Here is a 72,089-nt window from a genome sequence, read left to right as displayed (position 1 = left end):
ACACCAGCCCCAGCACGAACCCCTACACTGCCCGAACACCACTACATTGCCCTCCACCCTAAAACACCAGCACGACCCCTACACTGCTCGAATACGACTGCACTGCCCTAAACCCTGAAAAACCAGCGCCAGCACGACCTCCTACACTGCCCGAACATCACTGCCCTAAACCCTGAAACACCACCCCAGCAAGACCCCTTACACTGTGCAAGCACCACTGCACTGCCCTAAACCCTGAAACACCACCCCCTGCATAACCCCCTACACTGCCTGAACACCACTGCCATGCCCTAAACCCTGGAACACCACCCCAGCATGACCCCTTAAACTGCCCGAACACCACTGCACTGCCCTAAACCCTGCAACACCACCCCCAGCACGTCCCCCAACACTATCTGAACACCACTGCACTGCCTTAATCCCTGAAACACTAGCCCCAGCATGACCCCCTACACTGCCCAAACACCACTGCACTGCCCTAAACCCTAAAACACTAACCCCAGCACGACCCCTACACTGTCCGAACACCACTTGCACTGCCCTAAACCCTGAAACACCACCCATAGCACAACCCTCTACACTGCTCAAACACCAATGCCCTGCCCTAAACCCTGAAACAGCACCCAAGCACGACCCCCTACACTGCTCAAACACCACTGCACTGCCCTAAACCCTGAAACACCACCCATAGCACGATCCCCTACACTGCCCAAGCGCCACTGCACTAGCCCAAAACCCTGATACACATACCCCCAGCACGACCACCTACACTACCCGAACACCACTGTACTGCCCTAAACCCTGATTCACCACCCACAGCACGAACCCCTACACTTCCTGAACAAACCTGCACTGCCCTAAACACTGAAACCCCCCCGCATGACCTATACCCCCTACACTGCCCGAACACCACTGCACTGCCCTAAACCCTAAAACACCACCCCAGCAAGACCCCCTACACTGCCCGAACTCCACTGCAGTGCCCTAAACCCTGAAACACCACCCCCTGCATGACCCCCTATACTGCCCGAACACCACTGCTCTGCCCTAAACCCTGAAAAACTACCCAGCACTTCTCCCGACACTGCCCGAACACCACTTCACTGCCATAAACGTTGAAACATTACCCCCAGCATGACACCCTACACTGCCAGTACTCCACTGCACTGCCCTAAACCCTGAAACACTAGCTTCATCAAGACCCTCAAAACTGCCCGAACACCACTTCACTGCCCTAAACCCTGAAACACTAGGCACAGCACGACCCGCTATACTGCCCGAACACCACTACACTGCCCTAAACCCTGAAACACCAGCCCCAGCATGACCCCCTACACTGCCCGAACACCACTGCACTGCCTAAACCCCGAAACACCAGCCCCAGCACGACCCCTATACTGCCCGAACACCACTGCACTTCCCTAAACCATGAAACACTGCCCCAGCAAGACCTCCTACACTGCCCAAACACCACTGCCCTAAACCCTGAAACGCCACCCCAGCAAGTCCTCCTACACTGCCCAAACACTGCTGCACTGCCCTAAACCCTGACACACAACCCCCTGCATGACACCCTACACTGCCCGAACACTACTGCACTGCCCTAAACCCCAAAAAACCAGCCCCTGCATGACCTCCTACACTTCCCGAACACCACTGCACTGCCCTAAACCCTGAAACACCAGCCACAGCATGACCCCCTACTCTGCCCGAACACCACTGCACTTCCCTAAACCCTGAAACACCACCCCCAGCACGACACCCTACACTGCCCGAACACAGCTGCACTGCCCTAAACCCCGAAAAACTAGCCCCAGCACGACCCCCTACACTGCCGGAACATCACTGCACTGCCCCAAAACCCTGAAATACCACCCGAGCACGACCCCCTACACTGCCCGAACTCTACTGCACTGCCCTAAACCCCAAAAAACCAGCCCCTGCATGACCTCCTACACTTCCCGAACACCACTGCACTGCCCTAAACCCTGAAACAACAGCCCCAGCACGACCCCCTACACTGCCCGAACACCACTGCACTGCTCTAAACCCTGAAACACCACCCCAAGCACGACACCCTACACTGCCCGAACACAGCTGCACTGCCCTAAACCCCGAAAAACTAGCCCCTCACGACCCCCTACACTGCCGGAACATCACTGCACTGCCCCAAAACCCTGAAATACCACCCGAGCACGACCCCCTACACTGCCCAAACACCACTTCACTTCCCTATACCCTGCAACACCACCCCCAGCAAGACCCCCTACACTGCCCAAACACCACTGCCCTAAACCCTGAAACACCACCCCCAGCACGACCCCTGACACTGCCCAAACACCACTGCATTGCCCTAAACCCTGAAACACCACCCCACCACGACCCCCTACACTGCCCAAACACCACTGCCCTAAACCCTGACACACAACCTCCTGCATGACCCCCTACACTGCCCGAACTTAACTGCACTGCCCTAAACCCAGAAAAACCAGCCCCAGCACAACCTCCTACACTGCCCAAACACCACTGCACTGCCCTAAACTCCCAAACACTAGCTCCAGCATGACCCGACACTGCCCGAACACCACTGCACTGCCCTAAACTCAGGAACACTAGGCCCAGCATGACCCCCTACACTGCCCAAACACCACTGTACTGCTCTAAAGCCTGAAACACCAGCCCCAGCACGAACCCCTACACTGCCCGAACACCACTACATTGCCCTCCACCCTAAAACACCAGCACGACCCCTACACTGCTCGAATACGACTGCACTGCCCTAAACCCTGAAAAACCAGCGCCAGCACGACCTCCTACACTGCCCGAACATCACTGCCCTAAACCCCGAAACACCACCCCAGCAAGACCCCTTACACTGTGCAAGCACCACTGCACTGCCCTAAACCCTGAAACACCACCCCCTGCATGACCCCCTACACTGCCTGAACACCACTGCCATGCCCTAAACCCTGAAACACCACCCCAGCATGACCCCTTAAACTGCCCGAACACCACTGCACTGCCCTAAACCCTGCAACACCACCCCCAGCACGTCCCCCAACACTATCTGAACACCACTGCACTGCCCTAATCCCTGAAACACTAGCCCCAGCATGACCCCCTACACTGCCCAAACACCACTGCACTGGCCTAAACCCTAAAACACTAACCCCAGCACGACCCCTACACTGTCCGAACACCACTTGCACTGCCCTAAACCCTGAAACACCACACATAGCACAACCCCCTACACTGCTCAAACACCACTGCCCTGCCCTAAACCCTGAAACAGCACCCAAGCACGACCCCCTACACTGCTCAAACACCACTGCACTGCCCTAAACCCTGAAACACCACCCATAGCACGATCCCCTACACTGCCCAAGCGCCACTGCACTAGCCCAAAACCCTGATACACATACCCCCAGCACGACCACCTACACTACCCGAACACCACTGTACTGCCCTAAACCCTGATTCACCACCCACAGCACGAACCCCTACACTTCCTGAACAAACCTGCACTGCCCTAAACACTGAAACCCCCCCGCATGACCTATACCCCCTACACTGCCCGAACACCACTGCACTGCCCTAAACCCTAAAACACCACCCCAGCAAGACCCCCTACACTGCCCGAACTCCACTGCAGTGCCCTAAACCCTGAAACACCACCCCCTGCATGACCCCCTATACTGCCCGAACACCACTGCTCTGCCCTAAACCCTGAAAAACGACCCAGCACTTCTCCCGACACTGCCCGAACACCACTTCACTGCCATAAACGTTGAAACATTACCCCCAGCATGACACCCTACACTGCCAGTACTCCACTGCACTGCCCTAAACCCTGAAACACTAGCTTCATCAAGACCCTCAAAACTCCCCGAACACCACTTCACTGCCCTAAACCCTGAAACACTAGGCACAGCACGACCCACTATACTGCCCGAACACCACTACACTGCCCTAAACCCCGAAACACCAGCCCCAGCATGACCCCCTACACTGCCCAAAACCACTGCACTGCCTAAACCCTGAAACACCAGCCCCAGCATGACCCCTATACTGCCCGAACACTACTGCACTTCCCTAAACCATGAAACACTGCCCCAGCAAGACCTCCTACACTGCCCAAACACCACTGCCCTAAACCCTGAAACGCCACCCCAGCAAGTCCTCCTACACTGCCCAAACACTGCTGCACTGCCCTAAACCCTGACACACAACCCCCTGCATGACACCCTACACTGCCCAAACACTACTGCACTGCCCTAAACCCCAAAAAACCAGCCCCTGCATGACCCCCTATACTGCCCGAACACCACTGCTCTGCCCTAAACCCTGAAAAACTACCCAGCACTTCTCCCGACACTGCCCGAACACCACTTCACTGCCATAAACGTTGAAACATTACCCCCAGCATGACACCCTACACTGCCAGTACTCCACTGCACTGCCCTAAACCCTGAAACACTAGCTTCATCAAGACCCTCAAAACTCCCCGAACACCACTTCACTGCCCTAAACCCTGAAACACTAGGCACAGCACGACCCACTATACTGCCCGAACACCACTACACTGCCCTAAACCCCGAAACACCAGCCCCAGCATGACCCCCTACACTGCCCAAAACCACTGCACTGCCTAAACCCTGAAACACCAGCCCCAGCATGACCCCTATACTGCCCGAACACTACTGCACTTCCCTAAACCATGAAACACTGCCCCAGCAAGACCTCCTACACTGCCCAAACACCACTGCCCTAAACCCTGAAACGCCACCCCAGCAAGTCCTCCTACACTGCCCAAACACTGCTGCACTGCCCTAAACCCTGACACACAACCCCCTGCATGACACCCTACACTGCCCAAACACTACTGCACTGCCCTAAACCCCAAAAAACCAGCCCTTGCATGACCTCCTACACTTCCCGAACACCACTGCTCTGCCCTAAACCCTGAAACACCAGCCACAGCATGACCCCCTACTCTGCCCGAACACCACTGCACTTCCCTAAACCCTGAAACACCACCCCCAGCAAGACCCCCTACACTGCCCGAACACCACTGCACTGCCCTAAACACTGAAACACCACCCCCAGCAAGACCCCTACATTGCCCGAACACCACTGCCCTAAACCCTGAAACACCACCCCCAGAAAAAAAACCTACACAGCCCAAACACCACTGCACTGCCCTAAACCCTGCCACACAACCCCCTGCACGACCCCGACACTGCCTGAACACCACTGCACTGCCCTAAACCTGAAACACCACCCCAGCACAACCCCCTACACTGCCCGAACACCACTGCACTGCCCCAAACCCTGCAACACCACTCCAGAAAGACCCCCTACACTGCCCGAACACCACTGCCCTAAACACTGAAACACCACCCCCGGCACGACCCCCTACACTGCCCGAACACCACTGCATTGCCCTAAACCTTGAAACACCATCCCCATCATGACCCACTACACTGCCCGAACACCACTGCTCTGCCCTAAACCATAAAACTCCACCCCCAGAATTACCCCCTACACTGCCTGAACACCACTGCACTGCCCTAAACCCTAAAACACCACCCCCAGCAAGACCCCCTACACTGGCCAAACACCACTGCACTGCCCTAAACCCTGAAACACCACCCGCTGCATGACCCCCTATACTGCCCGAACACCACTGCTCTGCCCTAAACCCTAAAAAACTACCCCAGTACGTCTCCCTATACTGCCCGAACACCACTGCACTGCCCTAAACGTTGAAACATTACCCCCAGTATGACACCCTACACTGCCCGATCTCCACTGCACTGCCCGAAACCCTAAAACACTAGCTCCAGCAAGACCCCCGAAACGGCCCGAACACCACTGCACTGCCCTAATCCCTGAAACACTAGGCACAGCACGACCCCCTACACTGCCCGAACACCACTGCACTGCCCTAAACCCTGAAACACCAGTCCCAGCACGACCCACTATACTGCCCGAACACCACTGCACTAAACCCTGAAACAACAGCCCCAGCACGACCCCCTACACTGCCCGAACACCACTGCACTGCCCTAAACACTGAAACACCACCCCCAGCAAGACCCCTACATTGCCCGAACACCACTGCCCTAAACCCTGAAACACCACCCCCAGAAACAAAACCTACACAGCCCAAACACCACTGCACTGCCCTAAACCCTGCCACACAACCCCCTGCACGACCCCGACACTGCCTGAACACCACTGCACTGCCCTAAACCTGAAACACCACCCCAGCACAACCCCCTACACTGCCCGAACACCACTGCACTGCCCCAAACCCTGCAACACCACTCCAGAAAGACCCCCTACACTGCCCAAACACCACTGCCCTAAACACTGAAACACCACCCCCGGCACGACCCCCTACACTGCCCGAACACCACTGCATTGCCCTAAACCTTGAAACACCATCCCCATCATGACCCACTACACTGCCCGAACACCACTGCTCTGCCCTAAACCCTAAAACACCACCCCCAGAATTACCCCCTACACTGCCTGAACACCACTGCACTGCCCTAAACCCTAAAACACCACCCCCAGCAAGACCCCCTACACTGGCCAAACATGACTGCACTGCCCTAAACCCTGAAACACCACCCGCTGCATGACCCCCTATACTGCCCGAACACCACTGCTCTGCCCTAAACCCTAAAAAACTACCCCAGTACGTCTCCCTATACTGCCCGAACACCACTGCACTGCCCTAAACGTTGAAACATTACCCCCAGTATGACACCCTACACTGCCCGATCTCCACTGCACTGCCCGAAACCCTAAAACACTAGCTCCAGCAAGACCCCCGAAACGGCCCGAACACCACTGCACTGCCCTAATCCCTGAAACACTAGGCACAGCACGACCCCCTACACTGCCCGAACACCACTGCACTGCCCTAAACCCTGAAACACCAGTCCCAGCACGACCCACTATACTGCCCGAACACCACTGCACTAAACCCTGAAACAACAGCCCCAGCACGACCCCCTACACTGCCTGAACACCACTGCACTGCTCTAAACCCTGAAACACCACCCCAAGCACGACCCCCTACACTGCCCGAACACAACTGCACTGCCTTAAACCCCGAAAAACTAGCCCCAGCAAGACCCCCTACACTGCCTGAACACCAATGCACTGCTCCAAAACCCTGAAATACCACCGAGCACGACCCCCTACACTGCCCGAACACCACTGCACTGCCCTATACCCTGCAACACCACCCCCAGCAAGACCCCCTACACTGCCCGAACACCACTGCCCTAAACCCTGAAACACCACCCCCAGCACGACCCCCGACACTGCCCAAACACCACTGCATTGCCCTAAACCCTGAAACACCACCCCCACCACGACCCCCTACACTGCCCTCAAATGACTGCACTGCCCTAAACCCCGAAAAACTAGCCCCAGCACGACCCCTACACTGCCCGAACACCACTGCACTGCCCTATGCCCTGAAACACCAGCCGCAGCACGATCCCCTACACTGCCCGAACACCACTGCACTTCCCTAAACCCTGAAACACTACCCCCAGCAAGACCCCTTACACTGCCCAAACACCACTGCCCTAAACCCTGAAACACCACCTCAGCAAGACCGCCTACACTGCCCAAACACTGCTGCACTGCCCTAAACCCTGACATACAACCTCCTGCATGACCCCCTACACTGCCCTAACTTAACTGCACTGCCCTAATCCCAGAAAAACCAGCCCCAGCATGACCCACTACACTGCCCAAACACCACTGCCCTAAACCCTGAAACACCACCCCAGCAAGACCGCCTACACTGCCCAAACGCTGCTGCACTGCCCTAAACCCTGACACACAACCTCCTGCATGACCCCCTACACTGCCCGAACTTAACTGCACTGCCCTAAACCTGAAACACCACCCCAGCACAACCCCCTACACTGCCCGAACACCACTGCTCTGCCCCAAACCCTGCAAAGCCACCCGAGAAAGACCCCCTACACTGCCCGAACACCACTGCCCTAAACCCTGAGACACCACCCCCAGCACGACCCCCTACACTGCCCGAACACCACTGCATTGCCCTAAACCCTGAAACACCATCCCCATCATGACCCACTACACTGCCCGAACACCAATGCACTGCCCTAAACCCTAAAACACCACCCCCAGAATTACCCCCTACACTACCTGAACACCACTGCACTGCCCTAAACCCTTAAACACCAACCCCTGCATGACCCCCTATACTGGCCAAACACCTCTGCTCTGCCCTAAACCCTGAAAAACGACCCCAGCACGTCTCCCTACACTGCCCGAACACCACTGCACTGCCCTAAACGTTGAAACATTACCCCCAGTATGACACCCTACACTGCCTGATCTCCACTACACTGCCCGAAACCCTGCAACACTAGCTCCAGCAAGACCCCCGAAACTGCCCGAACACCACTGCACTGCCCTAAACCCTGAAACACTAGGCACAGCACGACCCCCTACACTGCCCGAACACCACTGCACTGCCCTAAACCCTGAAACACCAGTCCCAGCACGACCCACTATACTGCCCGAACACCACTGCACTACCCTAAACCCTGAAACAACAGCCCCAGCTCGACCCCCTACACTGCCCAAACACCACTGCACTGCTCTAAACCCTGAAACATCACCCCAAGCACGACCCCCTACACTGCCCGAACACAACTGCACTGCCCTAAACCCCAAAAAACTAGCCCCAGCACGACCCCCTACACTGCCCGAACACCACTGCACTGCCCTATACCCTGCAACACCACCCCCAGCAAGACCCCCTACACTGCCCGAACACCCCTGCCCTAAACCCTGAAACACCACCCACAGCATGACCCCCGACACTACCCGAACACCACTGCATTGCCCTAAACCCTGAAACACCACCCCCACCACGACCCCCTACACTACCCTCACATGACTGCACTGCCCTAAACCCCGAAAAACTAGCCCCAGCATGACCCCCTACACTGCCCGAACACAACAGCACTGCCCTATACCCTGCAACACCACCCCCAGCAAGACCCCCTACACTGCCCGAACAACATGGCCCTAAACCCTGAAACATCACCCCCAGCACGACCCCCTACACTGCCCGAACACCACCCCCTACACTGCCCGAACACCACTGCACTGCCCTAAACCCTGAAACACCACATCCAGCAAGACCACCTATAGTGCCCGAACAAAACTGCACTGCCCTAAACCCTACAACACCACCCCCAGCAAGACCCCGTACACTGCACGAACACCACTGCCCTAAACCCTGAAACACCACCTCCAGCACAACCCCTTACACTGCCCAAACTCCACTGCATTGCCCTAAACCCTGAAACATTACCCCCAGCACGACCCCCTACACTGCCCAAACACACCTGCACTGCCCTAAACCCTGATACACCACCCCCAGCACGACCCCTACACTTTCAGAACACCACTGCACTGCCCTAAACCATGAAACACCACCCCCAGCACGACCCTGTACATTGCCCAAACTCCACTGCACTGCCCTAAACCCTGATACACTACCCCCAGCACGACCCCCTACACTGCCCGAACACCACTGCACTGCCCTAAACCATGAAACACCCCCCCAGCATGACCCTGTACATTGCCCGAACACCACTGCACTGCCCTAAACGCTGAAACACCACCCCCAGTTCGAACCCCTACACTGCCCGAACACCACTGCACTGCCCTAAACCCTGAATCGCTACCCCCAGCATGACCCCATACACTGCCCGAACACTGCACTGCCCTAAACCCTGAAACACCACCCCCAGAAAGGCTACCTACACTGCCTGAAAACCACTGCCCTAAACCCTGAAACACCACCCTGAGCAAGACCCCCTACACTGCCCGAACACCACTGCACTGCCCTAAACCCTACAACACCACCCCAGAAAGACCCCCTACACTGCCCGAACACCACTGCCCTAAACCCTGAAACACCACCCCCAGCACGACCCCCTACACTGCCCGAACACCACTGCATTGCCCTAAACCCTGAAACACCATCCCCATCATGACCCACTACACTGCCCGAACACCACTGTACTGCCCTAAACCCTAAAACACCCCCCCAGGATTACCCCCTACACTGCCTGAACACCACTGCACTGCCCTAAACCCTAAAACACCACCCCCAGCAAGACCCCCTACACTGGCCAAACACCACTGCACTGCCCTAAACCCTGAAACACCACCCCCTGCATGACCCCCTATACTGCCCGAACACCACTGCTCTGCCCTAAACCCTGAAAAACTACCCCAGCACGTCTCCCTACACTGCCCGAACACCACTGCACTGCCCTAAACGTTGAAACATTACCCCCAGCATGACACCCTACACTGCCCGATCTCCACTGCACTGCCCTAAACCCTGAAACACTAGCTCCAGCAAGACCCCCGAAACTGCCCGAACACCACTGCACTGCCCTAAACCCTGAAACACTAGGCACAGCACGACCCCCTACACTGCCCGAAAACCACTGCACTGCCCTAAACCCTGAAACACCAGTCCCAGCACGACCCGCTATACTGCCCGAACACCACTGCACTGCTCTAAACCTTGAAACAGCCCCAGCACGACCCCCTACACTGCCCGAACACCACTGCACTGCTCTAAACCCTGAAACACCACCCCAAGCACGATACCCTACACTGCCCGAACACAGCTGCACTGCCCTAAACCCCAAAAAACTAGCCCCAGCACGACCCCCTACACTGCCGGAACATCACTGCACTGCCCCAAAACCCTGAAATACCACCCGAGCACGACCCCCTACACTGCCCAAACACCACTTCACTGCCCTATACCCTGCAACACCACCCCCAGCAAGACCCCCTACACTGCCCAAACACCACTGCCCTAAACCCTGAAACACCACCCCCAGCACGACCCCTGACACTGCCCGAACACCACTGCATTGCCCTAAACCCTGAAACACCACCCCCACCACGACCCCCTACACTACCCTCACATGACTGCACTGCCCTAAACCCCAAAAAACTAGCCCCAGCACGACCCCCTACACTGCCCGAACACCACTGCACTGCCCTATACCCTGCAACACCACCCCCAGCAAGACCCCCTACACTGCCCGAACAACATGGCCCTAAACCCTGAAACATCACCCCCAGCACGACCCCCTACACTGCCCGAACACCACCCCCTACACTGCCCGAACACCACTGCACTGCCCTAAACCCTGAAACACCACATCCAGCAAGACCACGTACACTGCACGAACACCACTGCCCTAAACCCTGAAACCCCACCTCCAGCACAACCCCTTACACTGCCCAAACTCCACTGCATTGCCCTAAACCCTGAAACATTACCCCCAGCACGACCCCCTACACTGCCCAAACACCACCCCCTACACTGCCCGAACAAAACTGCACTGCCCTAAACCCTACAACACCACCCCCAGCAAGACCCCGTACACTGCACGAACACCACTGCCCTAAACCCTGAAACCCCACCTCCAGCACAACCCCTTACACTGCCCAAACTCCACTGCATTGCCCTAAACCCTGATACACCACCCCCAGCACGACCCCTACACTGCCAGAACACCACTGCACTGCCCTAAACCATGAAACACCACCCCAGCACGACCCTGTACATTGCCCAAACTCCACTGCACTGCCCTAAACCCTGATACACTACCCCCAGCACGACCCCCTACACTGCCCGAACACCACTGCACTGCCCTAAACCCTGATACACCACCCCCAGCACGACCACCTACACTGCCCGAATACCACTGCACTGCCCTAAACCATGAAACACCCCCCCAGCATGACCCTGTACATTGCCCGAACACCACTGCACTGCCCTAAACGCTGAAACACCACCCCAAGTTCGAACCCCTACACTGCCCGAACACCACTGCACTGCCCTAAACCCTGAATCACTACCCCCAGCATGACCCCATACACTGCCCGAACAACACTGCACTGCCCTAAACCCTGAAACACCACCCCCAGAAAGGCTACCTACACTGCCTGAAAACCACTGCCCTAAACCCTGAAACACCACCCTGAGCAAGACCCCCTACACTGCCCGAACACCACTGCACTGCCCTAAACCCTACAACACCACCCCAGAAAGACCCCCTACACTGCCCGAACACCACTGCCCTAAACCCTGAAACACCACCCCCAGCACGACCCCCTACACTGCCCGAACACCACTGCATTGCCCTAAACCCTGAAACACCATCCCCATCATGACCCACTACAGTGCCCGAACACCACTGTACTGCCCTAAACCCTAAAACACCACCCCCATGATTACCCCCTACCCTGCCTGAACACCACTGCCCTAAACCCTAAAACACCACCCCCAGCAAGACCCCCTACACTGGCCAAACACCACTGCACTGCCCTAAACCCTGAAACACTACCCCCTGCATGACCCCCTATACTGCCCGAACACCACTGCTCTGCCCTAAACCCTGAAAAACTACCCCAGCACGTCTCCCTACACTGCCCGAACACCACTGCACTGCCCTAAACGTTGAAACATTACCCCCAGCATGACACCCTACACTGCCCGATCTCCACTGCACTGCACTAAACCCTGAAACACTAGCTCCAGCAAGACCCCCGAAACTGCCCGAACACCACTGCACTAAACCCTGAAACACTAGGCACAGCACGACCCCCTACACTGCCCGAAAACCACTGCACTGCCCTAAACCCTGAAACACCAGTCCCAGCATGACCCGCTATACTGCCCAAACACCACTGCACTGCCCTAAACCTTGAAACAACAGCCCCAGCACGACCCCCTACACTGCCCGAACACCACTGCACTGCTCTAAACCCTGAAACACTACCCCAAGCACGACCCCCTACACTGCCCAAACACAGCTGCACTGCCCTAAACCCCGAAAAACTAGCCCCAGCACGACCCCCTACACTGCCGGAACATCACTGCACTGCCCCAAAACCCTGAAATACCACCCGAGCACGACCCCCTACACTGTCCAAACACCACTTCACTGCCCTATACCCTGCAACACCACCCCCAGCAAGACACCCTACACTGCCCAAACACCACTGCCCTAAACCCTGAAACACCACCCCCAGCACGACCCCTGACACTGCCCGAACACCACTGCATTGCCCTAAACCCAGAAACACCACCCCACCATGACCCCCTACACTGCCCTCACATGACTGCACTGCCCTAAACCCCAAAAATCTAGCCCCAGCACAACCCCTACACTGCCCGAACACCACTGCAGTGCCCTAAGCCCTGAAACACCAGCTGCAGCACGATCCCCTACACTGCCCGAACACCACTGCCCTAAACCCTGAAACACTACCCCCAGCAAGACCCCCTACACTGCCCAAACACCACTGCCCTAAACCCTGAAACGCCACCCCAGCAAGTCCTCCTACACTGCCCAAACACTGCTGCACTGCCCTAAACCCTGACACACAACCCCCTGCATGACCCCCGACACTGCCCGAACACCACTGCACTGCCCTAAACTCAGGAACACTAGGCCCAGCATGACCCCCTATACTGCCCAAACACCACTGTAATGCTCTAAAGCCTGAAACACCAGCCCCAGCACGAACCCCTACACTGCCCGAACACCACTACATTGCCCTCCACCCTAAAACACCAGCCCCAGCACGACCCCTACACTGCTCGAATACGACTGCACTGCCCTAAACCCTGAAAAACCAGCGCCAGCACGACCTCCTACACTGCCCGAACATCACTGCCCTAAACCCTGAAACACCACCCCAGCAAGACCCCTTACACTGTGCAAGCACCACTGCACTGCCCTAAACCCTGAAACACCACCCCCTGCATGACCCCCTACACTGCCTGAACACCACTGCCATGCCCTAAACCCTGAAACACCACCCCAGCATGATCCCTTAAACTGCCCGAACACCACTGCACTGCCCTAAACCCTGCAACACCACCCCCAGCACGTCCCCCAACACTATCCGAACACCCCTGCACTGCTCTAAACCCTGAAACACCACCCCAAGCACGACCCCCTACACTGCCCAAACACAGCTGCACTGCCCTAAACCCCGAAAAACTAGCCCCAGCACGACCCCCTACACTGCCGGAACATCACTGCACTGCCCCAAAACCCTGAAATACCACCCGAGCACGACCCCCTACACTGTCCAAACACCACTTCACTGCCCTATACCCTGCAACACCACCCCCAGCAAGACCCCCTACACTGCCCAAACACCACTGCCCTAAACCCTGAAACACCACCCCCAGCACGACCCCTGACACTGCCCGAACACCACTGCATTGCCCTAAACCCGGAAACACCACCCCACCATGACCCCCTACACTGCCCTCACATGACTGCACTGCCCTAAACCCCAAAAATCTAGCCCCAGCACGACCCCTACACTGCCCGAACACCACTGCAGTGCCCTAAGCCCTGAAACACCAGCTGCAGCACGATCCCCTACACTGCCCGAACACCACTGCACTTCCCTAAACCCTGAAACACTACCCCCAGCAAGACCCCCTACACTGCCCAAACACCACTGCCCTAAACCCTGAAACGCCACCCCAGCAAGTCCTCCTACACTGCCCAAACACTGCTGCACTGCCCTAAACCCTGACACACAACCCCCTGCATGACCCCCGACACTGCCCGAACACCACTGCACTGCCCTAAACTCAGGAACACTAGGCCCAGTATGACCCCCTACACTGCCCAAACACCACTGTAATGCTCTAAAGCCTGAAACACCAGCCCCAGCACGAACCCCTACACTGCCCGAACACCACTACATTGCCCTCCACCCTAAAACACCAGCCCCAGCACGACCCCTACACTGCTCGAATACGACTGCACTGCCCTAAACCCTGAAAAACCAGCGCCAGCACGACCTCCTACACTGCCCGAACATCACTGCCCTAAACCCTGAAACACCACCCCAGCAAGACCCCTTACACTGTGCAAGCACCACTACACTGCCCTAAACCCTGAAACACCACCCCCTGCATGACCCCCTACACTGCCTGAACACCACTGCCATGCCCTAAACCCTGAAACACCACCCCAGCATGATCCCTTAAACTGCCCGAACACCACTGCACTGCCCTAAACCCTGCAACACCACCCCCAGCACGTCCCCCAACACTATCCGAACACCCCTGCACTGCCCTAATCCCTGAAACACTAGCCCCAGCATGACCCCCTACACTGCCCAAACACCACTGCACTGCCCTAAACCCTAAAACACTAACCCCAGCACGACCCCTACACTGTCCGAACACCACTTGCACTGCCCTAAACCCTGAAACACCACCCATAGCACGACCCCCTACACTGCTCAAACACCACTGCACTGCCCTAAACCCTGAAACACCACCCGAGCACGACCCCCTACACTGCTCAAACACCACTGCACTGCCCTAAACCCTGAAACACCACCCATAGCACGATCCCCTACACTGCCCAAGCGCCACTGCACTAGCCCAAAACCCTGATACACATACCCCCAGCACGACCCCCTACACTACCCGAACTCCACTGTACTGCCCTAAACCCTTATTCACCACCCACAGCACGAACCCCTACACTTCCTGAACAAACCTGCACTGCCCTAAACACTGAAACCCCCCCGCATGACCTATACCCCCTACACTGCCTGAACACCACTGCACTGCCCTAAACCCTAAAACACCACACCAGCAAGACCCCCTACACTGCCCGAACTCCACTGCTCTGCCCTAAACCCTGAAAAACTACCCAGCACTTCTCCCTACACTGCCCGAACACCACTGCACTGCCATAAACGTTGAAACATTACCCCCAGCATGACACCCTACACTGCCAGTACTCCACTGCACTGCCCTAAACCCTGAAACACTAGCTTCATCAAGACCCTCAAAACTACCCGAACACCACTTCACTGCCCTAAACCCTGAAACACTAGGCACAGCACGACTCGCTATACTGCCCGAACACCACTACACTGCCCTAAACCCCGAAACACCAGCCCCAGCATGACCCCCTACACTGCCCGAACACCACTGCACTGCCTAAACCCCGAAACACCAGCCCCAGCATGACCCCTATACTGCCCGAACACCACTGCACTTCCCTAAACCCTGAAACGCCACCCCAGCAAGACCTACACTGCGCAAACACTGCTGCACTGCCCTAAACCCTGACACACAACCCCCTGCATGACACCCTACACTGCCCGAACACCACTGCACTGCCCTAAACCCCAAAAAACCAGCCCCTGCATGACCTCCTACACTTCCCGAACACCACTGCACTGCCCTAAACCCTGAAACACCAGCCACAGCATGACTCCCTACTCCGCCCGAACACCATTGCACTTCCCTAAACCTTGAAACACCACCTCCAGCAAGACCCCCTACACTGCCCGAACACCACTGCACTGCCCTAAACACTGAAACACCACCCCCAGCAAGACCCCTACATTGCCCGAACACCACTGCCCTAAACCCTGAAACACCACCCCCAGAAAAAAAACCTACACAGCCCAAACACCACTGCACTGCCCTAAACCCTGTCACACAACCCCCTGCACGACCCCGACACTGCCTGAACACCACTGCACTGCCCTAAACCTGAAACACCACCCCAGCACAAACCCCTACACTGCCCGAACACCACTGCACTGCCCCAAACCCTGCAACACCACTCCAGAAAGACCCCCTACACTGCCCGAACACCACTGCATTGCCCTAAACCCTGAAACACCATCCCCATCATGACCCACTACACTGCCCGAACACCACTGCTCTGCCCTAAACCCTAAAACACCACCCCCAGAATTACCCCCTACACTGCCTAAACACCACTGCACTGCCCTAAACCCTAAAACACCACCCCCAGCAAGACCCCCTACACTGGCCAAACACCACTGCACTGCCCTAAACCCTGAAACACCACCCGCTGCATGACCCCCTATACTGCCCGAACACCACTGCTCTGCCCTAAACCCTGAAAAACGACCCCAGTACGTCTCCCTATACTGCCCGAACACCACTGCACTGCCCTAAACCCTGAAACACTGCCCCAGCAAGACCTCCTACACTGCCCAAACACCACTGCCCTAAACCCTGAAACGCCACCCCAGCAAGACCTCCTACACTGCCCAAACACTGCTGCACTGCCCTAAACCCTGACACACAACCCCCTGCATGACACCCTACACTGCCCGAACACCACTGCATTGCCCTAAACCCCAAAAAACCAGCCCCTGCATGACCTCCCACACTTCCAGAACACCACTGCACTGCCCTAAACCCTGGAACACCAGCCACAGCATGACCCCCTACTCTGCCCGAACACCACTGCACTTCCCTAAACCTTGAAACACCACCCCCAGCAAGACCCCCTACACAGCCCGAACACCACTGCCCTAAACCCTGAAACACCACCCCCAGAAAAAAAACCAACACAGCCCAAACACCACTGCACTGCCCTAAACCCTGCCACACAACCCCCTGCACGACCCCGACACTGCCTGAACACCACTGCACTGCCCCAAACCCTGCAACACCACTCCAGAAAGACCCCCTACACTGCCCGAACACCACTGCCCTATACCCTGAAACACCACCCCCAGCACGACCCCCTACACTGCCCGAATACCACTGCATTGCCCTAAACCCTGAAACACCATCCCCATCATGACCCACTACACTGCCCGAACACCACTGCTCTGCCCTAAACCCTAAAACACCACCCCCAGAATTACCCCCTACACTGCCTGAACACCACTGCACTGCCCTAAACCCTAAAACACCACCCCCAGCAAGACCCCCTACACTGGCCAAACACCACTGCACTGCCCTAAACCCTGAAACACCACCCGCTGCATGACCCCCTATACTGCCCGAACACCACTGCTCTGCCCTAAACCCTGAAAAACTACCCCAGTACGTCTCCCTATACTGCCCGAACACCACTGCACTGCCCTAAACGTTGAAACATTACCCCCAGTATGACACCCTACACTGCCCGATCTCCACTGCACTGCCCGAAACCCTGAAACACTAGCCCCACCAAGACCCCCGAAACGGCCCGAACACCACTGCACTGCCCTAATCCCTGAAACACTAGGCACAGCACGACCCCCTACACTGCCCGAACACCACTGCACTGCCCTAAACCCTGAAACACCAGTCCCAGCACGACCCACTATACTGCCCGAACACCACTGCACTGCCCTAAACCCCGAAAAACTAGCCCCAGCAAGACCCCCTACACTGCCTGAACACCAATGCACTGCCCCAAAACCCTGAAATACCACCCGAGCACGACCCCCTACACTGCCCGAACACCACTGCACTGCCCTATACCCTGCAACACCACCCCCAGCAAGACCCCCTACACTGCCCGAACACCACTGCCCTAAACCCTGAAACACCACCCCCAGCACGACCCCCGACACTGCCCAAACACCACTGCATTGCCCTAAACCCTGAAACACCACCCCCACCACGACCCCTACACTGCCCTCACATGACTGCACTGCCCTAAACCTCGAAAAACTAGCCCCAGCACGACCCCTACACTGCCCGAACACCACTGCACTGCCCTATGCCCTGAAACACCAGCCGCAGCACGATCCCCTACACTGCCCGAACACCACTGCACTTCCCTAAACCCTGAAACACTACCCCCAGCAAGACCCCCTACACTGCCCAAACACCACTGCCCTAAACCCTGAAACACCACCCCAGCAAGACCGCCTACACTGCCCAAACATTGCTGCACTGCCCTAAACCCTGACATACAACCTCCTGCATGACCCCCTACACTGCCCTAACTTAACTGCACTGCCCTAAACCCAGAAAAACCAGCCCCAGCACGACCCCCTACACTGCCCAAACACCACTGCCCTAAACCCTGAAACACCACCCCAGCAAGACCGCCTACACTGCCCAAACACTGCTGCACTGCCCTAAACCCTGACACACAACCTCCTGCATGACCCCCTACACTGCCCGAACGTAACTGCACTGCCCTAAACCTGAAACACCACCCCAGCACAACCCCTACACTGCCCGAACACCACTGCTCTGCCCCAAACCCTGCAACACCACCCGAGAAACACCCCCTACACTGCCCGAACACCACTGCCCTAAACCCTGAGACACCACCCCCAGCACGACCCCCTACACTGCCCGAACACCACTGCATTGCCCTAAACCCTGAAACACCATCCCCATCATGACCCACTACACTGCCCGAACACCAATGCACTGCCCTAAACCCTAAAACACCACCCCCAGAATGACCCCCTACACTACCTGAAAACCACTTCACTGCCCTAAACCCTTAAACACCAACCCCTGCATGACCCCCTATACTGGCCAAACACCACTGCTCTGCCCTAAACCCTGAAAAACGACCCCAGCACGTCTCCCTACACTGCCCGAACACCACTGCACTGCCCTAAGCATTGAAACATTACCCCCAGTATGACACCCTACACTGCCCGATCTCTACTGCACTGCCCGAAACCCTGAAACACTAGCTCCAGCAAGACCCCCGAAACTGCCCGAACACCACTGCACTGCCCTAAACCCTGAAACACTAGGCACAGCACGACCCCCTACACTGCCCGAACACCACTGCACTGCCCTAAACCCTGAAACACCAGTCCCAGCACGACCCACTATACTGCCCGAACATCACTGCACTACCCTAAACCCTGAAACAACAGCCCCAGCTCGACCCCCTACACTGCCCAAACACCACTGCACTGCTCTAAACCCTGAAACACCACCCCAAGCACGACCCCCTACACTGCCCGAACACAACTGCACTGCCCTAAACCCCAAAAAACTAGCCCCAGCATGACCCCCTACACTGCCCGAACACCACTGCACTGCCCTATACCCTGCAACACCACCCCCAGCAAGAGCCCCTACACTGCCCGAACACCACTGCCCTGAACCCTGAAACACCACCCCCAGCATGACCCCCGACACTGCCCGAACACCACTGCATTGCCCAAAACCCTGAAACACCACCCCCACCACGACCCCCTACACTACCCTCACATGACTGCACTGCCCTAAACCCCGAAAAACTAGCCCCAGCACGACCCCCTACACTGCCCGAACACCACTGCACTGCCCTATACCCTGCAACACCACCCCCAGCAAGACCCCCTACACTGCCCGAACAACATGGCCCTAAACCCTGAAACACCACCCCCAGCACGAACCCCGACACTGCCCGAACACCACTGCATTGCCCTAAACCCTGAAACTCCACCCCCAACACGACCCCCAACACTGCCCTCACATGACTGCACTGCCCTAAACCCCGAAAAACTAGCCACAGCACGACCCCCTACACTGCCCAAACACCACTGCACTGCCCTAAGCCCTGAAACACCAGCCGCAGCATGATCCCCTACACTGCCCGAACACCACTGCACTTCCCTAAACCCTGAAACACTACCCCAGCAAGACCCCCTACACTGCCCAAACACCACTGCACTGCTCTAAGCTCAGCAACACAAAGCCCAGCATGACCCCCTACACTGCCCGAACACCACTGCACTGCTCTAAAGCCTGAAACACCAGCCCCAGTACGAACCCCTACACTTCCCTAACACCACTACACTGCCCTCCACCCTGAAACACCAGCCCCAGCACGACCCCTACGCTGCTCGAATACCACTGCACTGTCCTAAACCCTGAAAAACCAGCGCCAGCGCGACCTCCGACACTGCCCGAACATCACTGCCCTAAACCCTGAAACACCACCCCAGCAAGACCCCCTACACTGTGCAAGCACCACATCACTGCCCTAAACCCTGAAACACCACCCCCTGCATGACCCCCAACACTGCCCGAACACCACTGCACTGCCCTAAACCCTGGAACACCAGCCACAGCATGACCCCCTACTCTGCCCGAACACCACTGCACTTCCCTAAACCTTGAAACACCACCTCCAGCAAGACCCCCTACACTGCCCGAACACCCCTGCACTGCCCTAAACACTGAAACACCACCCCCAGCAAGACCCCTACATTGCCCAAACACCACTGCCCTAAACCCTGAAACACCACCCCCAGAAGAAAAACCTACACAGCCCAAACACCACTGCACTGCCCTAAACCCTGCCACACAACCCCCTGCACGACCCCGACACTGCCTGAACACCACTGCACTGCCCTAAACCTGAAACACCACCCCAGCACAACCCCCTACACTGCCCGAACACCACTGCACTGCCCCAAACCCTGCAACACCACTCCAGAAAGACCCCCTACACTGCCCGAACACCACTGCATTGCCCTAAACCCTGAAACACCATCCCGCTGCATGACCCCCTATACTGCCCGAACACCACTGCTCTGCCCTAAACCCTGAAAAACTACCCCAGTACGTCTCCCTATACTGCCCGAACACCACTGCACTGCCCTAAACCCTGAAACACTGCCCCAGAAAGACCTCCTACACTGCCCAAACACCACTGCCCTAAACCCTGAAACGCCACCCCAGCAAGACCTCCTACACTGCCCAAACACTGCTGCACTGCCCTAAACCCTGACACACAACCCCCTGCATGACACCCTACACTGCCCGAACACCACTGCACTGCCCTAAACCCCAAAAAACCAGCCCCTGCATGACCTCCTACACTTCCCGAACACCACTGCACTGCCCTAAACCCTGGAACACCAGCCACAGCATGACCCACTACTCTGCCCGAACACAAATGCACTTCCCTAAACCTTGAAACACCACCCCCAGCAAGACCCCCTACACAGCCCGAACACCACTGCACTGCCCTAAACACTGAAACACCACCCCCAGCAATACCCCTACATTGCCCGAACACCACTGCCCTAAACCCTGAAACACCACCCCCAGAAAAAAAACCTACACAGCCCAAACACCACTGCACTGCCCTAAACCCTGCCACACAACCCCCTGCACGACCCCGACACTGCCTGAACACCACTGCACTGCCCTAAACCTGAAACACCACCCCAGCACAACCCCCTACACTGCCCGAACACCACTGCACTGCCCCAAACCCTGCAACACCACTCCAGAAAGACCCCCTACACTGCCCGAACACCACTGCCCTAAACCCTGAAACACCACCCCCAGCACGAACCCCTACACTGCCCGAATACCACTGCATTGCCCTAAACCCTGAAACACCATCCCCATCATGACCCACTACACTGCCCGAACACCACTGCTCTGCCCTAAACCCTAAAACACCACCCCCAGAATTACCCCCTACACTGCCTGAACACCACTACACTGCCCTAAACCCTAAAACACCACCCCCAGCAAGACCCCCTACACTGGCCAAACACCACTGCACTGCCCTAAACCCTGAAACACCACCCGCTGCATGACCCCTATACTGCCCGAACACCACTGCTCTGCCCTAAACCCTGAAAAACTACCCCAGTACGTCTCCCTATACTGCCCGAACACCACTGCACTGCCCTAAACCCTAAAACACCACCCCCAGCAAGACCCCCTACACTGGCCAAACACCACTGCACTGCCCTAAACCCTGAAACACCACCCGCTGCATGACCCCCTATACTGCCCGATCTCCACTGCACTGCCCGAAACCCTGAAACACTAGCTCCAGCAATACCCCCGAAACGGCCCGAACACCACTGCACTGCCCTAATCCCTGAAACACTAGGCACAGCACGACCCCCTACACTGCCCGAACACCACTGCACTGCCCTAAACCCTGAAACACCAGTCCCAGCACGACCCACTATACTGCCCGAACACCACTGCACTGCCCTAAACCCTGAAACAACAGCCCCAGCACGACCCCCTACACTGCCCGAACACCACTGCACTGCTCTAAACGCTGAAACACCACCCCAAGCACGACCCCCTACACTGCCCGAACACAACTGCACTGCCCTAAACCCCGAAAAACTAGCCCCAGCAAGACCCCCTACACTGCCTGAACACCAATGCACTGCCCCAAAACCCTGAAATACCACCCGAGCACGACCCCCTACACTGCCCGAACACCACTGCACTGCCCTATACCCTGCAACACCACCCCCAGCAAGACCCCCTACACTGCCCGATCACCACTGCCCTAAACCCTGAAACACCACCCCCAGCACGACCCCCGACACTGCCCAAACACCACTGCATTGCCCTAAACCCTGAAACACCACCCCCACCACGACCCCTACACTGCCCTCACATGACTGCACTGCCCTAAACCTCGAAAAACTAGCCCCAGCACTACCCCTACACTGCCCGAACACCACTGCACTGCCCTATGCCCTGAAACACCAGCCGCAACACGATCCCCTACACTGCCCGAACACCACTGCACTTCCCTAAACCCTGAAACACTACCCCCAGCAAGACCCCCTACACTGCCCAAACACCACTGCCCTAAACCCTGAAACACCACCCCAGCAAGACCGCCTACACTGCCCAAACATTGCTGCACTGCCCTAAACCCTGACATACAACCTCCTGCATGACCCCCTACACTGCCCTAACTTAACTGCACTGCCCTAAACCCAGAAAAACCAGCCCCAGCACGACCCCCTACACTGCCCAAACACCACTGCCCTAAACCCTGAAACACCACCCCAGCAAGACCGCCTACACTGCCCAAACACTGCTGCACTGCCCTAAACCCTGACACACAACCTCCTGCATGACCCCCTACACTGCCCGAACGTAACTGCACTGCCCTAAACCTGAAACACCACCCCAGCACAACCCCTACACTGCCCGAACACCACTGCTCTGCCCCAAACCCTGCAACACCACCTGAGAAAGACCCCCTACACTGCCCGAACACCACTGCCCTAAACCCTGAGACACCACCCCCAGCACGACCCCCTACACTGCCCGAACACCACTGCATTGCCCTAAACCCTGAAACACCATCCCCATCATGACCCACTACACTGCCCGAACACCAATGCACTGCCCTAAACCCTAAAACACCACCTCCAGAATTACCCCCTACACTACCTGAAAACCACTGCACTGCCCTAAACCCTTAAACACCAACCCCTGCATGACCCCCTATACTGGCCAAACACCACTGCTCTGCCCTAAACCCTGAAAAATGACCCCAGCACGTCTCCCTACACTGCCCGAACACCACTGCACTGCCCTAAACGTTGAAACATTACCCCCAGTATGACACCCTACACTGCCCGATCTCCACTGCACTGCCCGAAACCCTGAAACACTAGCTCCAGCAAGACCCCCGAAACTGCCCGAACACCACTGCACTGCCCTAAACCCTGAAACACTAGGCACAGCACGACCCCCTACACTGCCCGAACACCACTGCACTGCCCTAAACCCTGAAACACCAGTCCCAGCACGACCCACTATACTGCCCGAACACCACTGCACTACCCTAAACCCTGAAACAACAGCCCCAGCTCGACCCCCTACACTGCCCAAACACCACTGCACTGCTCTAAACCCTGAAACACCAACCCAAGCACGACCCCCTACACTGCCCGAACACCACTGCACTGCCCTATACCCTGCAACACCACCCCCAGCAAGAGCCGCTACACTGCCCAAACACCACTGCCCTAAACCCTGAAACACCACCCCCAGCATGACCCCCGACACTGCCCGAACACCACTGCATTGCCCAAAACCCTGAAACACCACCCCCATCACGACCCCCTACACTACCCTCACATGACTGCACTGCCCTAAACCCCGAAAAACTAGCCCCAGCACGACCCCCTACACTGCCCGAACACCACTGCACTGCCCTATACCCTGCAACACCACCCCCACCATGACCCCCTACACTACCCTCACATGACTGCACTGCCTTAAACCCCGAAAAACTAGCCCCAGCACGACCCCCTACACTGCCCGAACACCACTGCACTGCCCTATACCCTGCAACACCACCCCCAGCAAGACCCCCTACACTGCCCGAACAACATGGCCCTAAACCCTGACACACCACCCCCAGCACGAACCCCGACACTGCCCGAACACCACTGCATTGCCCTAAACCCTGAAACTCCACCCCCACCACGACCCCCAACACTGCCCTCACATGACTGCACTGCCCTAAACCCCAAAAAACTAGCCCCAGCACGACCCCCTACACTGCCCGAACACCACTGCACTGCCCTAAGCCCTGAAACACCAGCCGCAGCATGATCCCCTACACTGCCCGAACACCACTGCACTTCCCTAAACCCTGAAACACTACCCCAGCAAGACCCCCTACACTGCCCAAACACCACTGCACTGCCCTAAGCTCAGCAATACTAGGCCCAGCATGACCCCCTACACTGCCCGAACACCACTGCACTGCTCTAAAGCCTGAAACACCAGCCCCAGTACGAACCCCTACACTTCCCGAACACCACTACACTGCCCTCCACCCTGAAACACCAGCCCCAGCACGACCCCTACACTGCTCGAATACCACTGCACTGTCCTAAACCCTCAAAAACCGGCGCCAGCGCAACCTCCGACACTGCCCGAACATCACTGCCCTAAACCCTGAAACACCACCCCAGCAAGACCCCCTACACTGTGCAAGCACCACATCACTGCCCTGAACCCTGAAACACCACCCCCTGCATGACACCCAACACTGCCCGAACACCACTGCACTGCCCTAAACCATGAAACACCACCCCCAGCACGACCCTGTACATTGCCCGAACTCCACTGCACTGCCCTAAACCCTGATACACTATGCCCAGCACGACCCCCTACACTGCCCGAACACCACTGCACTGCCCTAAACCCTGAAACACCACCCCCAGCACGACCCCCTACGCTGCCCGAACACCACTGCACTGACCTAAACCCTGATACACCACCCCCAGCACGACCCCTACACTGCCCAAACACCACTGCACTTCCCTAAACCCTGAAACACTGCCCCAGCAAGACCTCCTACACTGCCCAAACACCACTGCCCTAAACCCTGAAACGCCACCCCAGCAAGACCTCCTACACTGCCCAAACACTGCTGCACTGCCCTAAACCCTGACACACAACCCCCTGCATGACACCCTACACTGCCTGAACACCACTGCACTGCCCTAAACCCCAAAAAACCATCCCCTGCATGACCTCCTACACTTCTCGAACACCACTGCACTGCCCTAAACCCTGAAAAACCAGCCACAGCATGACCCCCTACACTGCCCGAACACAACTGCACTGCCCTAAACCCCAAAAAACTAGCCCCAGCATGACCCCCTACACTGCCCGAACACCACTGCACTGCCCTATACCCTGCAACACCACCCCCAGCAAGAGCCCCTACACTGCCCGAACACCACTGCTCTAAACCCTGAAACACCACCCCCAGCATGACCCCCGACACTGCCCGAACACCACTGCACTGCCCTATACCCTGCAACACCACCCCCAGCAAGACCCCCTACACTGCCCGAACAACATGGCCCTAAACCCTGAAACACCACCCCCAGCACGAACCCCGACACTGCCCGAACACCACTGCATTGCCCTAAACCCTGAAACTCCACCACCACCACGACCCCCAACACTGCCCTCACATGACTGCACTGCCCTAAACCCCGAAAAACTAGCCCCAGCACGACCCCCTACACTGCCCGAACACCACTGCACTGCCCTAAGCCCTGAAACACCAGCCGCAGCATGATCCCCTACACTGCCCGAACACCACTGCACTTCCCTAAACCCTGAAACACTACCCCAGCAAAACCCCCTACACTGCCCAAACACCACTGCACTGCCCTAAGCTCAGCAACACTAGGCCCAGCATGACCCCCTACACTGCCCGAACACCACTGCACTACTCTAAAGCCTGAAACACCAGCCCCAGTACGAACCCCTACACTTCCCGAACACCACTACACTGCCCTCCACCCTGAAACACCAGCCCCAGCACGACCCCTACACTGCTCGAATACCACTGCACTGTCCTAAACCCTGAAAAACCAGCGCCAGCGCGACCTCCGACACTGCCCGAACATCACTGCCCTAAACCCTGAAACACCACCCCAGCAAGACCCCCTACACTGTGCAAGCACCACATCACTGCCCTAAACCCTGAAACACCACCCCCTGCATGACCCCCAACACTGCCCGAACACCACTGCACTGCCCTAAACCATGAAACACCACCCCCAGCACGACCCTGTACATTGCCCGAACTCCACTGCACTGCCCTAAACCCTGATACACTACGCCCAGCACGACCCCCTACACTGCCCGAACACCACTGCACTGCCCTAAACCCTGAAACACCACCCCCAGCACGACCCCCTACGCTGCCCGAACACCACTGCACTGACCTAAACCCTGATACACCACCCCCAGCACGACCCCTACACTGCCCAAACACCACTGCACTTCCCTAAACCCTGAAACACTGCCCCAGCAAGACCTCCTACACTGCCCAAACACCACTGCCCTAAACCCTGAAACGCCACCCCAGAAAGATCTCCTACACTGCCCAAACACTGCTGCACTGCCCTAAACCCTGACACACAACCCCCTGCATGACACCCTACACTGCCTGAACACCACTGCACTGCCCTAAACCCCCAAAAACCATCCCCTGCATGACCTCCTACACTTCTCGAACACCACTGCACTGCCCTAAACCCTGAAACACCACCCCCAGCAAGACCCCCTACACTGCCCGAACACCACTGCACTTCCCTAAACACTGAAACACCACCCCCAGCAGGACCCCTACATTGCCCGAACACCACTGCCCTAAACCCTGAAACACCACCCCCAGAAAAAAAACCTACACAGCCCAAACACCACTGCACTGCCCTAAACCCTGCCACACAACCCCCTGCACGACCCCGACACTGCCTGAACACCACTGCACTGCCCTAAACCTGAAACACCACCCCAGCACAACCCCCTACACTGCCCGAACACCACTGCACTGCCCCAAACCCTGCAACACCACTCCAGAAAGACCCCCTACACTGCCCGAACACCACTGCCCTAAACCCTGAAACACCACCCCCAGCACGACCCCCTACACTGCCCGAACACCACTGCATTGCCCTAAACCTTGAAACACCATCCCCATCATGACCCACTACACTGCCCGAACACCACTGCTCTGCCCTAAACCCTAAAACACCACCCCCAGAATTACCCCCTACACTGCCTGAACACCACTGCACTGCCCTAAACCCTGAAACACCACCCCCAGCATGACCCCCGACACTGCCCGAACACCACTGCATTGCCCTAAACCCTGAAACACCACCCCCACCACGACCCCCTACACTACCCTCACATGACTGCACTGCCCTAAACCCCAAAAAACTAGCCCCAGCACGACCCCCTACACTGCCCGAACACCACTGCACTGCCCTATACCCTGCAACACCACCCCCAGCAAGACCCCCTACACTGCCCGAACAACATGGCCCTAAACCCTGAAACACCACCCCCAGCACGACCCCCGACACTGCCCGAACACCACTGCATTGCCCTAAACCCTGAAACTCCACCCCCACCACGACCCCCAACACTGCCCTCACATGACTGCACTGCCCTAAACCCCGAAAAACTAGCCCCAGCACGACCCCCTACACTGCCCGAACACCACTGCACTGCCCTAAGCCCTGAAACACCAGCCGCAGCATGATCCCCTACACTGCCCGAACACCACTGCACTTCCCTAAACCCTGAAACACTACCCCAGCAAGACCCCCTACACTTCCCAAACTCCACTGCCCTAAGCTCAGGAACACTAGGCCCAGCATGACCCCCTACACTGCCCGAACACCACTGCACTGCTCTAAAGCCTGAAACACCAGCCCCAGTACGAACCCCTACACTGCCCGAACACCACTATACTGCCCTCCACCCTGAAACACCAGCCCCAGCACGACCCCTACACTGCTCGAATACCACTGCACTGCCCTAAACCCTGAAAAACCAGCGCCAGCGCGACCTCCGACACTGCCCGAACATCACTGCCCTAAACCCTGAAACACCACCCCCTGCATGAGCCCCAACACTGCCCGAACACCACTGCACTGCCCTAAACCATGAAACACCACCCCCAGCACGACCCTGTACATTGCCCGAACTCCACTGCACTGCCCTAAACCCTGAAACACCACCCCCAGCACGACCCCTACACTGCCCGAACACCACTGCACTGCCCTATGCCCTGAAACACCAGCCGCAGCACGATCCCCTACACTGCCCGAACACCACTGCACTTCCCTAAACACTGAAACACTACCCCCAGCAAGACCCCCTACACTGCCCAAACACCACTGCCCTAAACCCAGAAACACCACCCCAGCAAGACCGCTTACACTGCCCAAACACTGCTGCACTGCCCTAAACCCTGACACACAACCTCCTGCATGACCCCCTACACTGCCCGAACATAACTGCACTGCCCTAAACCTGAAACACCACCCCAGCACAACCCCCTACACTGCCCGAACACCACTGCTCTGCCCCAAACCCTGCAACACCACCCGAGAAAGACCCCCTACACTCCCCGAACACCACTGCCCTAAACCCTGAGACATCACCCCCAGCACGACCCCCTACACTGACCGAACACCACTGCATTGCCCTAAACCGTGAAACACCATCCCCATCATGACCCACTACACTGCCCGAACACCAATGCACTGCCCTAAACCCTAAAACACCACCCCCAGAATTACCCCCTACACTACCTGAACACCACTACACTGCCCTAAACCCTTAAACACCAACCCCTGCATGACCCCCTATACTGGCCAAACACCACTGCTCTGCCCTAAACCCTGAAAAACGACCCCAGCACGTCTCCCTACACTGCCCGAACACCACTGCACTGCCCTAAACGTTGAACCATTACCCCCAGTATGACACCCTACACTGCCCGATCTCCACTGCACTGCCCGAAATCCTGAAACACTAGCTCCAGCAAGACCCCCAAAACTGCCCGAACACCACTGCACTGCCCTAAACCCTGAAACACTAGGCACAGCACGACCCCCTACACTGCCCGAACACCACTGCACTGCCCTAAACCCTGAAACACCAGTCCCAGCACGACCCACTATACTGCCCGAACACCACTGCACTACCCTAAACCCTGAAACAACAGCCCCAGCTCGTCCCCTACACTGCCCAAACACCACTGCACTGCTCTAAACCCTGAAACACCACCCCAAGCACGACCCCCTACACTGCCCGAACACAACTGCACTGCCCTAAACCCCAAAAAACTAGCCCCAGCACGACCCCCTACACTGCCCGAACACCACTGCACTGCCCTATACCCTGCAACACCACCCCCAGCAAGAGCCCCTACACTGCCCGAACACCACTGCCCTAAACCCTGAAACACCACCCCCAGCATGACCCCCGACACTGCCCGAACACCACTGCATTGCCCTAAACCCTGAAACACCACCCCCACCACGACCCCCTACACTACCCTCACATGACTGCACTGCCCTAAACCCCAAAAAACTAGCCCCAGCACGACCCCCTACACTGCCCGAACACCACTGCACTGCCCTATACCCTGCAACACCACCCCCAGCAAGACACCCTACACTGCCCGAACAACATGGCCCTAAACCCTGAAACACCACCCCCAGCACGACCCCCGACACTGCCCGAACACCACTGCATTGCCCTAAACCCTGAAACTCCACCCCCACCACGACCCCCAACACTGCCCTCATGTTAGAAATGGGATTTCTGGTTGGCTAGGGCTTGCGCCAAAGCCAGACAGAAACTACCACTCTAGTCAGGGCTGGGGAGTTACACGCCAAAGATAACCCCTGCTCACCCCCTTGGTAGCTTGGCACGAGCAGTCAGGCTTATCCCTGAGGCGATGTGTAAAGCGTTTGCGCGCGCACCCAGCAACACCACCCAAGGCCCACCACAAAGGAAACTCCACACAAGGTATTCTATAAAAATAGCCTTTGTATTATACACAACACATTAGATAAAAACACACACTCTACAATGTGCCAACAGGCACGGGCAGAATTTACAAGGGATTATATAGACAGGGGACAGGGCCACCTGGACCACTGTCAGGAAGTAGCACTTTTTAGAACATAGGAATAATACTGTAGTACAAAATAACATATGTAGCACACAACCAGTAATTACTGGTATCAGGTAAGTACCACCTACGCAACCCTAACCACCTTAGGAAAATATTGCGCAGGGAATCAGGACCTCACTAGCACCACCTGTACTAGGGAGAAAACAACCACCTAAGTATCACAATACCTGTAGGGGTCTAAGCACATAAACACATGATGCATAACATTCAGAGGTGTAAAGCAAAGCACATGACGCATAAACACATTCAGAGGTGCAGAAAAGGTACAATGGCGCCCAAACTCACATTAGCCACTACCTGTGGCAGTCCCTAGGCCAACTGGCCTTGAAGGGGCAAGGACGCCTGGTGTCCAACAAAGTCAGGGGCAAGACTGCGCAGGAGGCGCAGTCCAAAACTCAGAGGGCCACAACCTAAACGTTGCAGCTGCCCACTAAGTGCTGGGCAGCTGGGAAAATGAGCGTGGGCACCACTGTGCCTCCCAGAACAATATACAGCCCTGGAGCCACCTAGGCTCTAAAAGAAGGATGCCCCCAAAACAGCGTGGGAGCCTCTCAGGGGCTCGAGAAAGTAAGGCTGCGCCATTGGAGCCTAAACAAATATGCCCCCATTCACGTTGGAGCGGCCCGCTGCTTTCCGGGGCCGCTCGTAGCACCAGAGAGATGCCCTCGTGGTCGGAGTCCCTCGGGACTCTATGCAAATGTGCCCCGTCGTTGGAGTCCCTCTCCGGGACTCGAGAGACAAATGTCCCCAGACGTTGGAGCCTAACAGGCTCTAAATCAAACAATGCACCCCGTTGGAGCGGTCCGCTGTGGAGCGGGGCCGCTCTGCTTCTGCCTCTCCCCACCCGGACTCCCTTTTTCACTTACCGGCTAGGGGAGAGGTGGCGAAGGCAGGACTCGGTCTGCGGGGCTTGTTCCTCGCGGACTTGGACGGGAATGCGGAGCCTACGGGCTCCGAACACGAAGGCCACACGTCCCAGTGCGGGGTGGGCTCCCGCCTGGGTGGGGGACACGGCGCTTCTCCTCCGGAGTGCCCCGGGGCGCAGGGTAGGCTCCTGCCTGCTCCGGGGCTCAAATTAGCCGCGAGTGTTCGGTGGGAGGCGGGGTAGGCTCCCGCCCTCCTATTTCCGTTTCCGGTTGTCCCGGAGACCCGCCCCCGGCCCGCCTGACTTCCTGGTCGGGCGCCGGAGGGCGATTCGCGGACAAATGCCGGGTGGGCACCGGCGCTTTTTAAAATGCTATAAATCGAGGTGGGCACTCGATAGGGCGGCAATGTCCCGGGCAGGGTGGGCACCTGCCAGGGGACCTCAGGATCGGCCCAGAACGGGGCAAATGCCGGGTGGGCACCGGCTTTGAGAAATAAAGCGCTCTGAGCGCTAAAAGGCAATTACAAGCGCTTCCAGGCGCTTGAGGGACAAATAAAGCGCTCCCAGCGCTTTGGCAAATTAAAGCGCTCCCAGGTGCTTTGGGGAGCAGGAAAGTACCAAAGTCCAGCAATGTTCTTCCCTGCATGCAGCAGGGCAGGGGTGGGGGGCAAGGCTGGACCCAGAGCCAGCTCACTGGGCCTCCAGGCAGGGAGGTAGTCCAGGTGGCGGTCCTCTGGTCCAGCAGCAGCAGCAGCCCCCCTCAGGTAAGATCCTGGCAGAGAACAGATTCTGTGGGGACACAGCCCCATTTTTATACAGGCAAACCCTTTGTTCTGGGTTCAGGGTGAGGGGGAAAACCAGTCGCAGCTGGTTGGGGAGCACCCTTGATGTGCTCAGCCCCTCACTCTATTCACTGGCAGGGCTAGGGTCGTCAGTCGCACCACAGGGGGCGGGGCCAGCATTGTGTGTGGAAAACCCTGTCCTATTCAGGACCCAGGTGTACTCCTCCCACCCATCTAGCTGCTGATCTCCCCATTCACCACTGGGTGACTCATCCTGACTCTGGGGAATCCCTAGCCCGTCACATGACACGACCAGCCAATCACGCGACAGACACACTGCACACAGAAGTGCCCACTTCTAGAAGTGGCACTTCCACACTAGGTACATGCACGCCGCACACATCATCGCGCAGCATTCACTCCCACGAGTCCGCACATACCAAACTCGGGCCTGCACACCCCACGCATCAGGAACTACTAGGGACACATACACTCCCCATGCATTCCTATGGGAGGGCAGGCCTATCTCACCACATGCACTCAGAGCACGCACGCACTTTACCCTGGGACACAGGGAAAGTGCGCAGAGACCAAACAATTACCGCACCAAGTCATCAGTAAAAAGCAAAAAAAGTTCAGGGGTGAACCTGCCAGAAGGGCCAAGTCCAACACCTCACATGACTGCACTGCCCTAAACCCCGAAAAACTAGCCCCAGCATGACCCCCTACACTGCCCGAACACCACTGCACTGCCCTAAGCCCTGAAACACCAGCCGCAGCATGATCCCCTACACTGCCCGAACACCACTGCACTTCCCTAAACCCTGAAACACTACCCCAGCAAGACCCCCTACACTTCCCAAACTCCACTGCACTGCCCTAAGCTCAGGAACACTAGGCCCAGCATGACCCCCTACACTGCCCGAACACCACTGCACTGCTCTAAAGCCTGAAACACCAGCCCCAGTACGAACCCCTACACTGCCCGAACACCACTATACTGCCCTCCACCCTGAAACACCAGCCCCAGCACGACTCCTACACTGCTCGAATACCACTGCACTGCCCTAAACCCTGAAAAACCAGCGCCAGCGCGACCTCCGACACTGCCCGAACATCACTGCCCTAAACCCTGAAACACCACACCCTGCATGAGCCCCAACACTGCCCGAACACCACTGCACTGCCCTAAACCATGAACCACCACCCCCAGCACGACCCTGTACATTGCCCGAACTCCACTGCACTGCCCTAAACCCTGAAACACCACCCCCAGCATGACCCCTACACTGCCCGAACACCACTGCACTGCCCTATGCCCTGAAACACCAGCCGCAGCACGATCCCCTACACTGCCCGAACACCACTGCACTTCCCTAAACACTGAAACACTACCCCCAGCAAGACCCCCTACACTGCCCAAACACCACTGCCCTAAACCCAGAAACACCACCCCAGCAAGACCGCTTACACTGCCCAAACACTGCTGCACTGCCCTAAACCCTGACACACAACCTCCTGCATGACCCCCTACACTGCCCGAACTTAACTGCACTGCCCTAAACCTGAAACACCACCCCAGCACAACCCCTACACTGCCCGAACACCACTGCACTGCCCTAAACGTTGAAACATTACCCCCAGTATGACACCCTACACTGCCCGATCTCCACTGCACTGCCCGAAACCCTGAAACACTAGCTCCAGCAAGACCCCCGAAATGGCCCGAACACCACTGCACTGCCCTAATCCCTGAAACACTAGGCACAGCACGACCCCCTACACTGCCTGAACACCACTGCACTGCCCTAAACCCTGAAACACCAGTCCCAGCACGACCCACTATACTGCCCGAACACCACTGCACTGCCCTAAACCCTGAAACAACAGCCCCAGCACGACCCCCTACACTGCCCGAACACCACTGCACTGCTCTAAACCCTGAAACACCACCCCAAGCACGACCCCCTACACTGCCCGAACACAACTGCACTGCCCTAAACCCCGAAAAACTAGCCCCAGCAAGACCCCCTACACTGCCTGAACACCAATGCACTGCCCCAAAACCCTGAAATACCACCCGAGCACGACCCCCTACACTGCCCGAACACCACTGCACTGCCCTATACCCCGCAACACCACCCCCAGCAAGACCCCCTACACTGCCCGAACACCACTGCCCTAAACCCTGAAACACCACCCCCAGCACGACCCCCGACACTGCCCAAACACCACTGCATTGCCCTAAACCCTGAAACACCACCCCCACCACGACCCCTACACTGCCCTCACATGACTGCACTGCCCTAAACCTCGAAAAACTAGCCCCAGCACGACCCCTACACTGCCCGAACACCACTGCACTGCCCTATGCCCTGAAACACCAGCCGCAACACGATCCCCTACACTGCCCGAACACCACTGCACTTCCCTAAACCCTGAAACACTACCCCCAGCAAGACCCCCTACACTGCCCAAACACCACTGCCCTAAACCCTGAAACACCACCCCAGCAAGACCGCCTACACTGCCCAAACATTGCTGCACTGCCCTAAACCCTGACATACAACCTCCTGCATGACCCCCTACACTGCCCTAACTTAACTGCACTGCCCTAAACCCAGAAAAACCAGCCCCAGCACGACCCCCTACACTGCCCAAACACCACTGCCCTAAACCCTGAAACACCACCCCAGCAAGACCGCCTACACTGCCCAAACACTGCTGCACTGCCCTAAACCCTGACACACAACCTCCTGCATGACCCCCTACACTGCCCGAACGTAACTGCACTGCCCTAAACCTGAAACACCACCCCAGCACAACCCGTACACTGCCCGAACACCACTGCTCTGCCCCAAACCCTGCAACACCACCCGAGAAAGACCCCCTATACTGCCCGAACACCACTGCCCTAAACCCTGAGACACCACCCCCAGCACGACCCCCTACACTGCCCGAACACCACTGCATTGCCCTAAACCCTGAAACACCATCCCCATCATGACCCACTACACTGCCCGAACACCAATGCACTGCCCTAAACCCTAAAACACCACCCCCAGAATTACCCCCTACACTACCTGAAAACCACTGCACTGCCCTAAACCCTTAAACACCAACCCCTGCATGACCCCCTATACTGGCCAAACACCACTGCTCTGCCCTAAACCCTGAAAAACGACCCCAGCACGTCTCCCTACACTGCCCGAACACCACTGCACTGCCCTAAACGTTGAAACATTACCCCCAGTATGACACCCTACACTGCCCGATCTCCACTGCACTGCCCGAAACCCTGAAACACTAGCTCCAGCAAGACCCCCGAAACTGCCCGAACACCACTGCACTGCCCTAAACCCTGAAACACTAGGCACAGCACGACCCCCTACCCTGCCCGAACACCACTGCACTGCCCTAAACCCTGAAACACCAGTCCCAGCACGACCCACTATACTGCCCGAACACCACTGCACTACCCTAAACCCTGAAACAACAGCCCCAGCTCGACCCCCTACACTGCCCAAACACCACTGCACTGCTCTAAACCCTGAAACACCACCCCAAGCACGACCCCCTACACTGCCCGAACACAACTGCACTGCCCTAAACCCCAAAAAACTAGCCCCAGCATGACCCCCTACACTGCCCGAACACCACTGCACTGCCCTATACCCTGCAACACCACCCCCAGCAAGAGCCCCTACACTGCCCGAACACCACTGCCCTAAACCCTGAAACACCACCCCCAGCATGACCCCCGACACTGCCCGGACACCACTGCATTGCCCACAACCCTGAAACACCACCCCCACCACGACCCCCTACACTACCCTCACATGACTGCACTGCCCTAAACCCCGAAAAACTAGCCCCAGCACAACCCCCTACACTGCCCGAACACCCCTGCACTGCCCTATACCCTGCAACACCACCCCCAGCAAGACCCCCTACACTGCCCGAACAACATGGCCCTAAACCCTGAAACACCACCCCCAGCACGAACCCCGACACTGCCCGAACACCACTGCATTGCCCTAAACCCTGAAACTCCACCCCCACCACGACCCCCAACACTGCCCTCACATGACTGCACTGCCCTAAACCCCGAAAAACTAGCCCCAGTACGACCCCCTACACTGCCCGAACACCACTGCACTGCCCTAAGCCCTGAAACACCAGCCGCAGCATGATCCCCTACACTGCCCGAACACCACTGCACTTCCCTAAACCCTGAAACACTACCCCAGCAAGACCCCCTACACTGCCCAAACACCACTGCACTGCCCTAAGCTCAGCAACACTAGGCCCAGCATGACCCCCTACACTGCCCGAACACCACTGCACTGCTCTAAAGCCTGAAACACCAGCCCCAGTACGAACCCCTACACTTCCCGAACACCACTACACTGCCCTCCACCCTGAAACACCAGCCCCAGCACGACCCCTACACTGCTCGAATACCACTGCACTGTCCTAAACCCTGAAAAACCAGCGCCAGCGCGACCTCCGACACTGCCCGAACATCACTGCCCTAAACCCTGAAACACCACCCCAGCAAGAGCCCCTACACTGTGCAAGCACCACATCACTGCCCTAAACCCTGAAACACCACCCCCTGCATGACCCCCAACACTGCCCGAACACCACTGCACTGCCCTAAACCATGAAACACCACCCCCAGCACGACCCTGTACATTGCCCGAACTCCACTGCACTGCCCTAAACCCTGATACACTACGCCCAGCACGACCCCCTACACTGCCCGAACACCACTGCACTGCCCTAAACCCTGAAACACCACCCCCAGCACGACCCCCTACGCTGCCCGAACACCACTGCACTGACCTAAACCCTGATACACCACCCCCAGCACGATCCCTACACTGCCCAAACACCACTGCACTTCCCTAAACCCTGAAACACTGCCCCAGCAAGACCTCCTACACTGCCCAAACACCACTGCCCTAAACCCTGAAACGCCACCCCAGCAAGACCTCCTACACTGCCCAAACACTGCTGCACTGCCCTAAACCCTGACACACAACCCCCTGCATGACACCCTACACTGCCTGAACACCACTGCACTGCCCTAAACCCCAAAAAACCATCCCCTGCATGACCTCCTACACTTCTCGAACACCACTGCACTGCCCTAAACCCTGAAAAACCAGCCACAGCATGACCCCCTACACTGCCCGAACACAACTGCACTGCCCTAAACCCCAAAAAACTAGCCCCAGCATGACCCCCTACATTGCCCGAACACCACTGCACTGCCCTATACCCTGCAACACCACCCCCAGCAAGAGCCCCTACACTGCCCGAACACCACTGCCCTAAACCCTGAAACACCACCCCCAGCATGACCCCCGACACTGCCCGAACACCACTGCATTGCCCAAAACCCTGAAACACCAACCCCACCACGACCCCCTACACTACCCTCACATGACTGCACTGCCCTAAACCCCGAAAAACTAGCCCCAGCACGACCCCCTACACTGCCCGAACACCACTGCACTGCCCTGTACCCTGCAACACCACCCCCAGCAAGACCCCCTACACTGCCCGAACAACATGGCCCTAAACCCTGAAACACCACCCCCAGCACGAACCCCGACACTGCCCGAACACCACTGCATTGCCCTAAACCCTGAAACTCCACCACCACCACGACCCCCAACACTGCCCTCACATGACTGCACTGCCCTAAACCCCGAAAAACTAGCCCCAGCACGACCCCCTACACTGCCCGAACACCACTGCACTGCCCTAAGCCCTGAAACACCAGCCGCAGCATGATCCCCTACACTGCCCGAACACCACTGCACTTCCCTAAACCCTGAAACACTACCCCAGCAAGACCCCCTACACTGCCCAAACACCACTGCACTGCCCTAAGCTCAGCAACACTAGGCCCAGCATGACCCCCTACACTGCCCGAACACCACTGCACTACTCTAAAGCCTGAAACACCAGCCCCAGTACGAACCCCTACACTTCCCGAACACCACTACACTGCCCTCCACCCTGAAACACCAGCCCCAGCACGACCCCTACACTGCTCGAATACCACTGCACTGTCCTAAACCCTGAAAAACCAGCGCCAGCGCGACCTTCGACACTGCCCGAACATCACTGCCCTAAACCCTGAAACACCACCCCAGCAAGACCCCCTACACTGTGCAAGCACCACATCACTGCCCTAAACCCTGAAACACCACCCCCTGCATGACCCCCAACACTGCCCGAACACCACTGCACTGCCCTAAACCATGAAACACCACCCCCAGCACGACCCTGTACATTGCCCGAACTCCACTGCACTGCCCTAAACCCTGATACACTACGCCCAGCACGACCCCCTACACTGCCCGAACACCACTGCACTGCCCTAAACCCTGAAACACCACCCCCAGCACGACCCCTACGCTGCCCGAACACCACTGCACTGACCTAAACCCTGATACACCACCCCCAGCACGATCCCTACACTGCCCAAACACCACTGCACTTCCCTAAACCCTGAAACACTGCCCCAGCAAGACCTCCTACACTGCCCAAACACCACTGCCCTAAACCCTGAAACGCCACCCCAGCAAGACCTCCTACACTGCCCAAACACTGCTGCACTGCCCTAAACCCTGACACACAACCCCCTGCATGACACCCTACACTGCCTGAACACCACTGCACTGCCCTAAACCCCAAAAAACCATCCCCTGCATGACCTCCTACACTTCTCGAACACCACTGCACTGCCCTAAACCCTGAAAAACCAGCCACAGCATGACCCCCTACACTGCCCGAACACAACTGCACTGCCCTAAACCCCAAAAAACTAGCCCCAGCATGACCCCCTACATTGCCCGAACACCACTGCACTGCCCTATACCCTGCAACACCACCCCCAGCAAGAGCCCCTACACTGCCCGAACACCACTGCCCTAAACCCTGAAACACCACCCCCAGCATGACCCCCGACACTGCCCGAACACCACTGCATTGCCCAAAACCCTGAAACACCAACCCCACCACGACCCCCTACACTACCCTCACATGACTGCACTGCCCTAAACCCCGAAAAACTAGCCCCAGCACGACCCCCTACACTGCCCGAACACCACTGCACTGCCCTGTACCCTGCAACACCACCCCCAGCAAGACCCCCTACACTGCCCGAACAACATGGCCCTAAACCCTGAAACACCACCCCCAGCACGAACCCCGACACTGCCCGAACACCACTGCATTGCCCTAAACCCTGAAACTCCACCACCACCACGACCCCCAACACTGCCCTCACATGACTGCACTGCCCTAAACCCCGAAAAACTAGCCCCAGCACGACCCCCTACACTGCCCGAACACCACTGCACTGCCCTAAGCCCTGAAACACCAGCCGCAGCATGATCCCCTACACTGCCCGAACACCACTGCACTTCCCTAAACCCTGAAACACTACCCCAGCAAGACCCCCTACACTGCCCAAACACCACTGCACTGCCCTAAGCTCAGCAACACTAGGCCCAGCATGACCCCCTACACTGCCCGAACACCACTGCACTACTCTAAAGCCTGAAACACCAGCCCCAGTACGAACCCCTACACTTCCCGAACACCACTACACTGCCCTCCACCCTGAAACACCAGCCCCAGCACGACCCCTACACTGCTCGAATACCACTGCACTGTCCTAAACCCTGAAAAACCAGCGCCAGCGCGACCTTCGACACTGCCCGAACATCACTGCCCTAAACCCTGAAACACCACCCCAGCAAGACCCCCTACACTGTGCAAGCACCACATCACTGCCCTAAACCCTGAAACACCACCCCCTGCATGACCCCCAACACTGCCCGAACACCACTGCACTGCCCTAAACCATGAAACACCACCCCCAGCACGACCCTGTACATTGCCCGAACTCCACTGCACTGCCCTAAACCCTGATACACTACGCCCAGCACGACCCCCTACACTGCCCGAACACCACTGCACTGCCCTAAACCCTGAAACACCACCCCCAGCACGACCCCCGACACTGCCCGAACACCACTGCATTGCCCTAAACCCTGAAACTCCACCCCCACCACGACCCCCAACACTGCCCTCATGTTAGAAATGGGATTTCTGGTTGGCTAGGGCTTGCGCCAAAGCCAGACAGAAACTACCACTCTAGTCAGGGCTGGGGAGTTACACGCCAAAGATAACCCCTGCTCACCCCCTTGGTAGCTTGGCACGAGCAGTCAGGCTTATCCCTGAGGCGATGTGTAAAGCGTTTGCGCGCGCACCCAGCAACACCACCCAAGGCCCACCACAAAGGAAACTCCACACAAGGTATTCTATAAAAATAGCCTTTGTATTATACACAACACATTAGATAAAAACACACACTCTACAATGTGCCAACAGGCACGGGCAGAATTTACAAGGGATTATATAGACAGGGGACAGGGCCACCTGGACCACTGTCAGGAAGTAGCACTTTTTAGAACATAGGAATAATACTGTAGTACAAAATAACATATGTAGCACACAACCAGTAATTACTGGTATCAGGTAAGTACCACCTACGCAACCCTAACCACCTTAGGAAAATATTGCGCAGGGAATCAGGACCTCACTAGCACCACCTGTACTAGGGAGAAAACAACCACCTAAGTATCACAATACCTGTAGGGGTCTAAGCACATAAACACATGATGCATAACATTCAGAGGTGTAAAGCAAAGCACATGACGCATAAACACATTCAGAGGTGCAGAAAAGGTACAATGGCGCCCAAACTCACATTAGCCACTACCTGTGGCAGTCCCTAGGCCAACTGGCCTTGAAGGGGCAAGGACGCCTGGTGTCCAACAAAGTCAGGGGCAAGACTGCGCAGGAGGCGCAGTCCAAAACTCAGAGGGCCACAACCTAAACGTTGCAGCTGCCCACTAAGTGCTGGGCAGCTGGGAAAATGAGCGTGGGCACCACTGTGCCTCCCAGAACAATATACAGCCCTGGAGCCACCTAGGCTCTAAAAGAAGGATGCCCCCAAAACAGCGTGGGAGCCTCTCAGGGGCTCGAGAAAGTAAGGCTGCGCCATTGGAGCCTAAACAAATATGCCCCCATTCACGTTGGAGCGGCCCGCTGCCTTCCGGGGCCGCTCGTAGCACCAGAGAGATGCCCTTGTGGTCGGAGTCCCTCGGGACTCTATGCAAATGTGCCCCGTCGTTGGAGTCCCTCTCCGGGACTCGAGAGACAAATGTCCCCAGACGTTGGAGCCTAACAGGCTCTAAATCAAACAATGCACCCCGTTGGAGCGGTCCGCTGTGGAGCGGGGCCGCTCTGCTTCTGCCTCTCCCCACCCGGACTCCCTTTTTCACTTACCGGCTAGGGGAGAGGTGGCGAAGGCAGGACTCGGTCTGCGGGGCTTGTTCCTCGCGGACTTGGACGGGAATGCGGAGCCTACGGGCTCCGAACACGAAGGCCACACGTCCCAGTGCGGGGTGGGCTCCCGCCTGGGTGGGGGACACGGCGCTTCTCCTCCGGAGTGCCCCGGGGCGCAGGGTAGGCTCCTGCCTGCTCCGGGGCTCAAATTAGCCGCGAGTGTTCGGTGGGAGGCGGGGTAGGCTCCCGCCCTCCTATTTCCGTTTCCGGTTGTCCCGGAGACCCGCCCCCGGCCCGCCTGACTTCCTGGTCGGGCGCCGGAGGGCGATTCGCGGACAAATGCCGGGTGGGCACCGGCGCTTTTTAAAATGCTATAAATCGAGGTGGGCACTCGATAGGGCGGCAATGTCCCGGGCAGGGTGGGCACCTGCCCGGGGACCTCAGGATCGGCCCAGAACGGGGCAAATGCCGGGTGGGCACCGGCTTTGAGAAATAAAGCGCTCTGAGCGCTAAAAGGCAATTACAAGCGCTTCCAGGCGCTTGAGGGACAAATAAAGCGCTCCCAGCGCTTTGGCAAATTAAAGCGCTCCCAGGTGCTTTGGGGAGCAGGAAAGTACCAAAGTCCAGCAATGTTCTTCCCTGCATGCAGCAGGGCAGGGGTGGGGGGCAAGGCTGGACCCAGAGCCAGCTCACTGGGCCTCCAGGCAGGGAGGTAGTCCAGGTGGCGGTCCTCTGGTCCAGCAGCAGCAGCAGCCCCCCTCAGGTAAGATCCTGGCAGAGAACAGATTCTGTGGGGACACAGCCCCATTTTTATACAGGCAAACCCTTTGTTCTGGGTTCAGGGTGAGGGGGAAAACCAGTCGCAGCTGGTTGGGGAGCACCCTTGATGTGCTCAGCCCCTCACTCTATTCACTGGCAGGGCTAGGGTCGTCAGTCGCACCACAGGGGGCGGGGCCAGCATTGTGTGTGGAAAACCCTGTCCTATTCAGGACCCAGGTGTACTCCTCCCACCCATCTAGCTGCTGATCTCCCCATTCACCACTGGGTGACTCATCCTGACTCTGGGGAATCCCTAGCCCGTCACATGACACGACCAGCCAATCACGCGACAGACACACTGCACACAGAAGTGCCCACTTCTAGAAGTGGCACTTCCACACTAGGTACATGCACGCCGCACACATCATCGCGCAGCATTCACTCCCACGAGTCCGCACATACCAAACTCGGGCCTGCACACCCCACGCATCAGGAACTACTAGGGACACATACACTCCCCATGCATTCCTATGGGAGGGCAGGCCTATCTCACCACATGCACTCAGAGCACGCACGCACTTTACCCTGGGACACAGGGAAAGTGCGCAGAGACCAAACAATTACCACACCAAGTCATCAGTAAAAAGCAAAAAAAGTTCAGGGGTGAACCTGCCAGAAGGGCCAAGTCCAACACCTCACATGACTGCACTGCCCTAAACCCCGAAAAACTAGCCCCAGCATGACCCCCTACACTGCCCGAACACCACTGCACTGCCCTAAGCCCTGAAACACCAGCCGCAGCATGATCCCCTACACTGCCCGAACACCACTGCACTTCCCTAAACCCTGAAACACTACCCCAGCAAGACCCCCTACACTTCCCAAACTCCACTGCACTGCCCTAAGCTCAGGAACACTAGGCCCAGCATGACCCCCTACACTGCCCGAACACCACTGCACTGCTCTAAAGCCTGAAACACCAGCCCCAGTACGAACCCCTACACTGCCCGAACACCACTATACTGCCCTCCACTCTGAAACACCAGCCCCAGCACGACTCCTACACTGCTCGAATACCACTGCACTGCCCTAAACCCTGAAAAACCAGCGCCAGCGCGACCTCCGACACTGCCCGAACATCACTGCCCTAAACCCTGAAACACCACACCCTGCATGAGCCCCAACACTGCCCGAACACCACTGCACTGCCCTAAACCATGAAACACCACCCCCAGCACGACCCTGTACATTGCCCGAACTCCACTGCACTGCCCTAAACCCTGAAACACCACCCCCAGCATGACCCCTACACTGCCCGAACACCACTGCACTGCCCTATGCCCTGAAACACCAGCCGCAGCACGATCCCCTACACTGCCCGAACACCACTGCACTTCCCTAAACACTGAAACACTACCCCCAGCAAGACCCCCTACACTGCCCAAACACCACTGCCCTAAACCCAGAAACACCACCCCAGCAAGACCGCTTACACTGCCCAAACACTGCTGCACTGCCCTAAACCCTGACACACAACCTCCTGCATGACCCCCTACACTGCCCGAACTTAACTGCACTGCCCTAAACCTGAAACACCACCCCAGCACAACCCCCTACACTGCCCGAACACCACTGCACTGCCCTAAACGTTGAAACATTACCCCCAGTATGACACCCTACACTGCCCGATCTCCACTGCACTGCCCGAAACCCTGAAACACTAGCTCCAGCAAGACCCCCGAAATGGCCCGAACACCACTGCACTGCCCTAATCCCTGAAACACTAGGCACAGCACGACCCCCTACACTGCCTGAACACCACTGCACTGCCCTAAACCCTGAAACACCAGTCCCAGCACGACCCACTATACTGCCCGAACACCACTGCACTGCCCTAAACCCTGAAACAACAGCCCCAGCACGACCCCCTACACTGCCCGAACACCACTGCACTGCTCTAAACCCTGAAACACCACCCCAAGCACGACCCCCTACACTGCCCGAACACAACTGCACTGCCCTAAACCCCGAAAAACTAGCCCCAGCAAGACCCCCTACACTGCCTGAACACCAATGCACTGCCCCAAAACCCTGAAATACCACCCGAGCACGACCCCCTACACTGCCCGAACACCACTGCACTGCCCTATACCCTGCAACACCACCCCCAGCAAGACCCCCTACACTGCCCGAACACCACTGCCCTAAACCCTGAAACACCACCCCCAGCACGACCCCCGACACTGCCCAAACACCACTGCATTGCCCTAAACCCTGAAACACCACCCCCACCACGACCCCTACACTGCCCTCACATGACTGCACTGCCCTAAACCTCGAAAAACTAGCCACAGCACGACCCCTACACTGCCCGAACACCACTGCACTGCCCTATGCCCTGAAACACCAGCCGCAACACGATCCCCTACACTGCCCGAACACCACTGCACTTCCCTAAACCCTGAAACACTACCCCCAGCAAGACCCCCTACACTGCCCAAACACCACTGCCCTAAACCCTGAAACACCACCCCAGCAAGACCGCCTACACTGCCCAAACATTGCTGCACTGCCCTAAACCCTGACATACAACCTCCTGCATGACCCCCTACACTGCCCTAACTTAACTGCACTGCCCTAAACCCAGAAAAACCAGCCCCAGCACGACCCCCTACACTGCCCAAACACCACTGCCCTAAACCCTGAAACACCACCCCAGCAAGACCGCCTACACTGCCCAAACACTGCTGCACTGCCCTAAACCCTGACACACAACCTCCTGCATGACCCCCTACACTGCCCGAACGTAACTGCACTGCCCTAAACCTGAAACACCACCCCAGCACAACCCGTACACTGCCCGAACACCACTGCTCTGCCCCAAACCCTGCAACACCACCCGAGAAAGACCCCCTATACTGCCTGAACACCACTGCCCTAAACCCTGAGACACCACCCCCAGCACGACCCCCTACACTGCCCGAACACCACTGCATTGCCCTAAACCCTGAAACACCATCCCCATCATGACCCACTACACTGCCCGAACACCAATGCACTGCCCTAAACCCTAAAACACCACCCCCAGAATTACCCCCTACACTACCTGAAAACCACTGCACTGCCCTAAACCCTTAAACACCAACCCCTGCATGACCCCCTATACTGGCCAAACACCACTGCTCTGCCCTAAACCCTGAAAAACGACCCCAGCACGTCTCCCTACACTGCCCGAACACCACTGCACTGCCCTAAACGTTGAAACATTACCCCCAGTATGACACCCTACACTGCCCGATCTCCACTGCACTGCCCGAAACCCTGAAACACTAGCTCCAGCAAGACCCCCGAAACTGCCCGAACACCACTGCACTGCCCTAAACCCTGAAACACTAGGCACAGCACGACCCCCTACACTGCCCGAACACCACTGCACTGCCCTAAACCCTGAAACACCAGTCCCAGCACGACCCACTATACTGCCCGAACACCACTGCACTACCCTAAACCCTGAAACAACAGCCCCAGCTCGACCCCCTACACTGCCCAAACACCACTGCACTGCTCTAAACCCTGAAACACCACCCCAAGCACGACCCCCTACACTGCCCGAACACAACTGCACTGCCCTAAACCCCAAAAAACTAGCCCCAGCATGACCCCCTACACTGCCCGAACACCACTGCACTGCCCTATACCCTGCAACACCACCCCCAGCAAGAGCCCCTACACTGCCCGAACACCACTGCCCTAAACCCTGAAACACCACCCCCAGCATGACCCCCGACACTGCCCGGACACCACTGCATTGCCCACAACCCTGAAACACCACCCCCACCACGACCCCCTACACTACCCTCACATGACTGCACTGCCCTAAACCCCGAAAAACTAGCCCCAGCACGACCCCCTACACTGCCCGAACACCCCTGCACTGCCCTATACCCTGCAACACCACCCCCAGCAAGACCCCCTACACTGCCCGAACAACATGGCCCTAAACCCTGAAACACCACCCCCAGCACGAACCCCGACACTGCCCGAACACCACTGCATTGCCCTAAACCCTGAAACTCCACCCCCACCACGACCCCCAACACTGCCCTCACATGACTGCACTGCCCTAAACCCCGAAAAACTAGCCCCAGTACGACCCCCTACACTGCCCGAACACCACTGCACTGCCCTAAGCCCTGAAACACCAGCCGCAGCATGATCCCCTACACTGCCCGAACACCACTGCACTTCCCTAAACCCTGAAACACTACCCCAGCAAGACCCCCTACACTGCCCAAACACCACTGCACTGCCCTAAGCTCAGCAACACTAGGCCCAGCATGACCCCCTACACTGCCCGAACACCACTGCACTGCTCTAAAGCCTGAAACACCAGCCCCAGTACGAACCCCTACACTTCCCGAACACCACTACACTGCCCTCCACCCTGAAACACCAGCCCCAGCACGACCCCTACACTGCTCGAATACCACTGCACTGTCCTAAACCCTGAAAAACCAGCGCCAGCGCGACCTCCGACACTGCCCGAACATCACTGCCCTAAACCCTGAAACACCACCCCAGCAAGACCCCCTACACTGTGCAAGCACCACATCACTGCCCTAAACCCTGAAACACCACCCCCTGCATGACCCCCAACACTGCCCGAACACCACTGCACTGCCCTAAACCATGAAACACCACCCCCAGCACGACCCTGTACATTGCCCGAACTCCACTGCACTGCCCTAAACCCTGATACACTACGCCCAGCACGACCCCCTACACTGCCCGAACACCACTGCACTGCCCTAAACCCTGAAACACCACCCCCAGCACGACCCCCTACGCTGCCCGAACACCACTGCACTGACCTAAACCCTGATACACCACCCCCAGCACGATCCCTACACTGCCCAAACACCACTGCACTTCCCTAAACCCTGAAACACTGCCCCAGCAAGACCTCCTACACTGCCCAAACACCACTGCCCTAAACCCTGAAACGCCACCCCAGCAAGACCTCCTACACTGCCCAAACACTGCTGCACTGCCCTAAACCCTGACACACAACCCCCTGCATGACACCCTACACTGCCTGAACACCACTGCACTGCCCTAAACCCCAAAAAACCATCCCCTGCATGACCTCCTACACTTCTCGAACACCACTGCACTGCCCTAAACCCTGAAAAACCAGCCACAGCATGACCCCCTACACTGCCCGAACACAACTGCACTGCCCTAAACCCCAAAAAACTAGCCCCAGCATGACCCCCTACATTGCCCGAACACCACTGCACTGCCCTATACCCTGCAACACCACCCCCAGCAAGAGCCCCTACACTGCCCGAACACCACTGCCCTAAACCCTGAAACACCACCCCCAGCATGACCCCCGACACTGCCCGAACACCACTGCATTGCCCAAAACCCTGAAACACCAACCCCACCACGACCCCCTACACTACCCTCACATGACTGCACTGCCCTAAACCCCGAAAAACTAGCCCCAGCACGACCCCCTACACTGCCCGAACACCACTGCACTGCCCTGTACCCTGCAACACCACCCCCAGCAAGACCCCCTACACTGCCCGAACAACATGGCCCTAAACCCTGAAACACCACCCCCAGCACGAACCCCGACACTGCCCGAACACCACTGCATTGCCCTAAACCCTGAAACTCCACCCCCACCACGACCCCCAACACTGCCCTCACATGACTGCACTGCCCTAAACCCCGAAAAACTAGCCCCAGCACGACCCCCTACACTGCCCGAACACCACTGCACTGCCCTAAGCCCTGAAACACCAGCCGCAGCATGATCCCCTACACTGCCCGAACACCACTGCACTTCCCTAAACCCTGAAACACTACCCCAGCAAGACCCCCTACACTGCCCAAACACCACTGCACTGCCCTAAGCTCAGCAACACTAGGCCCAGCATGACCCCCTACACTGCCCGAACACCACTGCACTACTCTAAAGCCTGAAACACCAGCCCCAGTACGAACCCCTACACTTCCCGAACACCACTACACTGCCCTCCACCCTGAAACACCAGCCCCAGCACGACCCCTACACTGCTCGAATACCACTGCACTGTCCTAAACCCTGAAAAACCAGCGCCAGCGCGACCTTCGACACTGCCCGAACATCACTGCCCTAAACCCTGAAACACCACCCCAGCAAGACCCCCTACACTGTGCAAGCACCACATCACTGCCCTAAACCCTGAAACACCACCCCCTGCATGACCCCCAACACTGCCCGAACACCACTGCACTGCCCTAAACCATGAAACACCACCCCCAGCACGACCCTGTACATTGCCCGAACTCCACTGCACTGCCCTAAACCCTGATACACTACGCCCAGCACGACCCCCTACACTGCCCGAACACCACTGCACTGCCCTAAACCCTGAAACACCACCCCCAGCACGACCCCCTACGCTGCCCGAACACCACTGCACTGACCTAAACCCTGATACACCACCCCCAGCACGACCCCTACACTGCCCAAACACCACTGCACTTCCCTAAACCCTGAAACACTGCCCCAGCAAGACCTCCTACACTGCCCAAACACCACTGCCCTAAACCCTGAAACACCACCCCAGCAAGACCTCCTACACTGCCCAAACACTGCTGCACTGCCCTAAACCCTGACACACAACCCCCTGCATGACACCCTACACTGCCTGAACACCACTGCACTGCCCTAAACCCCAAAAAACCATCCCCTGCATGACCTCCTACACTTCTCGAACACCACTGCAGTGCCCTAAACCCTGAAACACCATCCCCAGCAAGACCCCCTACACTGCCCGAACACCACTGCACTTCCCTAAACACTGAAACACCACCCCCAGCAAGACCCCTACATTGCCCGAACACCACTGCCCTAAACCCTGAAACACCACCCCCAGAAAAAAAACCTACACAGCCCAAACACCACTGCACTGCCCTAAACCCTGCCACACAACCCCCTGCACGACCCCGACACTGCCTGAACACCACTGCACTGCCCTAAACCTGAAACACCACCCCAGCACAACCCCCTACACTGCCCGAACACCACTGCACTGCCCCAAACCCTGCAACACCACTCCAGAAAGACCCCCTACACTGCCCGAACACCACTGCCCTAAACCCTGAAACACCACCCCCAGCACGACCCCCTACACTGCCCGAACACCACTGCATTGCCCTAAACCTTGAAACACCATCCCCATCATGACCCACTACACTGCCCGAACACCACTGCTCTGCCCTAAACCCTAAAACACCACCCCCAGAATTACCCCCTACACTGCCTGAACACCACTGCACTGCCCTAAACCCTAAAACACCACCCCCAGCAAGACCCCCTATACTGGCCAAACACCACTGCACTGCCCTAAACCCTGAAACACCACCCGCTGCATGACCCCCTATACTGCCTGAACACCACTGCTCTGCCCTAAACCCTGAAAAACTACCCCAGTACATCTCCCTATACTGCCCGAACACCACTGCACTGCCCTAAACGTTGAAACATTACCCCCAGTATGACACCCTACACTGCCCGATATCCACTACACTGCCCGAAACCCTGAAACACCAGTCCCAGCACGACCCACTATACTGCCCAAACACCACTGCACTGCCCTAAACCCTGAAACAACAGCCCCAGCACGACCCCCTACACTGCCCGAACACCACTGCACTGCTCTAAACCCTGAAACACCACCCCAAGCACGACCCCCTACACTGCCCGAACACAACTGCACTGCCCTAAACCCCGAAAAACTAGCCCCAGCAAGACCCCCTACACTGCCTGAACACCAATGCACTGCCCCAAAACCCTGAAATACCACCCGAGCACGACCCCCTACACTGCCCAAACACCACTGCACTGCCCTATACCCTGCAACACCACCCCCAGCAAGACCCCCTACACTGCCCGAACACCACTGCCCTAAACCCTGAAACACCACCCCCAGCACGACCCCCGACACTGCCCAAACACCACTGCATTGCCCTAAACCCTGAAACACCACCCCCACCACCACCCCCTACACTGCCCTCACATGACTGCACTGCCCTAAACCCCGAAAAACTAGCCCCAGCACGACCCCTACACTGCCCGAACACCACTGCACTGCCCTATGCCCTGAAACATCAGCCGCAGCACGATCCCCTACACTGCCCGAACACCACTGCACTTCCCTAAACCCTGAAACACTACCCCCAGCAAGACCCCCTACACTGCCCAAACACTGCTGCACTGCCCTAAACCCTGACACACAACCTCCTGCATGACCCCCTACACTGCCCGAACTTAACTGCACTGCCCTAAACCTGAAACACCACCCCAGCACAACCCCCTACACTGCCCGAACACCACTGCTCTGCCCCAAACGCTGCAACACCACCCGAGAAAGACCCCCTACACTGCCCGAACACCACTGCCCTAAACCCTGAGACACCACCCCCAGCACGACCCCCTACACTGCCCGAACACCACTGCATTGCCCTAAACTGTGAAACACCATCCCCATCATGACCCACTACACTGCCCGAACACCAATGCACTGCCCTAAACCCTAAAACACCACCCCCAGAATTACCCCCTACACTACCTGAACACCACTGCACTGCCCTAAACCCTTAAACACCAACCCCTCCATGACCCCCTATACTGGTCAAACACCACTGCTCTGCCCTAAACCCTGAAAAACGACCCCAGCACGTCTCCCTACACTGCCCGAACATCACTGCACTGCCCTAAACATTGAACCATTACCCCCAGTATGACACCCTACACTGCCCGATCTCCACTGCACTGCCCGAAACCCTGAAACACTAGCTCCAGCAAGACCCCCGAAACTGCCCGAACACCACTGCACTGCCCTAAACCCTGAAACACTAGGCACAGCACGACCCCCTACACTGCCCGAACACCACTGCACTGCCCTAAACCCTGAAACACCAGTCCCAGCACGACCCACTATACTGCCCGAACACCACTGCACTACCCTAAACCCTGAAACAACAGCCCCAGCTCGACCCCCTACACTGCCCAAACACCACTGCACTGCTCTAAACCCTGAAACACCACCCCAAGCACGACCCCCTACACTGCCCGAACACAACTGCACTGCCCTAAACCCCAAAAAACTAGCCCCAGCACGACCCCCTACACTGCCCGAACACCACTGCACTGCCCTATACCCTGCAACACCACCCCCAGCAAGAGCCCCTACACTGCCCGAACACCACTGCCCTAAACCCTGAAACACCACCCCCAGCATGACCCCCGACACTGCCCGAACACCACTGCATTGCCCTAAACCCTGAAACACCACCCCCACCACGACCCCCTACGCTACCCTCACATGACTGCACTGCCCTAAACCCCGAAAAACTAGCCCCAGCACGACCCCCTACACTGCCCGAACATCACTGCACTGCCCTATACCCTGCAACACCACCCCCAGCAAGACCCCCTACACTGCCCGAACAACATGGCCCTAAACCCTGAAACACCACCCCCAGCACGACCCCTGACACTGCCCGAACACCACTGCATTGCCCTAAACCCTGAAACTCCACCCCCACCACGACCCCCAACACTGCCCTCATATGACTGCACTGCCCTAAACCCCGAAAAACTAGCCCCAGCACGACCCCCTACACTGCCCGAACACCACTGCACTGCCCTAAGCCCTGAAACACCAGCCGCAGCATGATCCCCTACACTGCCCGAACACCACTGCACTTCCCTAAACCCTGAAACACTACCCCAGCAAGACCCCCTACACTTCCCAAACTCCACTGCACTGCCCTAAGCTCAGGAACACTAGGCCCAGCATGACCCCCTACACTGCCCGAACACCACTGCACTGCTCTAAAGCCTGAAACACCAGCCCCAGTACGAACCCCTACACTGCCCGAACACCACTATACTGCCCTCCACCCTGAAACACCAGCCCCAGCACGACCCCTACACTGCTCGAATACCACTGCACTGCCCTAAACCCTGAAAAACCAGCGCCAGCGCGACCTCCGACACTGCCCGAACATCACTGCCCTAAACCCTGAAACACCACCCCCTGCATGACCCCCAACACTGCCCGAACACCACTGCACTGCCCTAAACCATGAAACACCACCCCCAGCACGACCCTGTACATTGCCCGAACTCCACTGCACTGCCCTAAACCCTGAAACACCACCCCCAGCACGACCCCTACACTGCCCGAACACCACTGCACTGCCCTATGCCCTGAAACACCAGCCGCAGCACGATCCCCTACACTGCCCGAACACCACTGCACTTCCCTAAACACTGAAACACTACCCCCAGCAAGACCCCCTACACTGCCCAAACACCACTGCCCTAAACCCAGAAACACCACCCCAGCAAGACCGCTTACACTGCCCAAACACTGCTGCACTGCCCTAAACCCTGACACACAACCTCCTGCATGACCCCCTACACTGCCCGAACTTAACTGCACTGCCCTAAACCTGAAACACCACCCCAGCACAACCCCCTACACTGCCCGAACACCACTGCTCTGCCCCAAACCCTGCAACACCACCCGAGAAAGACCCCCTACACTCCCCGAACACCACTGCCCTAAACCCTGAGACATCACCCCCAGCACGACCCCCTACACTGCCCGAACACCACTGCATTGCCCTAAACCCTGAAACACCATCCCCATCATGACCCACTACACTGCCCGAACACCAATGCACTGCCCTAAACCCTAAAACACCACCCCCAGAATTACCCCCTACACTGCCTGAACACCACTGCACTGCCCTAAACCCTGAAACAACACCCCCTGCATGGCCCCCTATACTGGCCAAACACCACTGCTCCGCCCTAAACACTGAAAAACTACCCCAGCACATCTCCCTACACTGCCCGAACACCACTGCACTGCCCTAAACGTTGAAACATTACCCCCAGTATGACCCCCTACACTGCCTGATCTCCACTGCACTGCCCGAAACCCTGAAACACTAGCTCCAGCAAGACCCCCGAAACTGCCCGAACACCACTGCACTGCCCTAAACCCTGAAACAATGGGCACAGCACGACCCCCTACACTGCCCGAACACCACTGCACTGCCCTAAACCCTGAAACACCACCCCCACCACAACCCCCTACACTGCCCTCACATGACTGCACTGCCCTAAACCCCAAAAAACTAGCCCCAGAACGACCCCCTACACTGCCCGAACACCACTGCACTGCCCTAAGCCCTGAAACACCAGCCGCAGCACGATCCCCTACACTGCCCGAACACCACTGCACTTCCCTAAACCCTGAAACACTACCCCAGCAAGACCCCCTACACTGCCCAAACACCACTGCCCTAAACCCTGAAACACCACCCCCAGCACGACCCCCGACACTGCCCAAACACCACTGCATTGCCCTAAACCCTGAAACACCACCCCCACCACGACCCCCTACACTGCCCTCACATGACTGCACTGCCCTAAAGCCCGAAAAACTAGCCCCAGCACGACCCCTACACTGCCCGAACACCACTGCACTGCCCTATGCCCTGAAACACCAGCTGCAGCATGATCCCCTACACTGCCCGAACACCACTGCACTTCCCTAAACCCTGAAACACTACCCCCAGCATGACACCCTACACTGCCCAAACACCACTGCCCTAAACCCTGAAACACCACCCCAGCAAGACCGCCTACACTGCCCAAACACTGCTGCACTGCCCTAAACCCTGACACACAACCTCCTGCATGACCCCCTACACTGCCCGAACTTAACTGCACTGCCCTAAACCTGAAACACCACCCCAGCACAACCCCCTACACTGCCCGAACACCACTGCTCTGCCCCAAACGCTGCAACACCACCTGAGAAAGACCCCCTACACTGCCCGAACACCACTGTCCTAAACCCTGAGACACCACCCCCAGCACAACCCCCTACACTGCCCGAACACCACTGCATTGCCCTAAACCCTGAAACACAATCCCCATCATGACCCACTACACGGCCCGAACACCAATGCACTGCCCTAAACCCTAAAACACCACCCCCAGAATTACCCCCTACACTACCTGAACACCACTGCACTTCCCTAAACCCTGAAACACCAGCCGCAGCACGATCCCCTACACTGCCCGAACACCACTGCACTTCCCTAAACCCTGAAACACTACCCCAGCAAGACCCCCTACACTGCCCAAACACCACTGCCCTAAACCCTGAAACACCACCCCAGCAAGACCGCCTACACTGCCCAAACACTGCTGCACTGCCCTAAACCCTGACACACAACCTCCTGCATTACCCCCTACACTGTCCGAACTTAACTGCACTGCCCTAAACCCAGAAAAACCAACCCAGCACGACCTCCTACACTGCCCAAACACCACTGCACTGCCCTAAGCTCAGGAACACTAGGCCCAGCATGACCCCCTACACTGCCCGAACACCACTGCACTACCCTAAAGCCTGAAACCCCAGCCCCAGTACGAACCCCTACACTGCCCGAACACCACTACACTGCCCTCCACCCTGAAACACCAGCCCCAGCACAACCCCTACACTGCTCGAATACCACTGCACTGCCCTAAACCCTGAAAAACCAGCACCAGCACGACCTCCGACACTGCCCGAACATCACTGCCCTAAACCCTGACACACCACCCCAGCAAGACCCCCTACACTGTGCAAGCACCACATCACTGCCCTAAACCCTGAAACACCACCCCCTGCATGACCCCCTACACTGCCCGAACACCACTGCACTGCCCTAAACCATGAAACACCACCCCCAGCATGACCCTGTACATTGCCCGAACACCACTGCACTGCCCTAAATGCTGAAATACCACCCTCAGTTAGGAACCCCTACACTGCCCGAACACCACTGCACTGCCTTAAACCCTGAATCACTACCCCCAGCATGACTCCATACACTGCCCGAACAACACTGCACTGCCCTAAAACCTGAAACACCACCCCCAGCAATGCCACCTACACTGCCTAAAAACCACTGCCCTAAACCCTGAAACACACCCCTGAGCAAGACCCCCTACACTGCCAGAACACCACTGCACTGCCCTAAACCCTGCAACACCACCCCAGAAAGACCCCCTATACTGCCCGAACACCACTGCCCTAAACCCTGAAACACCACCCCCAGCACGACCCCCTACACTGCCCGAACACCAATGCATTGCCCTAAACCCTGAAACACCATCCCCATCATGACCCACTACACTGCCCAAACACCACTGCACTGCCCTAAACCCTAAAATACCACCCCCAGGATTACCCCCTACACTGCCTGAACACCACTGCACTGCCCTAAACCCTAAAACACCACCCCAGCAAGACCCCCTACACTGGCCAAACACCACTGCACTGCCCTAAACCCTGAAACACCACCCCTGCATGACCCCCTATACTGCCCGAACACCACTGCTCTGCCCTAAACCCTGAAAAACTACCCCAGCAAGTCTCCCTACACTGCCCGAACACCACTGCACTGCCCTAAACGTTGAAACATTATCCCCAGCATGACACCCTACTCTGCCCGATCTCCACTGTACTGCCCTAAACCCTGAAACACTAGCTTCAGCAAGACCCCCGAAACTGCCCAAACACCACTGCACTGCCCTAAACCCTGAAACACTAGGCACAGCACGACACCCTACACTGCCCGAAAACCACTGCACTGCCCTAAACCCTGAAACACCAGTCCCAGCACGACCCGCTATACTGCCCGAACACCCCTGCACTGCCCTAAACCCTGAAACAATAGCCCCAGCACGACCCCCTACACTGCCCGAACACCACTGCACTGCTCTAAACCCTGAAACACCACCCCAAGCACGACCCCCTACACTGCCCGAACACAACTGCACTCTCCTAAACCCCGAAAAACTAGCCCCAGCATGACCCCCTACACTGCCCGAACACCACTGCACTGCCCCAAAACCCTGAAATACCACCCGAGCACGACCCCTACACTGCCCGAACACCACTTCACAACCCTATACCCTGCTACACCACCCCCAGCAATACCCCCTACAGTTCCCAAACACCACTGCCCTAAACCCTGAAACACCACCCCCAGCACGACCCCTGACACTGCCCGAACACCACTGCATTGCCCTAAACCCTGAAACACCACCCCCACCACGACCCACTACACTGCCCTCACATGACTGCACTGCCCTAAACCCCGAAAAACTAGCCCCAGCACGACCCCCTACACTGCCCAAACACCACTGCACTGCCCTAAGCCCTGAAACACCAGCCGCAGCACGATCCCCTACATTGCCCGAACACCACTGCACTTCCCTAAACCCTGAAACACCACCCCCAGAATTACCCCCTACACTACCTGAACACCACTGCACTGCCCTAAACCCTGAAACACCAGCCGCAGCACGATCCCCTACACTGCCCGAACACCACTGCACTTCCCTAAACCCTGAAACACTACCCCAGCAAGACCCCCTACACTGCCCAAACACCACTGCCCTAAACCCTGAAACACCACCCCAGCAAGACCGCCTACACTGCCCAAACACTGCTGCACTGCCCTAAACCCTGACACACAACCTCCTGCATTACCCCCTACACTGTCCGAACTTAACTGCACTGCCCTAAACCCAGAAAAACCAACCCAGCACGACCTCCTACACTGCCCAAACACCACTGCACTGCCCTAAGCTCAGGAACACTAGGCCCAGCATGACCCCCTACACTGCCCGAACACCACTGCACTACCCTAAAGCCTGAAACCCCAGCCCCAGTACGAACCCCTACACTGCCCGAACACCACTACACTGCCCTCCACCCTGAAACACCAGCCCCAGCACAACCCCTACACTGCTCGAATACCACTGCACTGCCCTAAACCCTGAAAAACCAGCACCAGCACGACCTCCGACACTGCCCGAACATCACTGCCCTAAACCCTGACACACCACCCCAGCAAGACCCCCTACACTGTGCAAGCACCACATCACTGCCCTAAACCCTGAAACACCACCCCCTGCATGACCCCCTACACTGCCCGAACACCACTGCACTGCCCTAAACCATGAAACACCACCCCCAGCATGACCCTGTACATTGCCCGAACACCACTGCACTGCCCTAAATGCTGAAATACCACCCTCAGTTAGGAACCCCTACACTGCCCGAACACCACTGCACTGCCTTAAACCCTGAATCACTACCCCCAGCATGACTCCATACACTGCCCGAACAACACTGCACTGCCCTAAAACCTGAAACACCACCCCCAGCAATGCCACCTACACTGCCTAAAAACCACTGCCCTAAACCCTGAAACACACCCCTGAGCAAGACCCCCTACACTGCCAGAACACCACTGCACTGCCCTAAACCCTGCAACACCACCCCAGAAAGACCCCCTATACTGCCCGAACACCACTGCCCTAAACCCTGAAACACCACCCCCAGCACGACCCCCTACACTGCCCGAACACCAATGCATTGCCCTAAACCCTGAAACACCATCCCCATCATGACCCACTACACTGCCCAAACACCACTGCACTGCCCTAAACCCTAAAATACCACCCCCAGGATTACCCCCTACACTGCCTGAACACCACTGCACTGCCCTAAACCCTAAAACACCACCCCAGCAAGACCCCCTACACTGGCCAAACACCACTGCACTGCCCTAAACCCTGAAACACCACCCCTGCATGACCCCCTATACTGCCCGAACACCACTGCTCTGCCCTAAACCCTGAAAAACTACCCCAGCAAGTCTCCCTACACTGCCCGAACACCACTGCACTGCCCTAAACGTTGAAACATTATCCCCAGCATGACACCCTACTCTGCCCGATCTCCACTGTACTGCCCTAAACCCTGAAACACTAGCTTCAGCAAGACCCCCGAAACTGCCCAAACACCACTGCACTGCCCTAAACCCTGAAACACTAGGCACAGCACGACACCCTACACTGCCCGAAAACCACTGCACTGCCCTAAACCCTGAAACACCAGTCCCAGCACGACCCGCTATACTGCCCGAACACCCCTGCACTGCCCTAAACCCTGAAACAATAGCCCCAGCACGACCCCCTACACTGCCCGAACACCACTGCACTGCTCTAAACCCTGAAACACCACCCCAAGCACGACCCCCTACACTGCCCGAACACAACTGCACTCTCCTAAACCCCGAAAAACTAGCCCCAGCATGACCCCCTACACTGCCCGAACACCACTGCACTGCCCCAAAACCCTGAAATACCACCCGAGCACGACCCCTACACTGCCCGAACACCACTTCACAACCCTATACCCTGCTACACCACCCCCAGCAATACCCCCTACAGTTCCCAAACACCACTGCCCTAAACCCTGAAACACCACCCCCAGCACGACCCCTGACACTGCCCGAACACCACTGCATTGCCCTAAACCCTGAAACACCACCCCCACCACGACCCACTACACTGCCCTCACATGACTGCACTGCCCTAAACCCCGAAAAACTAGCCCCAGCACGACCCCCTACACTGCCCAAACACCACTGCACTGCCCTAAGCCCTGAAACACCAGCCGCAGCACGATCCCCTACATTGCCCGAACACCACTGCACTTCCCTAAACCCTGAAACACCACCCCCAGAATTACCCCCTACACTACCTGAACACCACTGCACTGCCCTAAACCCTGAAACACCAGCCGCAGCACGATCCCCTACACTGCCCGAACACCACTGCACTTCCCTAAACCCTGAAACACTACCCCAGCAAGACCCCCTACACTGCCCAAACACCACTGCCCTAAACCCTGAAACACCACCCCAGCAAGACCGCCTACACTGCCCAAACACTGCTGCACTGCCCTAAACCCTGACACACAACCTCCTGCATTACCCCCTACACTGCCCGAACTTAACTGCACTGCCCTAAACCCAGAAAAACCAACCCAGCACGACCTCCTACACTGCCCAAACACCACTGCACTGCCCTAAGCTCAGGAACACTAGGCCCAGCATGACCCCCTACACTGCCCGAACACCACTGCACTACCCTAAAGCCTGAAACCCCAGCCCCAGTACGAACCCCTACACTGCCCGAACACCACTACACTGCCCTCCACCCTGAAACACCAGCCCCAGCACAACCCCTACACTGCTCGAATACCACTGCACTGCCCTAAACCCTGAAAAACCAGCACCAGCACGACCTCCGACACTGCCCGAACATCACTGCCCTAAACCCTGACACACCACCCCAGCAAGACCCCCTACACTGTGCAAGCACCACATCACTGCCCTAAACCCTGAAACACCACCCCCTGCATGACCCCCTACACTGCCCGAACACCACTGCACTGCCCTAAACCATGAAACACCACCCCCAGCATGACCCTGTACATTGCCCGAACACCACTGCACTGCCCTAAATGCTGAAACACCACCCTCAGTTAGGAACCCCTACACTGCCCGAACACCACTGCACTGCCTTAAACCCTGAATCACTACCCCCAGCATGACTCCATACACTGCCCGAACAACACTGCACTGCCCTAAAACCTGAAACACCACCCCCAGCAATGCCACCTACACTGCCTAAAAACCACTGCCCTAAACCCTGAAACACACCCCTGAGCAAGACCCCCTACACTGCCAGAACACCACTGCACTGCCCTAAACCCTGCAACACCACCCCAGAAAGACCCCCTATACTGCCCGAACACCACTGCCCTAAACCCTGAAACACCACCCCCAGCACGACCCCCTACACTGCCCGAACACCAATGCATTGCCCTAAACCCTGAAACACCATCCCCATCATGACCCACTACACTGCCCAAACACCACTGCACTGCCCTAAACCCTAAAATACCACCCCCAGGATTACCCCCTACACTGCCTGAACACCACTGCACTGCCCTAAACCCTAAAACACCACCCCAGCAAGACCCCCTACACTGGCCAAACACCACTGCACTGCCCTAAACCCTGAAACACCACCCCTGCATGACCCCCTATACTGCCCGAACACCACTGCTCTGCCCTAAACCCTGAAAAACTACCCCAGCAAGTCTCCCTACACTGCCCGAACACCACTGCACTGCCCTAAACGTTGAAACATTATCCCCAGCATGACACCCTACTCTGCCCGATCTCCACTGTACTGCCCTAAACCCTGAAACACTAGCTTCAGCAAGACCCCCGAAACTGCCCAAACACCACTGCACTGCCCTAAACCCTGAAACACTAGGCACAGCACGACACCCTACACTGCCCGAAAACCACTGCACTGCCCTAAACCCTGAAACACCAGTCCCAGCACGACCCGCTATACTGCCCGAACACCCCTGCACTGCCCTAAACCCTGAAACAATAGCCCCAGCACGACCCCCTACACTGCCCGAACACCACTGCACTGCTCTAAACCCTGAAACACCACCCCAAGCACGACCCCCTACACTGCCCGAACACAACTGCACTCTCCTAAACCCCGAAAAACTAGCCCCAGCATGACCCCCTACACTGCCCGAACACCACTGCACTGCCCCAAAACCCTGAAATACCACCCGAGCACGACCCCTACACTGCCCGAACACCACTTCACAACCCTATACCCTGCTACACCACCCCCAGCAATACCCCCTACAGTTCCCAAACACCACTGCCCTAAACCCTGAAACACCACCCCCAGCACGACCCCTGACACTGCCCGAACACCACTGCATTGCCCTAAACCCTGAAACACCACCCCCACCACGACCCACTACACTGCCCTCACATGACTGCACTGCCCTAAACCCCGAAAAACTAGCCCCAGCACGACCCCCTACACTGCCCAAACACCACTGCACTGCCCTAAGCCCTGAAACACCAGCCGCAGCACGATCCCCTACATTGCCCGAACACCACTGCACTTCCCTAAACCCTGAAACACTACCCCAGCAAGACCCCCTACACTGCCCAAACACCACTGCCCTAAACCCTGAAACAACACCCCAGCAAGACCGCCTACACTGCCCAAACACTGCTGCACTGCCCTAAACCCTTACTCACAACCTCCTGCATGACCCCCTACACTGCCCGAACTTAACTGCACTGCCCTAAACCCAGAAAAACCAACCCCAGCACGACCTCCTACACTGCCCAAACACCACTGCACTGCCCTAATCTCAGGAACACTAGGCCCAGCATGACCCCCTACACTGCCCGAACACCACTGCACTGCTCTAAAGCCTGAAACACCAGCCCCAGTACGAACCCCTACACTGCCCGAACACCACTACACTGCCCTCCACCCTGAAACACCAGCCCCAGCATGACCCCTACACTGCTCGAATACCACTGCACTGCCCTAAACCCTGAAAAACCAGCGCCAGCACGACCTCCGACACTGCCCGAACATCACTGCACTAAACCCACAAACACCACCCCAGCAAGACCCCCTACACTGTGCAAGCACCACATCACTGTCCTAAACCCTGAAACACCACCCCCTGCATGACCCCCTACACTGCCCGAACACCACTGCACTGCCCTAAACCATGAAACACCACCCCCAGCACGACCCTGTACATTGCCCGAACTCCACTGCACTGCCCTAAACCCTTATACACTACCCCCAGCACGACCCCCTACACTGCCCGAACACCACTGCACTGCCCTAAACCCTGAAACACCACCCCAGCACGACCCCCTACGCTGCCCGAACACAACTGCACTGACCTAAACCCTGATACACCACCCCCAGCATGACCCCGACACTGCCCGAACACCACTGCACTGCCCTATGCCCTGAAACACCAGCCGCAGCACGATCCCCTACACTGCCCGAACACCACTGCACTTCCCTAAACACTGAAACACTACCCCCAGCAAGACCCCCTACACTGCCCAAACACCACTGCCCTAAACCCTGAAACACCACCCCAGTAAGACCGCTTACACTGCCCAAACACTGCTGCACTGCCCTAAACCCTGACACACAACCTGCTGTATGACCCCCTACACTGCCCGAACTTAACTGCACTGCCCTAAACCCAGAAAAACCAGCCCCAGCAAGACCGCCTACACTGCCCAAACACTGCTGCACTGCCCTAAACCCTGACATACAACCTCCTGCATGACCCCCTACACTGCCCTAACTTAACTGCACTGCCCTAAACCCAGAAAAACCAGCCCCAGCACGACCCCCTACACTTCCCAAATTCACTGCCCTAAACCCTGAAACACCACCCCAGCAAGACCGCCTACACTGCCCAAACACTGCTGCACTGCCCTAAACCCTGACACACAGCCTCCTGCATGACCCCCTACACTGCCCGAACTTAACTGCACTGCCCTAAACCTGAAACACCACCCCAGCACAACCCCCTACACTGCCCGAACACCACTGCTCTGCCCCAAACCCTGCAACACCACCCGAGAAAGACCCCCTACACTGCCCGAACACCACTGCCCTAAACCCTGAGACACCACCCCCAGCACCACCCCCTACACTGCCCGAACACCACTGCATTGCCCGAAACCCTGAAACACCATCCCCATCATGACCCACTACACTGCCCGAACACCAATGCACTGCCCTAAACCCTAAAACACCACCCCCAGTATGACACCCTACACTGCCCGATCTCCACTGCACTGCCCTAAACCCTGAAACACCAGTCCCAGCACGACCCACTATACTGCCCGAACACCACTGCACTGCCCTAAACCCTGAAACCACAGCCCCAGCTCGACCCCCTACACTGCCCAAACACCACTGCACTGCTCTAAACCCTGAAACACCACCCCAAGCACGACCCCCTACACTGCCCGAACACAACTGCACTGCCCTAAACCCCGAAAAATTAGCCCCAGCACGACCCCCTACACTGCCCGAACACCAATGCACTGCCCCACATCCCTGAAATACCACCCAAGCACGACCCCTACACTGCCCGAACACCACTTCACAACCCTATACCCTGCTACACCAACCCCAGCAATACCCCCTACACTTCCCAAACACCACTGCCCTAAACCCTGAAACACCACCCCAAGCACGACCCCTTACGCTGCCCGAACACCACTGCATTGCCCTAAACCCTGAAACACCACCCCCACCACGACCCCCTACACTGCCCTCACATGACTGCACTGCCCTAAACCCCGAAAAACTAGCCCCAGCACGACCCCCTACACTGCCCGAACACCACTGCACTGCCCTAAGCCCTGAAACACCAGCCGCAGCACGATCCCCTATACTGCCCGAACACCACTGCACTTCCCTAAACCCTGAAACACTACCCCAGCAAGACCCCCTACACTGCCCAAACACCACTGCCCTAAACCCTGAAACACCACCCCAGCAAGACCGCCTACACTGCCCAAACACTGCTGCACTGCCCTAAACCCTGACACACAACCTCCTGCATGACCCCCTACACTGCCCGAACTTAACTGCACTGCCCTAAACCCAGAAAAACCAGCCCCAGCACAACCTCCTACACTGCCCAAACACCACTGCACTGCCCTAAACTCTGAAACACTAGTTCCAGCATGTCCCCGACACTGTCCGAACACCACTGCACTGCCCTAAACTCAGGAACACTAGGCCCAGCATGACCCCCTACACTGCCCAAACACCACTGCACTGCTCTAAAGCCTGAAACACCAGCCCCAGCACGAACCCCTACACTGCCTGAACACCACTACACTGCCCTCCACCCTGAAACACCAGCCCCAGCATGACCCCTACACTGCTCGAATACGACTGCACTGCCCTAAACCCTAAAAAACCAGCACCAGCACGACCTCCTACACTGCCCGAACATCACTGCCCTAAACCCTGAAACACCACCCCAGCAAGACCCCTTACACTGTGCAAGCACCACTGCACTGTCCTAAACCCTGAAACACCACCCCCTGCATGACCCCCTACACTGCCCTGCCCTAAACCCTGAAACACCACCCCAGCATGACCCCTTAAACTGCCCGAACACCACTGCACTGCCCTAAACCCTGCAACACCACCCCCAGCACGTCCCCCAACACTATCTGAACACCACTGCACTGCCCTAATCCTTGAAACACTAGCCCCAGCATGACCCCCTACACTGCCCAAACACCACTGCACTGCCCTAAACCCTAAAACACTAACCCCAGCACGACCCCTACACTGTCCGAACACCACTTGCACTGCCCTAAACCCTGAAACTCTCGGCCCAGCACGACCCCCTACACTGCCCGAACACCACTGCACTGCCCTAAACCCTGAAACACTACCCGAGCACAACCCCCTACACTGCTCAAACACCACTGCACTGCCCTAAACCCTGAAACACCACCCATAGCACGACCCCCTACACTGCCCAAGCGCCACTGCACTAGCCCAAAACCCTGAAACACACACCCCCAGCATGACCCCCTACACTACCCGAACACCACTGTACTGCCCTAAACCCTGATTCACCACCCACAGCACGAACCTCTACACTTCCCGAACAAACCTGCACTGCCTTAAACACTGAAACCCCCCACATGACCCATACCCCCTACAATGCCCGAACACCACTGCACTGCCCTAAACCCTGAAACACTAGCTCCAGCAAGACCCCCAAACCTGCCCGAACACCACTTCTCTGCCCTAAACCCTGAAACACTAGGCACAGCACGACCCCCTACACTGCCCGAACACCACTGCATTGCCCTAAACCCTGAAACACCATCCCCATCATGACCCACTACACTACCCGAACACCACTGCCCTAAACCCTAAAACACCACCCCCTGCATGACCCCTACACTGCCCTGCCCTAAACCCTGAAACACCACCCCAGCATGACCCCTTAAACTGCCCGAACACCACTGCACTGCCCTAAACCCTGCAACACCACCCCCAGCACGTCCCCAACACTATCTGAACACCACTGCACTGCCCTAATCCCTGAAACACTAGCCTCAGCATGACCCCCTACACTGCCCAAACACCACTGCACTGCCCTAAACCCTAAAACACTAAACCCAGCACGACCCCTACACTGTCCGAACACCACTTGCACTGCCCTAAACCCTGAAACACCAACTGAGTACGACCCCCTACACTGCTCAAACACCACTACACTGCCCTAAACCCTGAAACACCAGTCCCAGCACGACCCGCTATACTGCCCGAACACCACTGCACTGCCCTAAACCCCGAAACACCAGCCCCAGCACGACCCCCTACACTGCCCGAACACCACTGCACTGCCTAAACCCAGAAACACCAGCCCCAGCACGACCCCCTATACTGCCCGAACACCACTGCACTTCCCTAAACCCTGAAACACTGCCCCCAGCAAGACCTCCTATGTAGCCCAAACACCACTGCCCAAAACCCTGAATCACCAGCCCCACCATGACCCCCTGCACTGCCCGTACGCCACTGCACTGCCTTAAACCCTGAAACACCAGCCCCAGCACAACCCCCTACACTGCCCAAACACTACTGAACTGCCCTAAACCCTGACACACAACCCCCTGCATGACACCCTACACTGCCCGAACACCACTGCACTGCCCTAAACACTGAAACACCACCCCCAGCAAGACCCCTACATTGCCCGAACACCACTGCCCTAAACCCTGAAACACCACCCCCTGCACGACCCCGACACTGCCTGAACACCACTGCACTGCCCTAAACCTGAAACAACACCCCAGCACAACCCCCTACACTGCCCGAACACCACTGCACTGCCCCAAACCCTGCAACACCACTCCAGAAAGACCCCCTACACTGCCCGAACACCACTGCCCTAAACCCTGAAACACCACCCCCAGCACGACCCCCTATACTGCCCGAACACCACTGCATTGCCCTAAACCCTGAAACACCATCCCCATCATGACCCACTACACTGCCCAAACACCAATGCACTGCCCTAAACCCTAAAACACCACCCCCAGAATTACCCCCTACACTGCCTGAACACCACTGCACTGCCCTAAACCCTAAAACACCACCCCCAGCAAGACCCCCTACACTGGCCAAACACCACTGCACTGCCCTAAACCCTGAAACACCACCCCCTGCATGACCCCCTATACTGCCGAAACACCACTGCTCTGCCCTAAACCCTGAAAAACGACCCCAGCACGTCTCCCTACACTGCCCGAACACCACTGCACTGCCCTAAACGTTGAAACTTTACCCCCAGTATGACACCCTACACTGCCCGATCTCCACTGCACTGCCCGAAACCCTGAAACACTAGCTCCAGCAAGACCCCCGAAACTGCCCGAACACCACTGCACCGCCCTAAACCCTGAAACACTAGGCACAGCACGATCCCCTACACTGCCCGAACACCACTGCGCTGCCCTAAACCCTGAAACACCAGTCCCAGCACGACCCACTATACTGACCGAACACCACTGCACTGCCCTAAACCCTGCAACACCACCCCCAGCAAGACCCCTACACTGCCCGAACACCACTGCCCTAAACCCTGAAACACCACCCCCAGCACGACCCCCGACACTGCCCGAACACCACTGCATTGCCCTAAACCCTGAAACACCACCCCCACCACGACCCCCTACACTTCCCTCACATGACTGCACTGCCCTAAACCCCGAAAAACTAGCCCCAGCACGACCCCCTACACTGCCCGAACACCACTGCACTGCCCTAAGCCCTGAAACACCAGCCGCAGCATGATCCCCTACACTGCCCGAACACCACTGCACCTCCCTAAACCCTGAAACACTACCCCCAGTGTTGGACTTGGCCCTTCTGGCAGGTTCACCCCTGAACTTTTTTTGCTTTTTATTGGTGACTTGGTGTGGTAATTGTTTGGTCTCTGCGCACTTTCCCTGTGTCCCAGGGTAAAGTGCGTGCGTGCTCTGAGTGCATGTGGTGAGAGAGGCCTGCCCTCCCATAGGAATGCATGGGGAATGTATGTGTCCCTAGTAGTTCCTGATGCGTGGGGTGTGCAGGCCCGAGTTTGGTATGTGCGGACTCGTGGGAGTGAATGCTGCGCGATGATGTGTGCGGCGTGCATGTACCTAGTGTGGAAGTGCCACTTCTAGAAGTGGGCACTTCTATGTGCAGTGTGTCTGTCGCGTGATTGGCTGGTCATGTCATGTGACGGGCTAGGGATTCCCCAGAGTCAGGATGAGTCACCCAGTGGTGAATGGGGAGATCAGCAGCTAGATGGGTGGGAGGAGTACACCTGGGTCCTGAATAGGACAGGGTTTTCCACACACAATGCTGGCCCCGCCCCCTGTGGTGCGACTGACGACCCTAGCCCTGCCAGTGAATAGAGTGAGGGGCTGAGCACATCAAGGGTGCTCCCCAACCAGCTGCGACTGGTTTTCCCCCTCACCCTGAACCCAGAACAAAGGGTTTGACTGTATAAAAATGGGGCTGTGTTCCCACAGAAACTGTTCTCTTCCAGGATCCTATCTGAGGGGGGCTGCTGCTGCTGGAGGCCAGGAGGAACCGCCACTTAGGACTGCCTTCCTGCCTGGAGGGCCCAGTGAGCTGGCCCCTGGCCCAGCCTTGCCCCCCTGCCTACCTTCCTAAAACTTTGCCAGGACCTTTGGTTGCTGGACTTGCTCTAAGCGCCTAGAAGCGCTTTTATTTCACTTATAGCGCTAGGAGCGCTTTATTTGTGCCCCCCTGCATCTAAGGACTGCGCCTGAAACTTGCCTTCATCGCCTGGGAAGCGCTGTATCTTTAATTGCTGGTGAGCGCTTCTGATTTCGGTGGCAGCACGGAGCTGCGATCCTTTCAACAAGGGAATCCCCAGCATGAGGATTCCCTCGCAACACTAATCATTTACGGCGCGGGAGCCTACCCCGCTTTATTAGGGGATTAATATCCCTAGCGGGTGCCCACCCCGCCAGGGACCTTGCCGTTGTTCTTGTGCGACCCTCGCGGGTGCCTACCCCGCTTATTTCATTGTTTTTATAGCGGGAGCCCACCCCGCATACTGGTGCTGTCGCGGGTGCCCACCCCACGTATTACCTTGAAGAAAAGCACCGCTGCGGCCGAGGGAGAACCGGAAGCCAGCAGCCCACGCTAAGACCTGGGCGGGGCTTGGCCCAGCGCGAGGAAGTTCCGGCCGGGAAGCGGGAGAAACCAGCCAAGTACAGCGGAGCTCCCCTGAGTGAGGAGAGCCCCGCGTCGCCCAGAGGAAGCCAGCGTGATCCAGGGAGTGGTGCTGGCGTTTGGAGGATTCCTGAGTCCCAGAGCGGGACTCCACCGTAGCGCTGCCGGTGCCCAGGACCGGCGCCTTCACCCCGGTGAGTTGGGCTCAGCTGTTGGGTGGCTGGGGGTGTGACGGGGCACGTTTCTCGGTGCCGCCCCCCCTTAGCAGCGTCCGGGCACTGCGGGCGCCGTGCTCGGTCCTCCTTCCCGCTGCCCCGCCTGACAGTGGGCAGTGGCAGCGTGTGAGGGGAGAGACATTTGTCCTAGAGCCCGAGCGAGGCTCCAATGTTACGGGGCCAATATTAGGTCAGAGCCTCAAGGGCTCCCACGTTGTTTAGAGGGGCATTTGCCTTGTAATACGAGCGGCCCCGGAAGGCAGCGGGCCGCTCCAACGTTGGCCCCCACATTTGCTTAGAGTCCAGAGGGACTCCAACGACGGTGGCACATTATTCTTTAGGAGCCTAGAAGGCTCCCAGGGGGCATTTCTTTTGGGCGATTTCGAGTCCCCCGAGCGGGACTCCAACGACGGCACATTGCTCAGAGTCCAGAGGGACTCCAACGTCGGGGGCATTATTTCTCGAGCCTAGAGGGCTCCAAGTGCGACAGATTGGGTTTAAGGGCACAGTGGTGCCCATGCTCCATTTCCCAGCTGTTCAGCACTTAGTGGGCAGCTGCCATGTGTAGGTTGTGCCTTGTGCGCCCTGGTTTGCGCAGCCTGCGCAGGCGCACCCTGACTCTTCTGGACGCAGGGCGTCCTTGCCCCTACTAGGCCAGTTGGCCCAGGGACTGCCACAGATAGTGGCTAATGTGAGTTTTTGCGCCATTGTACCTTTCCTGCACCTCTGAATGTGGTTATGCGTCATGTGCTTTGCTTTACACCTCTGAATGTTATGCATCATGTGTTTATGTGCTTAGACCCCTACAGGTATTGTGATACTTAGGTGGTTGTTTTCTCCCTAGTACAGGTGGTGCTAGTGAGGTCCTGATTCCCTGTGCAATATTTTCCTAAGGTGGTTAGGGTTGCGTAGGTGGTACTTACCTGATACCAGTAGTTACTGGTTGTGTGCTACATATGTTATTTTGTACTACAGTATTATTCCTAGGTTCTAAAAAGTGCTAATTCCTGACAGTGGTCCAGGTGGCCCTGTCCCCTGTATATATAATCCCTTGTAAATTCTGCCCGTGCCTGTTGGCACATTGTAGAGTGTGTGTTTTTATCTAATGTGTTGTGTATAATACAAAGGCTATTTTTATAGAATACCTTGTGTGGAGTTTCCTTTGTGGTGGGCCTTGGGTGTTGTTGCTGGGTGCGCGCGCAAACGCTTTACACATCGCCTCAGGGATAAGCCTGACTGCTCGTGCCAAGCTACCAAGGGGGTGAGCAGGGGTTATCTTTGGCGTGTAACTCCCCAGCCCTGACTAGAGTGGTGGTTTCTGTCTGGCTTTGGCGCAAGCCCTAGCCAACCAGAAATCCCATTTCTAACACCCAGCAAGACCCCTACACTGCCCAAACACCACTGCCCTAAACCCTGAAACACCACCCCAGCAAGACCGCCTACACTGCCCAAACACTGCTGCACTGCCCTAAACCATGACACACAACCTCCTGCATGACCCCCTACACTGCCCGAACTTAACTGCACTGCCCTAAACGCAGAAAAACCAGCCCCAGCACGACCTCCTACACTGCCCAAACACAACTGCACTGCCCTAAACTCTGAAAAACTAGCTCCAGCATGACCCCCTACACTGCCCGAACACCACTACACTGCCCTCCACCCTGAAACACCAGCCCCAGCACGACCCCTACACTGCTCGAATACCACTGCACTGCCCTAAACCCTGAAAAACCAGCGCCAGCACGATCTCCGACACTGCCCGATCATCACTGCCCTAAACCCTGAAACACCACCCCAGCAAGACCCCCTACACTGTGCAAGCACCACATCACCGCCCTAAACCCTGAAACACCACCCCCTGCATGACCCCCTACACTGCCCGAACACCACTGCCCTGCCCTAAACCCTGAAACACCACCCCAGCATGACCCCTTAAACTGCCCGAACACCACTGCACTGCCCTAAACCCTGCAACACCACCCCCAGCACGTCCCCCAACACTATCCGAACACCACTGCAGTGCCCTAATCCCTTCCACACAACCACCTGCACAACCCCCTACACTGCCTGAACACCACTGCACTGCCCTAAACCCTAAAACACTAACCCCAGCACGACCCCTACACTGTCCGAACACCACTTGCACTGCCCTAAACCCTGAAACACCAACTGAGTACGACCCCCTACACTGCTCAAACACCACTGCACTGCCCTAAACCCTGAAACACCAACCATGGCACGACCCCCTACACTGCCCAAGCACCACTGCACTAGCCCAAAACCCTGAAACACATACCCCCAGCACGACCCCCTACACTACCCGAACACCACTGTACTGCCCTAAACCCTGATTCACCACCCACAGCACGAACCCCAACACTTCCCGAACAAACCTGCACTGCCCTAAACACTGAAACCCCCTGCATGACCCATACAATGCCCTAACACCACTGCACTGCCCTAAAAACTGAAACACTACGCCAGCACGACCCCTACACTGCCCGAACACCACTGCACTGCCCTAAACCCTGAAACACTACCCCCAGCACGACCCCTTCACTGCCCAAACACCAGTGCAGTACCCTAAACCCTGAATCACCACCCCCAGCACGACCCACTACACTGCCCGAACCGAACAGCACTGCCCAAAACCCTGAAACATTATCCCCAGCCCGACCCCCTACACTGCCCGAACACCACTGCACTGCTCTAAATCCTGAAACACCAACCCCAGCGTGACCCCCTACACTGCCCTAACACCACTGCACTGCCCTAAACTCTGAAACACCACCACCAGCAAGACCCCAACACTGCTCGAAC

The sequence above is a fragment of the Triturus cristatus genome, chromosome 9, assembly GCF_964204655.1.
Source record: "Triturus cristatus chromosome 9, aTriCri1.1, whole genome shotgun sequence".
NCBI classification, from domain to species: domain Eukaryota; kingdom Metazoa; phylum Chordata; class Amphibia; order Caudata; family Salamandridae; genus Triturus; species Triturus cristatus.
The sequence above is the reverse complement of the archived record's forward strand: the minus strand, read 5'-3'. Positions refer to the sequence as shown.